Here is a 72,089-nt window from a genome sequence, read left to right as displayed (position 1 = left end):
GCGGCTTACCAGGGGCTATATCTAATAGGAGCAAGCCCTTCATAGTGTATTAGTGCACAAATTCAGTGGCTTTAGGCAAAGGAAGTATGAACACTCCACTTATCAGTGGAAGGAAAAAAATCCTGTAAATGGCAGCACATGATCCCATATATAGGCTCTGTGCCAACCTGTAATTCATATGTTTGGATGAATATATTTGATCCCTGTCATCTGATGTGGATATTAACTGGGAGCATTACTGCACATAAAGACCATATATGGCTCAGTGGCAGTATATAAAGTCGCTCTCATCCCTGTGGGAGTACGAGGGGTCAATGAGGTTTCCAGCCCGGTGTAATATTCCTGTCACCGAGCCTCATTCTGAAAACACCTGTAGATGCATCCGGCGTCATCCCTTTCACTAAGTGTAATTCGCATTAGCATATGGCCCACAATATCCAGCCTGGCGAGGCAGTCAGGAAGACAGCCTGGTGAGAGCGAAGGTAGCAGGGTTAGCTCTCTTGTCAAAACCAATATCCACCTCTTGAAGACTAGACTGGGGAGAGGCAGCCAAAATCATCTGCATAAAGGAGAGGCACTACAATCACCTCTCATAAAATACGACAGGGGAGCCAGCTCACACTGGTTAAAGCATGATGAAAGGAATGGAATCCAGCACAGCTCCCTGTCTGTGGATAATCAAACAACCCTGGCGCTAAAAGCATGGCATTCAAATTCAATTGTGAAAGCTGCTGCTGTCTGAGAAAAGAAAAAGACGTGAGAGAAAAATACATTCCTGTTGTTTTGAACTCTGTGGGAGCTTAAAAGATGTGTTTTATAATGCCTCCTATTAGAGGTAAACACACAAACCCTAAAACCAGACAAACAGTTATAACAGTACACTTGGTGTACACCGAAATAAGAAAAATAAAAAAAAGCAACAGTAATTGCGTCAAATGATGATTGATTGGTAATACAATGAAACAATACAGATTCATTAAAGTGCAGGCAGCAGCGTGATCTCATGATATCTGCAAGCTGGGACATGACAGCCACATCTAATCCCCAAGGAAACAGCAGTACATATTAACCGGCAGATGACAATATATCACATGGATTATCACAACATGTCAATGCACATGATGTCCTTGTTGCTACAAGCCGATCACCTTGTACAGCTGGAGCGTCAGAGGAGAGACAAAGAACTGAAAGATAAACAAAATGAAATACACTTAAATAGAATCCTTCAAATGCAGCTGGTTAATATATATATATATATATATATATATCTATATATATATATATATATAGATATATACACATATATAAATATACAGTATATCTACAGGCTAACATAACATCAGTGCACATCAAAGAGCTGCACACGTTCACTGACACAACAGCAGGCTTTTACACTTGGACTGCAATGTAGTGGTGCAGCAAAACAGCCGAGGCAACAGAGAGAGAGTATGAATGCCTTATTACAGTGTGTAAAGTGGAGCTGGGAGCAGGGAGGGAGAAGGGAATGTCTCAGTGACAGAGGCAGAGGCTGATGAAAGCCCTGCACAGAGCAGTCGAAAGCGCCGACACATGACACAGCTCATAACTGCTCACCATCCAGAACAGGATCGCATTCATGTAGCCCTCTCCTTCATGTATATTTAAACACTCGCAACTCCAGTTCAATTTCAGCTGAAAACGTTTGCTTTCTCAACACATGCGCACATATAAATATATATGAAAAATCAGGGCGAGCCTCACATAGCAGTGAGCGGAAAAAAGACGATTCCGCAGATGACCCCAAAAATGGAAAGATTTTTCTTTACGTCATTGTTTCATTTTAATTAACAGAAAAATCGAGCAGGCTGTAGTGGCTCTGACACATTAAGGCTGTGTGATCTTCACACATGGGTGTATCTTCAAGGCCCTTGGTGTGTTTGTGTATGGGTGTCAATGTGAGAAAACGTGTGGGTGTATTTGCTTGACTATATCTTTGTGTAAGAGAAAAAGGGAATGACGCGATGATGAGGGCGACTGAGCGAGAAGGAGAGAAAGAATGTGGACATGAGGGCTAGGAGCGAATGAGAGGCAGAGAGAACATGGTGGTGATGACAGAGAGAAAGAGAGAGATAGAAGATGTGTGTGTCTGTGTGTGTCTGTGTGTGTGTGTGTGTGTGGGGGGGGGGTTCCTCCGTGAGCCCAGGGGGTAGGTAAGATTACAGATGTACACACAATGTTCAGGAGCACAGGCCAAGGGCTGAATAGCAGTGTTGCTGTTTCTCCAGAGCTGCTTGCTTGCTGCAGCTCACTCTGTGCCTTGTTTTGCTCAGCACCCAGGGCAGCCATTCAGAGACGCTCCCCCAGCAGCAGCAGCACAGATACACTCATATCCCAAATAACAGAGATCCTGCAACATAACAGCACTGTTGCTGATGAGCCCTTAAAAAACACACCCAGGGTTAAGAAATTCAGGACTTGCATTTTTCCTCACTGCAACGTTATTTGTCATTAGCAGCAGGCCCTTCTGAGAGCTTTTCTGTGGTTACATATTTTTGCTATTATTTCTAATGTTAAAATCTGGGGCAGTAGGTAATTGCTCCTCCTTAGCCTCCTTGCATTATCATTATAACAAAATCAAGGCGATAGTACAATTACCTCAACTGTCATGTAGACTTCCAGGCTCATGTTAGTCAAATTACAGTAGGAATAACCCGATTAACCTGGATTACTTGCCAATCTTGTAAATTACTATCGCATGTATAGAGCTTAGTCTCACCTCTGTTCATCTTGTGATTCTGAACATGATTTTTAAAAAATGACTTTCTATACATGAACAGTGGCACAGGTATTGGCAGTAGGAATAGCAGATTTTTTTCTCTCTCTTTTTTTTTTTTGAGAGACAAAAATATCATCTGGGCAAATAAACAACAGCAATGACCTTCCTTCTTCCGTCTCATAATCACTAACCCCTTCCTTCACCACACCTGCAAATCACAAATAAAAATCTCGGGTAAACTCACGTTACTGGGCAACGTTTCGATTAGTCGTGTGAAAGCTTTAATTGAACAATTATCTTGGTTATAATGTGCATGTAAATACAGATTGTCATACTGTTATTTGCATTTTGAAAAAATTCAGGAAATAGTGTCGGCGGTACAGTGTCAGAAACGTACAACCAGGTTGGTGACAGTCTGACAGTAATGTACTGTGTGGTGACAAAAACATACAATTCTGTGCACTGTTTTCTCAGGTTGATAGCAGAAGTAGTGATATAAAAATGTCTTATCCATGTTGCACTTGTAGAAACACTGCTGAAATATGTCAAGCTGTTAGGCTTTGTTAATTTTCTTCTTTTTAAACCTTTCATTCTTTCTCCAATCTCCATTTTGTTTACAATTTATCTGCCAAAAAACAGGAAAATGCTCACCTACTCTGGCAGAGTGCTGGCTCCCTGACAGACATCAAAAAAAAAAAAAAAATAGAAGGAGAATGGAAAAGTTGTAAACTCATTACCCCGATGCAGTTATTTACTTGAATTATATCATTACTATTGAGATGGACTCGTCCACAATCACCTGACTAGCATCTTTACTAACTAGGACAGATGATTCAAATCAGGGAGATCAACTTCAGAGATCAATTCAAGGCCTGAGATAGCAAGCACAAAGTTGAAAACTACAGCATAAAAGTCAAACTACAAAACATCTTACATTCAAATTAGGGAAGGAATCCATACAATTCATTGTATTTGTGGATTTATTTCACCTTAAAAATTCAATTGAAGCTTTACATGTCCGGAAGCCTTCCTATTTTGAGTTATATCCTGTATTTCTTTTTCTAGTTTGTGCTTGTTGGTTTCCTAATATGTAAACATATTTTTTTTGTTTTGGCCCTTTGCATTGTTTTGAAACACCTGTCCTATTTTTTGTCCTATATAAGGTAGTTTACTAAAGAATCTATCTTTATACATTGAAATAAATAACCTGCATCAGAGTTATGAGCATGTGGCTTTATAATGTTATCCAAGACATCTTCATTCTGCCACATGTGGTTACAGTCAAAAATGGCATGACGGATAAAGTTGTGTCTGGGAGGGGGCGTGTCATAGCCACAGAAAATATGACACAAAACGTGGCGCGCCAAATACAAACACGATCATTATAAAGAAGCATTTCAACGGCCAGCTGTTCCAGTCAGCCTCACTACTTAGACTGATGACATCACAGGTCAATGCCAACCAGAAAACAACAAGTCAGAGCTCTGAACAGTTAGCCTTAGCTCTAATGCCTTTTAAGAGAATATATTACACAGCAGAGTGACACATCTACAGTTGTACAATATTTGTCACTATTCTGGCACCAAACTGCTCCTGTGTTTCTGCCTGCTCTATTATTTTACTGCTGTTAAGACAGAGAAATGAGAAAAGACAGAGGCTGAGAAATTTGGCATTAGTCAGTAGAGGTGCACATGAAAACCCATCCAAATCACATTAACTATTCTTAGTATATGTTAAGTCTTCACAGTAAATCTTTAATTTAGTACACACTATTGTGGCAGCAAAGTCTGCTGAGGTCAGGTGTATGAGGAGCTTTTCTTTTACTGGATCACTGAAATCGTTTGGCAGCAGGTGTGGCTGGTGTGTGCGTTATATTGTCTCTAATTTGAGGATGGGATGCTGTTGGATGCAGGTTTTCAAAGCATTGTGGGTTATCCAGGCCTCATCCTCTAACATGCTCCAAAAAAGGCACTGGGCTCTGAGAAAATACACAAACCAATGCACTTTTCTACACAGCAGACTGACAAACTATTCCATTCAAGTTCATACTGTGCACATTACTAACAGTATTAAAGGCGTCCCAGGGTTCACAAAAGAGATTCAAAACGTATTTTTTATGGACGACAAAAATGATAATAATAATATAGAAATAGAAATGAAAATAGGATTGTAGCGCAGCAGAGATGCAACAGTGAGCAGGTAACTGCTTTCACACAGGATAAGGGTGTTGTGAGAGTCGGTGAGTGTCGTATTGCAAATGTCATTATGTAATTGTGCGTAAGTGCTGTTCATTTGTATTATCACTATCTATATCGTATATGGATCTGAGGAGGAGTAACAACTGTGATCCAGCAGCTAATGTGGAAGTAGACATACAAACAGAATATTATGATAGTAGTGACATGAATGTAGACCTTATTAATCATTTTAGACATCAAAAGCTACAGACAGACACTGTGTGAGCATCCCTCACTTTTAAAACACCTCACTGTACATCATTACATGTGGAAAGAAACATCATCTCTCCTTGAAAGTATATTTGGGTTGCTGTATATTCCTCATAGGAGAAGCCAACCTGTGCTGTCCTCAGGGCTCATCTGTAAATTATCATCTGCTTTTGAACCGGATAAGAGGAGCTGATTTGATTGGCCTTTACTGAAGCTGCCTTGCTGATAATTTATTCCTAACTAACAGTGTATTCATCCTGTCGCAGCCCCTCTTCCCAGACTCTGCGGCACTGACCTCTGTTCGCAAATACTGGTAATATATTTGGGCCACACCCATGGATACCTGGAGTTTGAATATTTGTATTTACCTCTCCATCCTTTTTATCTTTTAAAACTGAATTTCTGTACTCACAGTAAAATCTCTTTGTATTGTAGAGCTGTATGACTGTATGTCACAGTCCTTTGGCATTTTCCATCTGCTTCATGAATTTTCTTTCTAAGCGATCTGACAGAAGAACCTCATAGCCCACACTGACCTGTAGGCCTGCCTCCTGATCATTAATATTTATGAGAAAACGAAGAGAGAAAAGACATCCATAATAATATCACACAGAGCGACAGTGACTCTCAGTTTAGTGTTGCAAAGTCAGAAACCTTGACCCTAATCATCGTGGGTCAAAACATTAATTTTAATGTCAGCATGTCAATTTAAATTCACCTTTAGCCTAAAAAACATGAGTGTAATAAAACAGAAATGACTTATTACAATATTTCATATAGTTGTTCGTTTAGCATGTGGTCATCATAGGAAAATCAACTTTGCATATGTGCACAACATTCACACATTCACACTTTCAGCGGGTCTATAACCACAGCTTTATACTGCTGCAGCAGTGCAACACCTCTGTATACATTGACTTGATGTCAGTCTGAACAGTCCCAAACTGGGTTTAACACTGCTTAGGATGAACAACTATTTCAAGCACATAGGCTAATAATAATAATACAGGATTATTATATGATCACTACAGAATTAATATTGGATTTGTGGTGACCTTTGAACACCTCAACCACAAATTCCACTCTTCTGAATCTATATCAATACGATTTTAGATTGTTGCATATTTAGTTTGTTAATTAACTTTTCATAAGACAACCAATAAAGAATCTCTATAGTTATTTCAAAGTCATGTTGAATTTGTACTGTCAACTTTACAGAGACAATTACTAATAAAAGTTGAAAATTCTTTAGAGGGTGGTATAATCATATGGTTAAAGTGTGGTATTTGCACTACAGTTGGAGACCCGTGAATACTAGTAACCAGTCATGATACCAGCAGGCTGAAGAGGTCAAATGCAGGTGGAGCACGTGTTCAAAATCTTCTACACCAAGCAAGGAGAGGAAAACATTCACAATCCCCGACCATATTTTTTTTACTAATAACACTAAATTTACGCTTTTGGATGAATAACACCTCCTTCCTCTTTTAATGGATAATGGTTAATGGATGAGGGATTGTATCACTGAAAATCCACTGTAAAATATAGTCTGATGTAGTTTGCTCTTCAATAAAAGCTGTTTGTGACCAGTCAAACATAATGATTTGGACAGTTCTGAGGTAGTCACTCGACATGTGACTCTATTAGCTCCTCTCTGACCTCCAGTGACCTGCAGATGAGTGCGAAGCACATAAGAAAACAACAGAGCTGCAGTCTATAAATAAATCCTATGTATGACTTTGTAGCTATAAACTGGAAACAACCAACCTGTCTTTGTCCTGAGAACAGAAAGTACACCTAACAATTATTTCCATTATTGATAATTCAGACTATTATTTTCTTGATTAACTGATAAATGAGGTGCTTTATAAATTGTCAGAAAATAATGAAAAATTTCAATTATATTTTCCTCAAGCTGTAGTGTGTATTATCCAACCAACCGTCCAAACCAAAACAGAATTCAGTTCAGTATCACAGAAATGATGGAAGGGGTTAAAGCGCATGAACCATGAACCACCACATCTCCAGTTTCCTTCACTTCCTGTCAACATCTTATATAATTATAAACAAAAGAAAACTACAAAAAACAGTTGGCAGTTTTACTTAAAACATGACTTTAAGAAAAAACTGATTATTAAAATTGTTGCAGATTAATTACCTGTATTAATAATATTAATTCATTCATTCATTCAATATAATCGGTTAAATGAAAGTTGTGTCATCAGGTGACCAAAATTCAATGTCAGGACGTCTGATGCCATTGGTAATCTGGCACAGAATACCAACTACAGCTGATGTTGATATTTTGTTGGTTTTAAGACATGTCGTTAAGAAACCAAAATCCAACATCTTCTCAACATCTCACACCAACATCATAATCATGTAGAAAACCGAAATTCCAGTCATGAGTTATAGCAAGCATAACCCAAAGTCTGCTAAATGTCACAATGTTGACTAGCCAACATTGGGTTTTGGCGTCAAGCTCAAATTTAACATCTGTCTGACATTGAGTCCACACATATCAACCTACTGATGTGATGGATGTGAGATTATTGTCAGCATTTTCTTTGAAAGTGCTTTTGTCGGTCCAAATCAAGCCTACGGTATGGTTTTTGCCATTGGAGCAGTGCATCAACTTCATCACATTTCCTCTCTGACCTTGTTAGATGCCATTTTTTCCCTGACAATTACAGTCCAGTATTAGGCTTTTGTCCTGTGCCATGCCGTGGTGGCCTTGCTGCCTGTATCCAGCTCCTCCTGTGTGAATGACAGCTGATAAAAGCCCTGGGCTTTTGCTGGCATCAGCGCCACTATGTAATTCCACTGCAGGGGAGTGTGCTTTTAGCTATGAAGCCCACTGCCACAAGAGCACTAAAGACACAGGCACAAACCCTCGCCAAATTGCCCTTAAGCTCCAGAGACATTTCATCTGACATTTTATTGACAGAGACAATTGTCACTACTCTAACCATGTGTTATTGCATCAGTAGCCCTGCATATACCACCACCAACACTGAAGCACAACAGAGATAAGGCTGGTAGCTGCATCAAATACAGTCACCCTAATTATGAGGGTTCGCATTAAAATTTCATAACAAAAAAACAAGATGACAATAAAGCCTCTCAAGTCAATAATGCACCAAGGCGGCACAATACACAATTATTTTCACCAACCTAGAAACCTCAAGTAAAACACTGAACCCAGCTTATTTATGCTTGCAAAAGTGTGTGTGTGAGAGCATGTGTGTGTGTGTGTGTGTGTGTGTGTGTGTGTGTGTGTGTGTGTGTGTGTGTGTACGAGAGAGACAGAGACAGAGAGAGAGAGAGAGAGAGAGACCTTGAGTGCAATGGGAGGAGTAGATACTGCAGCATTCAGGGAGGGAAAGCAAAGCTAACTGTGAGTCAGACTCTCTTTCTCTCTCTTCGGCCCTTACCTCGCTCCTTCCACTTCCACTCTCCCCTTCTCCTCCCTCTCTCAGCACTTAAGCAGCTGCCTCCACTTATGCAGGGCACATTTCAGATGACAGGGGGAGGGAGAAAAAGGGGAGGAAGGGAATGATGGAAGGTGGGAGGAGGTGGGGGGCGTTAGCAGGAGGAGCATTAGGGGAGGGAAACAAAAGGTTGCACGATGATTGCACAACGATTCAAAAGCTGCTGAAGGGGACATTCCAGTCTAGGTGAGGATGCTTCCCCCCATCCTCTCCCTCCTTCTCCCCCCCCCCCCCCTCCCACTCTAAAAACCCACGCGGCTATACATCAAAGAGGGGAAGGTTAACCGCTAGACACAGTAACCTCTGTAATAGAACTGTTTTCTAATGACCATCAAAGAGTGTTTACTACCTCTGGGCTTATGATTAATGGCTGTATGCATGGGCAACATCCTATTTCACACCCTCTCTCCTCGTGCTCAGAGATGGTGAAAGAGATGTGGAGAAAATGACAGCTGGGATGGAAGATCGTCCAGGACCTTTCAGGACATGAACAGCTTAATCTCCTGACCACTTTTTAAGATTTATTCCCATTATGTTTGTTGGTTACCTCAAGCTGTTCCAGTAGGTTTAATTGCAAGTTCTGACATAAACTATAAAACACAGCTGTCCTATGAAGGCCATCCATCTCTATTTCAACTTTTCATGAGTTCATGGAAAAAAAAAAAGGGCAGATGAATGTACATGAATTTTCAGGATAGTCTATTTAAGACTGATGACCCCATAGGTCATCTGTACAAGTAGGTCATTACAGCCTATAGTTATATTTTATTGTTAAGTGGCCTTTAGCGGCAGTAGTAAGTGTAACAGGGGAAATGGAAGAAGTCAGGTGATGCAGTATAACAAGTTGGAGGTTGTGGTGGATAGATGGGCCCACAAAACACTGCACTTTCACACAGGAGACTGCTGTTCATTTCCTCTGTGAACCCAAGGATCAACATTGTTTTTCGTATCCATGACTTTAACCTTACTGCATGTTTATCATTGTAACCATGACAACCTTAAGTGATTTACCTACAATCTCTTCCTAAACCTAACCAAGTTATTTTTGCACCTAATCCTAACAAAAACATGACAAGTGTACAAGTTTACACAAGTTTATTACTGTAAGCACGATGATGCAACGTTCAGTGCCCCTGCCACTGGTACGCGCATAGTTAATGTGAAAAATTTAAAATTACCAAATTTCTTTTTCACAGCACAGCGACAAAAAGCTTTTTAAAATATTCTCACCCTTCCAAAAGTCCATTGTTCCTCGTCACAAAAAGTGTTCCCATCAAATAAAACTGCCTTCCAACATTATATTTGACAAAAAATACATCAAGTTAAGGAAGCGAAATGCTCTCAAAATGCTGCATCTTTGTGACATGATTATTTCAAGTCGAGTCCTCCAATATAAAATGACAAAATGCAGTTTGTCCATGCCCTCTAGAATGACACGTAGGAGCATTTTCTTATATCATATTGCTACTGTTAAGGTTTAGTTGGGGTTAGGCACAAAATTGGGTTCTTTAAGTTTAGGAAAAGATTATGTTTTGGCTCAAAATAAGTATTTGGTAAAGGTTATGAAACATTCGTGGTCACACTTAAATAAATGAAAATGTAGACTGGCTTTGAAATATTGGAAACAAACAGCGGTATCCTGTGTTAAAGTCTGATGTTTTGTTGACCCATCCATCTGTAACAATATCACCCTTCTTCATCCTTTGCTTCTGTCATTAATAATACAGCCACTATGCTTTGTCACTTTGCTTTGTCAATTCATTAAAGGTTCTGCTTTGCCAAGAAGAATCTAACACCAGACAAGAAGTGATGTGTTTTACATAGAGATCTGTGTGAAAAAAAAAAAAGCATGCTCGTAGGAAAAATAAGCAGCTGAAATCTACACTGAATTTCTTGTCTACAGCAATGTGGTCATCATTGATTGCATTAAAATCCAGAAAAATATTCACATTTTTTCATTTTAAAACATGAGTGTAAACATGCATTGCAGCTGTCTCGCTAATTGATTATAATATCTTGTGTTAATTGTAATGAAGATTTTTTGTAGGCTTAATGTAATTGTGTAAGCTACTTAAATAATGACTGGCAGTATCTCAGTGTTAAATACAATAATTATGTGCATGTATTTTAAAGAAGGAAACTTTTGTTTAGCTGCTGGTGATCAAAGCACAGTAAAGGTGTTTCACTGTGAGGTCTTCTTCCCCTGTCGACTGTTTTAATGGATAAATATCGTAGATGACTAACACTGTGGCTGTAGCAGCTTGCAGAAAGGACCACCGCCCCTTTCAACTTAGTGAAAGCCAGAGTGGAGGGGGAAGGAGGCTGCAGGAGCGATGCAGGACAGGCTGCTGCTGCTGCACTGATTACAGAGTTACTGTAGCTACGTCCAAGTTTGTCTGATAGGCATTCACTTTAGAGGCGTTTCATAACATTAAGTTACTCAAAATGACACAGTTTATCTGTGGAGGCCTTATTTGTTTGGTTAATACTATCAGTCTCAATCAAAAATATTTTTAATATAAATAACAATATTTAATTTTTTTAAACAAAAAATGTTCTACTATTCAAAATGGAAAGTTCGTGTTAAGAGCAAGTGATATTTTTCCTAAGTAAAAAGCCAATGGCACAGATACATTATTATTATTATTATTATTTAGGTTTTTGCAGCTTTTAGTAAAACTTTAACTTTAAGTAAACTGTGCAGCTAGAAAACATTTCAGTTTCTGTACAATTGTCTTCGAAAAAGTATTTTTATTTATTATAGTTATAGTAGTTATTATAGTTATAGTATAGTATTGTTTCTGACACATCAAAATCTATGTATGGAATTAAAACATGGTTTAAAAAATAGTTTTAAATCTGAGAGTTTGATGAAAAGACTGACACCACTTTTCACATCTGTGTGTTAAGTACAGATCCTTGAGGCAATTGGCTCAGCTTAGCTTAGCATTATGACTGGAAGCAGCACTACTGACCTTTATAGGCTCAGTTAATACTTTTATGTTCATTGTTCTGGTTTTACTACCTGCACAACTACTTTATGGTTTAGCCTGAGTCACTCTCATTAACCCTGGTGAGTAGATTTTTTTTAAGTCTAAAAGGCTGTGATACTCACAACCTCCTAGAACCAAACAACAGCAATAGTTAGCAACTAGCAGGTATTTTTCTCAGGAGTTGGTGGAGACCAAACCAGAGGTAAAAAGACAGTGAATATTCAACGTACAGGTTGGCTGGAAAAAAGCTGCTATTGGCCAAAATTCAATTAACTTGACACAACTTACAGTAAGATCACAGCCATTTGTTGCAACAGCCATTTGTTGCAACAGTCCAGCCCAAATTAACTATGAATACTACACCACTGCACAGGTAGCATGAGATATTTACAAAATACGCCAACATTACAGTCACAACATCTATAATGTCTGAAAATCATTCCATCCATCTGTCCCTGTCCTGAACAAGGTTGTGAGGCAAAGAAAAGACTGGTTAAATGTGTAGTCTGTCACCCGTCACTCATCAGTCAGTGTGTCCACCTGTTCCCTAAGTGTCAGGAAACACTACTTTTCTATCTTTTCAATGAAAAGCAACTTGGCCGTTACCAATAGATTTAAAGAGCCAACCTGCGATAAACTGAAAGGGGTCATTAAATTCTAAAACACTACTTGTGCACACGTCTTCATTTTCTTTGGAAATTATAGCAAATCTTATTTTTGCAGTAATTTTGATGATTTAATAACGCAATTTCAGGTTACTGTGGGAACACAGAGGACTCACTAACTGATGTATTCATCAGAGCACTGGAGGTACGTTTTAAAAGCTGAAAAAATTCTGTTGAGAAATTTCTTTCTTTTCATTAAGAGTTTGGTATCATGAGTGGTGCAAAAAAAGACAACAGCACATTGGCTTTAAGAAGCTCTACGATAGGCTCCATCACATTGGTCAAAAAATAAAATAACTTTGTGAGATAAGGGGCTACAAGAAATCTGCAGTCTGACACATCAAGGAATAGAAAATATCAGTTGAGGAGACGAAAAAGTAAGCGTTCAGCGGACAGATCCACTGCATCTTTGGCTCCACAATTCCTTCTTTTCTAGCACAATAAATGTCCTGCTAATACGTCCCCAGTCTCTTGAGCCAAGACAAAAGCAGCTCATTGATAACAGCTCAATAAGTGAGCATGGAGGTCTGTCGAGGGCTTTGAGGAATTTTCAGTCAATATGCGACCATAATGGATTGCACATGCCGCTTTTAAAAACCTGTATTTTAGTCCCAAAATTGCAGTGGCTGCAATTTGGAAGCAAACTTCCCCATCAAAACACAATAACAATGATGAAGACTAAATAAAGTTTGAAATAATAAGCAGCTGATAAACAGTTAACACAAGCTAGTGATTCTCTTTTAGTTATTTCTATAATATCTAATAATGGTCCTGAAAAGGATATATTTTATCCTACAGATACTGCACCTTATTATTGTTCTCTTTAAATCACAATCTTTTTTTTTATCAGTATTTAGTTTTTCAAAATGAGACTCTAAAACAAAGACATGTTTTTCACCCACATCACAAAATCCATTCCATTACTCTCACAGTAAAGATTTCCCTTTGTTCTCGGAGCCACAAATTATTTCCCCGTTGCTTCAGAAGGCTACTCCTTTACTTGGCTTCAAAACCAAAGGACAGGGGCAGGCGGGGTGGAAGGAGGGGGGTAGCAGAGGACAGAAGGAGAAGAAAGGAGATACACAGAGAAAGAAAGAGAGAGAGAGAGAGAGAGAGAGAGAGAGAGAGAGAGAGAGAGAGAGAAGGATGGGATGGGATGGGATGGGAAAGGGAGGGCAGAGGGAAACAATCCAGAGAGACAAGACAGAAAAATGCAGAGAAGGGTGTCAGTCAGAGTAAGAGTATGAGTACTACTGTTTGTATATTAAAGAGGTAATAATGATGAGGGCATGGGACGGAACAACAGCCTTATTCTGCCCTTCAGACCGTCTACAAACTCAAATCTCAATATTCACCCACCATCTCCGCTCGCTAATACGCCGCCTTCCTTTGATATTTGTTTTCTCTTTTAAAGTCATTGATGTTATTAGTTTTTGAAACCCGGCTTAGCGGCTTATTGATAGGCTCTGCAGATGGAAATATAAATGGCCTCAGAATCTCTGATGAGAGAGAGAACAATAATTCTTGTCTATTGCTCGTGAGCTGCGGCACATCTACGACACACAAACCACACCAGGAGGGAGTTTCTGTGTTTTCCAGCATCCAGACTCTCCGGTATGTTGCAGCTTTGGCCTCTGTGCTACCGGTGGCCTTCTCCAATAATAAATGAAAACCCAGCTTTCCTGTGAAACACTTAATCAGGCAGTATGGAATCAGTGAGAGCAGTGAAAGGAGCACACTGTCACGGCTTTAATGTGGGTCTCTCTGTGTTCAGGAAAATGGGGGTTAGCCTCTCTGATGTGCCACAGCTGAAATTGGCAGGCTATCAGTCACAACCCTGTAACACAATGTACAGCATTTCTAAACAGTATAAAGAGATATGACAGCCAAGCAGGCAGAGAGACAGATTGAGGGAGGGAGAGAGAGAAGAGATAGAGACAGAGACAGAGTGCGAAACAGAGAGCGAGAGTGAGAGAAATGCCATTTTTAGAAGCCTGATGTGTAAGTCTAAATGTTTTCTTTACAACTGGGTCAGAACAGCACAATTATTCTAGACTCACAGAACAAGCATTTAGTCTTTTGATAGCGGCACATCCGAGTCGAGGCGCAGCAGGTCAAATTTTCACAGTCACAGTCGTTAAATGTTACCATATTGCATCTAAACGAAGGGAGAAGTTGGCGAGACGTTGCAGGAAGGGGTGCAAGCTTTTCCGTGGACAAATGAGAACAAAGCCCAGTCTGCCTCCCTGTAGGTAATCAGGCCTATTGATTAGTGGCCGTGTGGGTCTGTGAGGGGCTGCAGAAGCCTGGGAGCCAGTGGCTGTGTGCATATGCACAGGGGTATTAGCAGCGCATATTCTCCGGGCCTGTGGGACAATGCAGCCTCTGAGCGAGGTGATTAAAAGGCCCGAGCTATTGAGCTCCTCCAATCAATGCCCTCCGGTGCTTCTGTACAGAGCCAGAGGCCACTTCCTAAACAACAGACCCACACACATGCTAACATACTATCACAACCCTCCATTTCTCCTCTCCCTCCCCCCCAAAATCTTAACCCAGCTTCGTTAAGTGTCGGGGCCAAAGGGGGGCAAATCCCAATTGCCCTGCTGTATGGCTTGCCTTGACCACACCACATTGCGAGGGGGCTTCCTATTTTCATCATGTTCAATGGCCAATTAAACAAATCTAATACTGAAGAGAAGAAGGGGGTGTGGGATAAAAGTAGAAGCTTTTCATTTAAATGGATAAGGTTAATGAGTTATTTGTATGGTTGACGTATTCCAATGGTTTAAAAGGTTAGGCGCATCTGCGCAGCTGCCCTTTGGAGTGATCTCCTCCGTTTCACGCTCCCTCAAGCAGTGGTAATGAGAGGTCACTGTGCACCATGAGGGCCCTGAGAGCCAGCAGCCCTAGCCAGACAACCACACATCCACCATCATATTACTATTTCCTCCAAAATAAACAGGTCTTGAAGAGAGGAACAGGTCATTTCAGACCTTTCTCTTAACCTGCCTCTCTCTTTCTCTCTCTCTCTCTCTCTCTCTCTCTTTCAATATCCTGACGAGTGGTCTGCTCTCAGCTTGCCGTGACCAGAGAACACTCCTCCCTCTTGTTTTTGGAACATCCACTTTCATATTTTCAATAACTGCAGAGTCCTATTTTTGCTTCCTAATGGAACCTCTCTCTCGTTTTCTTGTCTCTAAATTCCATTTCAGAGAACTGGCCTGTTTTCTTTACATCCGCCGCCATAATCAGACCTGCTATTTTTTGTCTCCGCGTGTCTCATCAACACCTCAGTTAATCCAGTCTAAAATATCGCATTTTGCTGACATATAATCGGTCATGGAAAATATAACTCAATCACAGCCTGATTATGGAATGACATACAGGTGAGCAAATATATATCATGCCAGTTTCTATACTGGCCCCGTTCTAGACATGAACTTGGACTCTGGTGTTGGTGAGAATCATGAGAAAAAGGCCTTGCTGCACTTAATTCAGAGCTATTGATTTGGTAATTATTTCATAAGCCGGTATGTCCAAATACTCACAGGCACAGAAAAGCCCATATCACAGGCGACCAGGCAGCCTGGGGTGTGTTGCTGTCAGGTTTGCCAGTGTGAGCGGACAGAGGCGGTGGGCTCTGCTTAAGACAGAGTATTGGACAAACACAAACAAACGAGGCAGCGGCCACTGTGACTCAGTGCTCTAATGAACCAGCGTATTGACTTGCTGGCTTTCTCTCTTTCTCCCTGCCTCCATGTCTCTCGCTCGCTCGCTCTCTCTCTCTCTCTCTCTCTCTCTCACACACACACTCTGCCTCGCTCACTCTCTCCCTCTGTCTGCTGTGTTTGTATGGATCCCAGCTGCCACTCGGAATACCAATTACTGAAGGCCCAGGAGTGGGGGAAGGAGAGGGAGAGAGATAGAGGGAAAAGGGAGACTGAGCGAGAAAAAGGGAGAGAGAAAGAGGGATGGTGGGGAAGGAATGAGGAGGGAGAGAGGGAAAGAAAGAGGGGAAGCCATGTGGAGGAGGGAGGGAAATGGTTGGGTCGCTGGCAGGCGATCTAGGGGGCTTGTCCTCGCTTGGTGGCCGGCTCAAAGTCGTGGGTGATGGCGAGGAAGAAGAGGAAGGGGGGCGGGGGTGGGGTGAGGGTGTGGGGGAGTGGAGGTGGGGGGGTGTCTTCATCCCTGATGCTGTGGCACCTTGCAAGGAGGGAAAATCAAAAAGTGTCTCCATGTGAGACACTTACATCCCTGATGCTGTGACACTCTTGCAGCTGATGCACAAGGAGGGAAAATCAAAGGGGACCTTTTTGTGGTCTGCCACAAATAGGTGCACCCCCCTCCCTTAGCACCCCCCTTCATAGGGAGGAAGAGGAGGGGCGTCGAGTGTTTCACAAGCAAAAGCAGCATTTTCCTGTGAATTCCTGGGACGAAGCAGGGTGCCACATCTCCCATTACAAGATATTTGTATTTGATAAAGGGATCTGGACCGTGGAGAGCTTTTGGTTCCAATGACACTCCTTCTCTCCCTCTCCCTTTCTCTTCTCTTCTCCAACCACCGCAACAATTCTCATGACAACCATAATGAGCATGCTCACATTCTGCACGATACCACTAATTTGAGAAATTTCCAGCACAAAGACATAATTAGACAAACTAATTAGACGAAGACTTCGCTGCACAGAGATCCTCCGCAGTTCAACTCATCCGCCTACCTGCCGATGACTAAAATAGGAAGCAGCCGTCAAACCCATCCATGCTTATTCCCCTCAGTTAGTGCGGTGAGATGTTTGTGAGATGGTGCACGAGGGAGAATAACTTGATCTCTCTCAAGGGCTGCAGTCGCTCCCCAGCAGCAGTACAGCGGGGTCTTTGTTGTGGCTTTGGTGTCACATAGGACTAACAGGTCTTACCCAGCCACAGATTGTCTTCCTATTTATATTTGAGGCAGCGACATTGTCTAGATCCTGTGTAAAAATGCTGGCGGAGAACAATATGCGAAAGGCCTACAGCTGTACGCCACTGCGTAAGACATAATAAATCAGAGAGAGGCACTCAAATGTGCCACGATCACTTAAAAATACACAGAGTTCCGGTTGAGGTGTTCATAGTGAGCTATAGGTGAAGTGGTGGGTTTTCTAATGAAGAATATGAGGAGAGTACTTAGAGAGAGTTGGAGAGGCGAGGGAGGTAGAAAGGTAATTGATTTTAAAAGTGATGGGAAAACCCACAGGTCTCAGGAGGGAGCAGCAAACCGTCTCGACGGATACAGAAGCCCCAGCTGCCTCCTAGAATAATGGAATTAATTCTTAGTCTGACTTAAATACATTTTATAATGGGAACTAAATTAACATTTCCTAAAGCCCCCAGAGAGGGAGTCAAAGTGTAAATTGTTACAAAATTTTTTACTTCTCTCTCGACAATAGTGCCTTTGTCCTCTGAATATGTGTTCCTTGTAGGCACTTGCTGTTATCCAAATAACAGTGTTCGCTCTTTATCATTTCTGTACAGTGTAAGATGAGAAAAATAATATTATTATAGCCATTACTATTATTATATAAACGTGGACTGACTCGTGTGTACACAAAAACAAACTTCCATGCCCACATAGAAGCTCAGGGGGCCAAATAAGCATGTGCACATGCGTACATACACATTCATATTTCCAAGCGCTTGGCAGACTGTCACTGCATTCACTGTGGAGTCTCGATAGTTGTGGGCAGATTTGTAAGAGTATAAGAGAGAGAGACAGACGGGTGTTTGTTATTGCTAATTTTCTGTCAGGTCACTAAGTCCAGGTAGACCCGGTGTGCCTTGGGATTAACAGTCAGCACAGAGGGCTTGTCTATGCACTGGCTGCCCCTACAACAGATAATTCATATATATGCACGCACACACACACACACACACACACACACACACACACACAAACACATCCACCATGCACAAAGATACCTTACCCCACCTCTCCAGAGGCCTCATCACTGTAGCAAAAACACTGCAGCAGCATACATCTTTGATAGTGAGTTTTAAACCTATTAGATCATATGGCTACAAAGTATGCATGCACACTGTACACCAGCTCTCCCCTCTCAATGGAATTAGCTGCATAAATAAACCATAAGCAAATCCCAAATAGTGCACACAAAAGGCAGAAAGGCCCGCTCATACACGAGCATATATATACACACATACCTCAGAGACAGATCTCAGAGGAGCAGGTTATACACAACGTCATTTGAATATAAAAGGAAAATACCTGGTGTTGCGATGCTCCCAAAGTATTTAGCCCACAATGACAGAAACATCGCTGTGTGATCACACAAGCGGCAAAAGAAACACTCACACTGGAAGTAAGATTACTGGACACTATAGATGAGGAGTAAGCAGTAGCTCCTGCTGCACATACAGAGGTATCACAGTGCAGGGAAATCTTACTCTCAATGCTAAATAGCTACTTTGCATGATTACTTGCCCTAAATAGCAGTGTGTTACTTAACCAAGTTACTCTTTCGAAAGTCAGTCACCAGCGGCAGTGAGTGAGCAATTTCTCAAAAAATGTTATACCCTTACAGCAGGTGTACCACTAAATATTACAGATAAGACAGCATGTCCATAGCGCTCCTTCATAGCATTCGTTAGGGTTGGCTGTAGCTTGAAGATTTTCAACCTGAGTTTTGGGACCGATTCCAAAGTTTTATTTTGATTTAACTAGGGTGCAACTAAGGCCTATTTTCATTGTCAATTAATCTGTTAATTATTTTCTCGACTGATAAGTTAGCTGTGGTTTATAAAATGTCAAGGTGACAGCTTCTTTTAGGTTTTAACAGTCAAAAACTGTCAAAATATTCAGTTTAGTACCAAATGAGAAAAACAGCGCATCCGAACAATGTGGGCGCTGGAATATGGAGGCAATTTATTGCAACAATTATATTCAAAAAATATTTATTGTCAATCAACTAAATGATTAAAGAATGATTTTAATCAGGAAATACATGATGAAAAAAAAGCAATCTGACCAAGCACCCGGTGCCAGCCTTCAATACTTCATAGTTTTTTATACTTGTGTGCGAGACACAGTTTAAAAAAAAAAAGGTAAAGCGTTTCAATACCCAGCCCTAATCACAGTAGTTGGAATACCTATAGCACCTATAGTTACATAGTTACAGGACTGTGGAACAAACCTTCCTTCGTCTTTCTTTTTGGCAGGGCATCGATACTACAAACATAAACTGAAAAATAAATGTGGCATCCCATTCAAAAACAAAAAATACTCTTACTGACCAACTCTGGCATTACCCAGAAGGCTAAGAAAATATTCAGCGAATCCGGATCGCCTGGATTCCAGTACACAAAATATTACAAGGAATCTCCGAGGCTTTGTGTGACTAAATGATAAATTAGCTCTTTTATCAGCGGCGGCTACGCTGAGGTGCATATTTGACTCCTTCTGGAGAGCATTTTACTGGCTCAACTGTGATATATGTGGGCCGTATTCTGACAGTGTCGCTGAAAGATGACTTGGGGAAATGGGTTAGAAGAGCACTGAAAGATAGGGAGTTGAAAAATGTCTATTTGTGCATGACAGAGCTTCAGTACGTCACTGAGTGTTGCTGTCAGGGGTGAGCCCAGAATAAAAGCCGGAGCCGGCATCCTGGCCCTTCATGTCTCTTTATGCTACAATTAGCTACTCGTTTATGACAGCAGAGACTGGGTCACTGTCATGATGTTAAAATACATGCATGTGTGTGTGTTTGTCTGTGTGGGAATGTGAGTGTTTATGTGAGACATAACAGGAGTGACAAAGCTGAAGAAAACCCAGAGCCAGCAGAAATTCTCACTGTGTCACACTGGAGCTATAGCACACACAGGGAAACAAGCAAGTATACACACAGCTGTACATCCTAGAAGTCAAAGAGCTACAGAACAGACTTGATACACTCTTCTGCGATGCATCTGAAATGAGAAGTCCTAATTATTATTTCCATTGTGCTCCACTCCTGTGACAAGGACCACTAGCTGTGAATGATTATAATTATTACCCGTAGTAGAATAGCAGTCATGCTGTTGTATCATCAGCAACATCATCCAACAGATCAGGGTCAAATCCAACTTGAAATTCATGTATGCAATTCAATTCACATTCTCTGTGTTAAGATATTCAAAAACATTTCTCATTTGACTTCTGCTTAGATGTGTCACGCATGGATTATGTTTTGCCTCTGGCGTGCTATGGTAAATGGAAAGTAAAGCGCGAGTCGTCAGCTGACTGCATCTGACAGGAAGACTATTGCATCTGCTCAACAGGCTTTTGTCATTCTGCTCTCTACACCAACTGCGACGTATGATAAAATAGTTATTCGATTCAATTATCACTGATGTTTGATTAGGGCACAAATGGCACAGTCTCCACAAACAGCAGCACAATTAAAGTGAAATGAATTACAACAAATCTTAGACCAAACGCTGGCAGTGAATTGTAAACGTTCAACTTGTACGCCGTGAAAAGATTTACGGCAAAATATAGCCTGTCTCTTATTTGTACATAAATTCACAACATCGTTTAGAGTAGCAAACAAGCCTGTCTTGAATGGCTGGTAATTATGTACAGCAGCAAATAAAGCATGGTTCCTTTCTGAGGCACTGGTGGCTTGTTAAGTGGTGCACAGACAAAACAGCATTTAGAAAATGAAAGGTGCAGGGAAACATCCAGGGCACAGCGAGCTTCTCTCCTATTAGAAACAACACTGTCTGTCTCATGGCCGTGTGTTTGTTCCAACTGGCTGTGCTGGGAGGACGCACCCTGAACCCCCACCACCAATAGTAACTATTATGTCTCTTCCTTTTTTTTTTTTCATTCCCCTCTCTCTTTCTCTCTGTCCGTCCAACCCTTCCTCTAATCTTCCCACCATGTCCACCCCTCCTCTCCTCTGCAGCTCCTGTGTTTTTTCCTTTCTCACACTACAACCTACCCGATGTTTTTGCTCCCTTTCTCATCATCAACCCCTTTTTTCACCCCCCCCCCCACTCCCCTTTTCATCCACCAAATCAAAGATAAGGCTAATGAAGGTGGCTTATTACTGCAGTATTCGGAACCCTGACAGTATACACGTCCAGTGCAACATGTATATGCGACTCCTCCGGCTCCGACATAAAGATTAAAAAAAAAGAAAACATGTTCAAATTAGACAAGGGGCGATGAATCTATTAAGTGTTATTATATAACAAAAACCAGAGCTGTTATTGCCACTATGTGTGCCATTACAAAAGGAACAATACATGGGAGCACACTGTGTGAAACCAATTAAAATCCAGCCCCGTCATATAGCTTCCTCCCTCCCGAGTCATGTTGTGAATATGCCGCTTTCACACCATTCATGTCAGTGCACCTGTGTCCGCTGCTTTAAATCCCCACCTCTTTCCAGCACATCTTTCTCAAATTTCCCAGCATCACATCTCACTATCTGTTTCAAGAGTCCCACGAGTTGAAAGACAAGGGGGCCCAGGAGAGTGTGAGTTGATCAGGGGAAATTTCACATTATCTATCCATCTGTAATATAAGGGTCTGATGTGGAAGCAGGAAATGAGCTATGAACGTCAAGCCCGCGTGCTCTTGGTCCCAGTGGCCACCAGCCTACACATTGAGATCAAGTAGGCAACGTGGAAAGTGGTTTAATAGACCCTAGTTTAATTGGACTTTTATTTGTTAATGGCAGAAATCCTGATGCATTACTTTAATCATCCTGGCAGAACTAATTCATGAACACGCAGCAAAAACGTGGCTGGACTTGGCATTCAAATAGCATCCAACTGCTTTTCTCTCTCTCCCTCGCTTTATTTATTTTTTTTTTTAAACCTCCTATCCTCAGAGTACCCTTGCCTCTGCCTTCCACAGGATTCTCTCTGATAGGACTTGTAAGGCATGTGACGCTTTAAACCCTCAGTGTAGCTTTAACCAGTCAGTTGTCATGAATGAATCCACAGAATGAAGAGCACTGAGGCCATTTTTCCTCTAAAAACGCTGGGGCCCACCCAGATCCTATATGTGAGCATGTCCATGTTTGCCTAGGCCCTCAGTGTGCAGAGCAGCCCTCATCGCTTTGGCTGCTGCTGGGGGAGGGAGGGAGAGAGAGAGAGAGAGGGGAGGGGGTGGGGGTGGGGGGGTCACAGCTCCTCCTGCAGAGCGCTGGTCCAAGACAACCACAGGCAGCCTCTGCTCACATCTATACTCAGTCCAATCACACATCAAATGCTCTGTCAATGCTGACCAGCAGCCAATCGAGGGACAGATCCTTAATGTCTTTCTGATTGCGCTGTTTTTAATTCATTACATGACTGCGCTGTAACAGTTTTGCTTCATACTGACACATATTTTCTGAAACAGGGCATTCTTTAAAGTAGATTAGCACAGTTTGCCTGTCAGCTACAGATGTAATTTTTGCCTCTCTCAGCCAGTGTGTATGTATGTGTGTCCTTGTGTGTGTGTGTGTGTGTGTGTGTGTGTGCGTGTGTGTGTGCAGCACGATGTGCTTGAGTATGTTTACGTGTGTGTGCGCATGAGTATGCCAGTAGCGTATAACTACAAATGTGTGTGTGTCTTCCTGGAACAGCTCGCGTCTGGGGGGCAGAGCAGACAGCAAAGAGCTCAGCAGCGCCTCAGTCCCTCAGGACACGCTGCAGCTCTCTCCTCGCGGCCATGAAAAGCAATCAGAGCCCAGCCTTCTCCCCTGGACTTACCTCTGCCTTTAATTACAGACCTCAGCAGCGGCTGCAGCACAGAACAAAAAAAGACAGCCTGCGCTGGGCCACAGCCAGCATGTCACAGCCCAAACGCAGGGCTGGGGTCGACGCAGCAGGCCTCTGCATACAGTGGTCGGTCATAGATACAGTGTGCTTAAACATATAGTCGGTCCTGATGGGCTCAGCATGTTTCTACATAAACTGGGACAGAGCCAAGATGCTCCCGTACTGTAGCAATACAATGTGCAGAGAAAACTGCAGACATAAAACACAGTGGGGCTCCATATAGGCAGGAAAAGCCCTTTCTGTGCGCTTAACAAGATGGTCTCACCACTATTCTGCCATGCACGAACCAAATTACAAAAAAAAAAATCAATCGTACCAAATAATTGTTGGCAGTATAGCAGTATTGTATCCTGGTAGTTGCTTCTCATCTTTATTCTGCTCTACAATAATCAGAACATACAAGGTGTAAAATATGAATCAGGAGCATGATCCTCACATATGAATAATGTGTCCACTGGTACGAAAAAGGATGATTGATGAGGATCGGTTCATTCTGTATAATTGAGACTCTCTCCCATTCGACAGACGTGGTAGTAGAGGCCCAACACGTGCCTAAGGCTGAAGCAGAGGAGAAGCCACAGTGCACACATGGGCAGGGGAAGATAAGAGACTATGTACACAAGCTGCTGGTTTTATTGCTGCAACATAACGCTGGGATAGCATTTTAAACACATTTTCAGAAAACCTGCCAGCGCTGTCCTCGCTACTGTGGAACAGGGCCATGGTGCTGAAATGTGTCAGTGGGCTCAATTTCTCACCTAATTTAAAGTGAACGGAGAATGACACTTCAGTGAAAGCAATGAGACTGATCAGGAAGGTGATGTGAATGGCAAATGCTTTCAAGACAGTCCTCCATGGCCGGCTTGGTGGCACATCACCGAATGGAGACACAGTTTGATATGAAGGCTCCTGTTAGTTTCCGCATATGTGATCTTCAAACAAGGCCGGGGCGACCAGTGCAAGGAGGCCCTCACCCCCCTCCACACGTCATGTAGCCTCGGGCCCAATGGCACACTGTGCCGTCACACATGATAATGACACCCACATCAACGTGTCAACTCAATTTGGCCCTCTTATAGGCTCTTTTTGACTCAATCAATGCATGGCCTTCCATCTGGTTTACACTGCTGTCTTCGCATTAGACAGGGATAGGGCAGCGACAAGCATTGTAACAGCTCACTATAACTGCCCCCTGGACCTGTCAGTTTAACATTACATTTTATCTTGAAAGCAAATCTTCCAACAAGTAGCCAGGGCATGCTGGAAAGTTAAAAAAAAAAAAACACACCCTGTCAAATAGGCTACAAATGCTTCAAAACATAAATCAAACCAAGTCATGCCGGGTCAATAACTATGTGCTGTGCAGATCATTAATTGTGGCAATAAATTCACCAAGTTCTTATTTGAAAATCCCATCTTGAGAGGCTTTCCAATAAACATCAGCCAGGCAAATTTCTAGCTCGTTAAAATTTAAGCCAATTAAAATCCTATTTAAAACAAAGTTAACAACTAATTCTAACACCTCCACAAAACCACAGCACTGAAGCTGTTATTATGGGCTGCAGCTCATTATTTTCTACATGGCTTGTCTGGCTCGCAGTGTGGCTGACTGGGACATCCAGTAAACATCTGTCATGAGGCTTCCTTAAGGGGAGCACAGACACAGTAAGCTACTGATCTAGTGACCCCACAGTGCAGGCATTCACACACGCCTTGGTGCACCTGTGCGTGCCCCTGCTATGGTGATGTTTAGGCCAATTTTAAGAATTTGTGCCTATAACCCGTTTATGAATCATTTATTCGCCATATCACAGTGGAGGGGCCTAGCTGTAAGATGATGTGTTATCCCATTGGGTTTCAATAGCCCATTCATGAATCATTCATTAGTTTGGACTATAGATTATTCCCCTTTATTCATTTCTTATTCATTTCGGGGCAGCACTGCTCGGGATGCATAGCGTTGATTCAAAATGACGTCCACAGGCCACTGTTTGTCTTCAAAACATACAAACAGTGCAAGGTAACTGGCTTCGATATGAACAACCACACGTGGCATCTGTATTTATGTTGCATTTCGGAGCCTAAAGCGAATAGTCAGAGCCAGTGCTTTAAAGAAGTGGGGGTATTTTTCGCAGGGAAAAGGTAATCGATGGAGCAGAGACGAATGAATGTAGGCTTCGACAGCTGTCCCAAGGAGGCAGGGCTGCTACTACACCGCATGCTTGGTGTGTTCTCCCTTTGAATAAAATGTCCGATCAGATCAAATCAGGGAAAGCAAGGGAAATAAATCAGTGTATGTATAAATCAAGCTGTCATGTGCATACCTAATAGAGCTCGCTACCTATTCAAATACAGACGGCACGCTGAATAGCAGCATAATAACGTTTCCACTGCCTACCTCCAGAGCGTATGCGCCCAAACTGCGTTTTTTCCCCCGTCGCAATGGGATCCGTCTCCGCTGCTTTGGACAGTATCAGAGATGCGTCTTTCCCCCGAAATGCAAGCACTTCCCCTGCATGTTCCCCCCACCCACCCTCCCCGCCACTACCAGCACCAGCAGCAGCAGCAGCGGCGGCAGCAGCAGCAGCCTGGGCCTCCAGTAATAGCAGGTGGACGCGCCTCTCAATGATGGAGACAGCGCGACTCTCCTCTCCCCCGCCGCTCCATTTTCAATTACGGAAGAATTCGTATTCCAGGAAACGCGCTACAGGGCAGCCAGCATGTCCTAATATCGCCGCTTTTCTCGGGACAAACAGGGGCCGTCGCCTCTCAAACTCCCGTTCCGCGGCGCCCCCTCGCCTGTTATGTAGCTTTTACGAGATGCTTGATGTTGCCATTGTCACGGCGTATTTTTTCTTCCTTTCTTTTTTTTCTTTCTTTTTTTTTTTTTTTTTGCAGCTGGACCTCTCCCCCTCCTTGCGGCGCGCAGTCTCGTAGGCGCGTACTTCGCCTGCTCCCCCTCCGATTCTTCTAGGTCCGACCTATGAGCGCGCACAGCCAGCCGACGCAGGGCCACGCACTGCTTTGACGGACGCGCTGAGCAAATCAGGTAGCCCTCTCCAAATAGGACTGTATCATAACAGGGCAACTGCAATGACATGAATAATGAATAGGCTACTCGTGTATGCCTATGCTGGATGATAGGCCCACTCATAACACTTACCGGACTGGAAGCAATATTTGGATAGACTTGAGGGTCTCTCTCTCCCTCTCTCTCAGTCTCTCTCTATCTCGCTCTCTCTCTCAGTCTCTCTCCCTCTCTCTCAGTCTCTCTCTCTCTCAACATGAATTGGATCTGCAAACTGTAAAAAGAGAGAAGTCAATGACAAATCACTGAATAACCTATTGAATGAAATAGCCAAATTTGTATCATAAAGGGATATTTATAGAATTCCAGAGTGACTTAGCCGGTTGATCTGGTCACATTTATGAAGTTGCAATGCAGCAACCCTGTCACATGAAACCTCAGTGTTTTAGCTCAGACTGAATGGATGTAAATATTATCGTCAGTGGAGGGCAGGGCTGTACACACAAGCAAAAAAAATAAATAAAAAAAACAGCAAGTGCCTCCACTTCATAGATGTACAGTGTAGGGTATATTTCATTATTGATTGGATTTCTGGTTATTCTCTCAATTAATCATATAGGTCTAGTCTAACTGTGACAAAATAGTCACAAAAGCCCAATATAATTTCCCAGATCCACAATTTCTGCTTTGATCTGACCAACAGTTCAAAAACATATATACTTTACCATAATTTATGACAAACAACAGCATCAAGTTGCCACACTCAAGAAACTGGAACCAGATAGTGTTTGTCATTTTTCCTTAAAAAGTGACTGAAATGATTAAATGGTTGCCAGAATAGTTGCAGATTAATTGTCTGTGATTTGTCTCATTGTTCCAGCTCTAGAAATTGAATATAGGGTCTAAAACAATTGGTTAACTGATTAGTTGACAGAAAGTTGATAATAAGAAATTTAGATTAATGGCTTATCACTAAAATGCTGTATATTTGCTGGTTTCAGCTCTTAAATTGTGATGTTTTTCTCTTCATTATGCCATTGTACACTGAATATTTGGGCGTTTAGGATTGTTGGTCTTTGAAGACGTCACCTTGGACTCTGAGAAATTATGGCTGCAAATTTTTATTTATTTTTTGATAGAAAAAATAGACCAATTAAATGTTATTTTCATTATTGATTAATCTCACTATAGTTTTAGGATGAATTATTTAATTGTCTAAAAATGTCAGAGAGTAGAAAGCTCCAGTCAACATATATTCAAACAGCTTATTCGTGACCAAAAATCTATAACCTAAAGAAAATCACTATACAATATATAATAATAGAAGCCAAAGACTGAAAATCTTCGTATTTGAGAGACTGAAACCAACCGTTTCTTCTTTTTGTTTTATTGTTTGTTTGTTTTTTCCATTTTATCTTAAAAAATGACTGGAATGATTGATAAGTCAAATTGCAGCAGGTAACAAATCGATTAATCAACTTGTTCTTTCTTATTGTTATTTATTACTCTCTTTTTTTGCAGTCACCATGACAGATGTTTTTAAGGGAAAAATGAATTGTCTTACAGCTTCTCTGAAGCAACTGCAAGATGATAATAAAACTAAAAGCTGACGAGAGCCGAACATTTTCATGCTGCTATAATTACTGAGTTTCTTCATGTCTTTCCTGTAAACAGAGATAATCACTACTGCTGCATGAACGTAATGTGAAATAATAAGCTTAAACATAATAAGTAGTACTGAAGCTTAAATGTTGCACACACTTATAATGAATATGTGTGTGAAAAAGTTTGAATTAAGAGTTTTAACAGTTTGGTTATCTATGAAGATGGCAGCAATCCATGATTTATACAATGTAAAGCATTGATCTCAAACTATAATGCTGTTATCATGAAGAGAGTCATAATAGTTATTGTAGGAAATATACAATATAGCAAATTTCATATCCATCTAACTTAATATATCAACAAGAAACCTGGGGAAATAGCATTCCTGTGTTTCATGTCTTCCAAAGTCGTGAATGAGACTTTTTTAAATTAAAGATATTTGTATGTAAGAAACACAGTACAAAAGAATGGCTTAACTATGTTGCTGTAAAAATCAATATAACTTTTAATACGATTCTAGTATTTTTCATTTACAGCATTAACTTTTTCAACCAGTTAATGCAAAATAATTCTAAAGCCTTTTGCACAGAAAAAGCATTACAGGAGAACAGTTTATTAAAATGACATAAAACTGTCTATGCAGAATCAACAACCTGTGATTTCTCCTCAAGCCCAGTCTACATTCTCTTCACAAAGTTTCAAACCCATAACATACAAACTCATAGTTAAAAGGACTTTATAGTATATTCATAGAATATTTGAAAAAAAAAGCATATTATAATGTAAATTAGAAAAAAAGGGGCAGGTTTGCAATTCTGTATTTGAGAGAAACAGCTTCTCTGAATGCAATGCCCAAACAGCGGTCCATCAACGCTGGAGGTTTTACAGTTCCAAATTCTTTGTGAATGAGTGAATTCATCTCACTGTCTGCGCGTTTCTGGGTTTTAATACTGAGAATTTCGGAGTGGTTTTCTACAGGATTATGTTGTGTATGAGTTAGAAATCACATATGTTCTTCTGTTATTATTGCAGTGTAAAACGAGAACTTGTGTCCTATTGGTGACAAAGTAAATAATATATTGCATAAAAAGATAAATATATTGCATTTACTTGTTTTACAATATAGAGAATATATGTATTTATTTTTGTTTAAATGTTTCATGATTTTAAGTCCTGTCTCAGTATCCAAAATTCAAAACAAGGGCTAACTGCAGAGGAAATAATGTATACTTCTTGACCAAATACTCTACTCCACATTTATAATTTGGTTAATTAGGTTGATTTATACGGTCTTTAGTCAAATTTTCAGTCGGATGTTTTACATACAATAAGACCTCTGAAAAATACTCTGTCCTAAAAATGTTTGTGACCAGTTGAGACAAAAGTAATTGGGAAAAGAGCTGATGTCGAGGTGAAGATGTGTAAAGTATTACAAGCCAGTACAGAATTACAGGAGCATATACTGACAGATTTGGCATGATGCTTTTCATTATAATGAGATGAGGGTTTTCCAGGCCAAGCAGCTGAAAAGTTACTTGAGTAAAACGTGGAAAAAATTCGACATATTTTCCGTACCACAGCTTAAAGTTTAAATAAATCTACAGGAGGTGACTCTGGCATTCAAACCCATGTAAAATTAAAGGCGATGAGGGCTGAGAGAAGAATGTAAATGCTGAAATTTCAGGCTTTGACGCTCACCAGGTCTGACAGTCGGTGTGAAATCTCCAATAAGATTATGACAGTTGTAACCTGCATGCATCCGTCTTTGTATTAGCATCACTGTGCCTGACCAAACAGTCTGAGAAAGGGCCATTTGGTCTAATTTATCAGCTCTGTATGAGATGTGGTGAGCTTGATTTAAAAACCAGCCTTATACATACAGGTTCATACTGATTCATGTGAGCCCATCCAAAAGTCTTAAAGATGCCACTGAATGACAGGGCGAGACCAGAACAAGCATGTGTATCCTCCTCAGCACTGCCTCGCCCCCAGGTATCTGATCCACTTTCAAAGCTTCATGATCACCAAATTCAGAGCTAGAGTTCTGGGATATTTGCGGCGCCCTACACACCTGGGACACCTCGCTTTTATTTATGATAAGCCATCTTAATGGGAATTAAATAGTGGGGGTGGGGTGTTAAAGGTTCTGTAGACGGCCGTTACTGCCACTAGATATCGCAGTAGACCACCAGCATCTCAAACCAAAACAAATGCTTCGTCGGCCGCCACCCCTCCACTCCTCAACTCCCTCTTCCCGTTCTCGGTCAGCAAGGTGTTGGGAGGAAGACCAGTGAAAGCACAACTGAATGACTTTACCCTGTGTACACGAGAGCCAAAAAAAAAAACAATCTAACCACAACCATTAGTCCATGCTAGCCCTTCCGTGATACGCTCCACAACAATGCTGACAGTTAGCCAGCTAGCCATAGCAACGTTTGCCAAACAAACACATTATTTGGGTAAGAGCAAGTTAGCTAACGTTAGCATGCCTACTGTAGCCGGTCACTGATGAAAATAGTTAATGTAGCCATCACGTTACTTACACAACCAGGAGAAGAAAAGCCAGTACCGAGTCAAACTGGAGCTGTTTATTAGGTTGTAGGGCTTTATATCTCGGTAAAGCCGGACCAGTTTTGATTCCACCGCAGGCCTGAGAAAGAAGTTCAGCCCTGGCTGGGACCAGACTAACGAATGACCGAAGGAGCCGGTAAAAAATTTAAAAACAAAAATTTATATGGATTGGGATTTGAGTCAACCAGTCTGCCTGTAATCTGGTTTTAACTTTGGGAGGACTTTTTAGCCGAAAGGCTTGGTTTCTTTAGTGGAGGAAACTCTGGAAGATGCTTTCACCTGTATTCTGCATCCTGTCTCTGACTGGGCGGGGTCTGTGTGTTTATACACGTGGGGAGGACCAACAGTTTATGCACATGCACTAACATGCACGCGCACTAAAAAACAGGCATGTGCTGCATGGCCTGACACCAAAACAAAGAACAGAGACACTAAGATTACAACACATACAGGGGGGTGTGGCTTGCTCTCTGGTCAGGACGCCATTACTCTACTATATTGAAAATAGTCTTTTACTGCTATATCATTGATTCTGGTATCATCTTATTTACAGAACATTGAAATAAATAGAAAATATAGATATAGATATAAAATAGATAGAGAATCTCCCCTAAAAATTATTTCTGTAATACTTAGTATACAGTAAATTTATGAAGCTGTAAAACAGAGAGACAGACCTGATGAAGTCATCTAAGCACAAACCCTGGAGCTGCTCTGTAGACAGTGAATAATGGAACAACTCCTGTGGGACTCTTTGATTGCAGCCATAGTGATTTCATTGGGACATTTGCTGATTTACAGCTGGCAGACTGACATTTAAAAATGTCCACAGATTCAGCCTCTAATTCACTGACAGTCGACCTGTGACACCCAATGACATCGTCAGTTCAAGGCTTGATGCTCTGATTTGGAGATTTGATGAGAAAATTGTAGCTTTGCTGTCCAAAATCAGCAGAAGAACACAACTTGAACTCTGTAGAGTTTCTGTTCCTGATGACACCCACGAACTCAAACAGATTTGTGGAAAACTTGAGCACAGATGGCATATGACAAATCAAGAGATTTGCCTGTGTCGAGAGTTTTGATAAGTATAACCATGCACTCTCAGCTGCTAGGACAGCATATTTTTCTCATTTGATTAGCATTGATAAAAATAATCCACAGTTTCTGTTTGATACACTTGCTAAACTCAGACAGAATGCACCTGCCACCAGCTCTTCATTCAATGCTGATAATTTTCTGTATTTCCCCACAAATAAGACTGACTCAGTTAGAGATAAAATCACTGGTCCACACTCCTTTCAGAATGATGGCTATGAACTCTGCAGTTCTTTGATGGATGCAGGCGCTGTGACTCGGACCAACAGTACTCTCACAGTAAGAAGTAATTTCCCCTGAGGCATTTACCAGCCTGGTAACTGCTTCCAAACCTACAACCTGCATATTACACCCTACACTGTATAATCTTTTTAAAGAAAAGTTTATCTTTATTAAAAGAGTACTATTCTTGATGTCATCAGTAAGTTACTTTCTATGCCCTCAGCTTTTGAAACTGCCATTATTAAACCGCTGCCTAAATAACCTAAAAATGAATTCTGAACAACTGATGTCCAATCTTCCTTTTAGTTAAAATTACTTGAAAGTGCTGTCGCTGATCAATTTATTGCCTACCTATCAAACAACAATCTTTTTAATAAATTTTGATCCGGCTTTCTGCCCCATCATTCTACTGAAACTGACCTGAGCAGAATTATCCATTTTTAACAATTACTGTTGATTCTGACAGAACATCATTGTTGCTGAGTCTTGACTTGAGTGCAGCTCTTGACAACACAGGCTTTGACCTGCCTGGAGAAACACATTGGTATCCAGGGGATGGTGCTTTCATGGTTTCATTCATATTCATCTATCTCTGAATTTTCTGAAGTAAAGTTTGGTGTGCCCCACAAATCAGTCCAAGGCCCTTTGCTTTTTTCTATCTATATACTTCACCCTGGTGACATCATTTTCAAATATGGTGTTTATTTCCATTGCTATGTTGATGATACACAATTATGTGTTCCTGTAAAGCCAATAATGACCTTTCCCAACCCCTAAATTTAGAGGCATATCTATCAGAAAAATGGATGAGTTTGAACTTTCTGCTGTTAAAGTCTAAAACAGCTACAAATATAAACATTTATTTTTGTTATTTCTAAAAGCTCGTCATTTTTGACTTGTCTGACATTCCAGTCTTATATCACATCTTTTATAAAGGCAGCATTTTTCATCTTAGTAATACTGCCAAAATTTAACCTATTTCATCATTAAATGATGCTGAAACTGTAATCCATATATTTGCATCTTCCAGGAATATTGTAATGCCCTTTTCTCTGGTCTTCCTAGTTTTGCTACTTAAAGTCTAAAGCTTGTTCAGTAAGCTGCAGCTAGAATTGACAAAAACTAAAACATTTGGTCACATAACAACCATTCTGGCTTCTCTTCACTGGTTACCTGTATAAGCCAGACCTGATTTTAAGGTTCTTCTTTTAACTGATAAGGCCTATGTGTTTGCCTACTGTGCCCCTTATCTCTAAACTTCCATTACATGTCACAGATGCACATTCAGATAAAGTCTAAATGAAGGCTGAAAACTTCACTTCACTTCATTACTGCTTATCCTACAACTTAGCATAGTCAAACACCACTGTAATATTGTAGTTTTAATGTGATTGTTTTATTTTCAAATTGTTTTATTTTATTTGTTGCTACCTGTTTTGTCCCATTTAGTTTGTACGTATTCCCTTTTGTTGAATGTGGATTTTCCCTTTTAGGAGCCTGTACTACAGTCCTACAGGTTCCTCTCTGCTTGCCTGTGACATCTCAATCAAAATACCAAAAGTTTTGTAGAAAATGGAATAAATGTGCTGAGAAACAGAGCTCACAGCTTTTGCAAACACATGGAGTCTTTATGTTTTTTAAATGATTGTATAGCTACCTTCAAAAATAGAAACGATTTAACTTTGAATGATCAGATGTAGAAACGACTTTTATTGCTCTTAAAAGGAAGAAGGTCCTTTTGCTTATGAGTATAAGATAAATTCATAGGACATTCATAAGTTTAGTATCTGCAGCAAGCATACATATTACACACGAATAGCCTGGATGATCCAGGCTCTGCTCAGAGGTGGCATCATCTGCAGTGTACTGTATATGTGCAGAGAGTAATACCAACTATATCTGTGTTTATTGACTTTAAAAGGATCAGCTGTGTGTGTGTAAGTGCATGCATATTTGAATATTCATTCTCATTTTGACCAGGAGCATTGATATAGTACACAGGGATTACGCACATAAATTTACACTCCCACACAAAACGGTGGAAATAACTACATCTTCTCTGAGGCATCGATGCATATTCATCATGGCGTAGACGCCCTTGGCCACATACTAGTTTCATTGTAGTGGGATGGGAGAGAGCTGATTGTCTGGTGCAGAGGGATCGCCCTGAGTCTCAGCCTACTCTGCATGTTATCTTGATGAAAATGAGTGTGGCGGACTTCAGCAACAGGCCATGGAAGGGTCAGTGGGGATTTGACGTGTGTGGCTGAACCCCCTCTTATCACCTGTGCACCCTGAGTTTTCATGGGACTAGAGAAGCTGCTCTTATTTAGAGATACTACATATCAAAACCTTGTCTGAATCGGCATGCAGGATAATAAGATATAGCCACGTACAGATAGAAAGAGTGGGTGCAGCAAGAAGACATCGTCCTATCTGCACATCAGCAGGATGTTCTTTGAAAATCTCTCCTTCAGTAGAAGGTCGTGGTTTTGCATTAGGGGCTGACTTTCCTGCTGCGGTCCATATTAAGGATGTTATTAGAGGCCTTTGTGTGCCTGTCTTCCTTTGCGTCTGCAGAATGCTGCATTGTAAACAGGGAGATGGCTTCCTCATTACCTCCTGAAGACATGCAGACAAACAGCTCACAACAGCGCTAATCACATGCACGCCACACAGAACAATTAAGGGTCATTGAACGACAGATTCTGTGATACAGTTTTTTCAAACAAAAATAGCCACAAAGCAAACACCCCCTGTGTAGGTCCATCTCAGATTGCTCAGTAACTTCAATACTTGAGAGTGTTATGTCCTTGACCATTTCAAACACACACAAAGCTTTGCCTCAGCAGAGAAAAGCGAGAAATTCTGCGCTGTGTTGTATCTAAGGCTCTCTCAGAGAACCCAAGCAGATCATAGTGAATTATGTTCACTGAATAATTAGCGAATAACCTGTTAGGGGCAGTAGCTGAACATTGTTGGGAGTCACTAATAAATAGTCTCATAATCTCTTCCTAGGTTAGATTAGAAGGACGCCATTAACATCAACTCATCTGCCTGGACATCAGACGCATGAAAGGAGACCCATCCAACCAGTAATCATCCAGTTGGTTTCCTTTTAAGCAGGGCCCTATCAAAGTCTACTTTCATCTATAATGTGTGACTTCCTCAGGAGGTGGTGGAGGCTTCACTATGCAGCGCAGCAGGACTTGGTCTGTCACGTTATGTGAATGTTTTTGTTATTGTCTGTTTCAATTATAATCCTGCCGAAAGGCCTCGCTGTGAGTGTCGTCTAATGTATCTGGTCCCAGAGGAGGATCCAGAGAGCTGCAGGGATTCTTGAGGCAGATCCTCTGTCATTCTGTCCACCAGACAATGAACACAATGAGAAAATGTGAGGATCACTATTGTGTTCATGGATTTAACACTTCAGCTTCTGTTACCATTGAAAAGAGCCAGGCTAGCTGCTTCCCTGTTTCCTGTCTTTATGCTAAACAAAGCTAAACAGCTACTGGCTGCAGCTTTATATTTAACATACAGACATGACAGTGATTTCCCAAAATGTGTTGAACTATTCCTTTACAAGGTAATTTTTTTTCTCTGCACACTTGACACACTACTGAAATTTAACAGGAAGTAAAAGTTAACCAACAGCTGGCTGTATATCCTATAGCCTTATATCGAACATACAGAGAAGAGACTGGTATCAATCTTCTCATCTAACTCTCAGGAAGAAAGCATATAAGCATAAAATGTAAGTATTTCACAAAATGTCAAACCATTCCTTTAATAAATAAAAAGCAAAGATAAATGTCACACCATTTAACAGCAGAAATGTTTGGTTTTTTTTTATTTAGCTTGTTAATCATCTTATGACCCCTGGCACTCAGGACCCATCTAATGTGTTCATTAAACTGGTGAACCACCAGTCAAATACAACCATAGATATTTAAGTTATAGCTACTTTATGGTGCAACAAATTTTTTATTGATCTTGTCATATCACACCCAACCCTGACCATAACAACAGCATCTGGAAACCTTGTTAATTAGACAATAACATTTATTTGTCTGTCTGCAGTGTACTTACACAGTCAACATAACACTATGATACAGGATTTACACTGTGTATAGTACAAGACACCTGACTAATAAATTTCCATTAATAGATACAATACTATAGCAAGGTTCCTAACAAAATGTGCATATCACAGCCAAAAACGCCCTCAGAAAAAGAGGACACACATGTACTGTCTGTTTTCAAATATTAACACTTAAAGTTGTATTCTGATCATACAAACCAAAAAGTTGTCTTCTCACCGTTAAAATCTCAAACATGACTTTTCATTGGAACAGACCCGTCATCCAAGGCTAAATGATATGACTGTGAAATTTTCCCAGAGGAGGCTTTCAAGTTGTTGCCTCTTAATGTGGCTCCAGTGTGGTGAAACCCATTCATGATTTATTAGAGTTAACTCTTGTCATTCTGAGTTTTATATTTACATGAATGTGACTGTGCCATACTGCTAAGTCACTGGGGTGCTATTCACGAGCCCAAACATCCATAATATGTTGTTATTTGTCTAGAATACTTGATTATCTGCCAAATGTGATATTTTTAGAACAGTGTAATGGGCAATGCGCATTAGGGCTGAATCCCACTGAAGTATCAGCTTTATGAAATAGTGTTATTCAAACGAACACATACTGCAACACAATGTTTGTGTTCTGTATTCTAACTGTGATCACCTAACTGCAGAATAAATTGTAATATGTACACATCTTTAATATAAAAAAGCAAACTATAGGTTCAATTTATTTGGAAAATAATTTAAAAATGTAATCAATACAAATTTTGTGTCAACATCAAGTCAAGGCATATGTAAGTCGTTACGTGTACTTTCATCTGTTTCCAGTGCAATGGAAGATGTCAATAAACCTGATGTCAAAAATGGAGGAGGGGGGGGGGGGAAGGGGGCAACCATGTTGACTAACAGATGTCTTACACACACGTATGTGATATACAAGGTCTCTTATGCTTGGCTTCAGCTGAGGCAACTGGCATGGAAGCTCTATCTCTGGACACCAGCCAGTGCTAAACACACTTGCTCCCTGTTCTGCTCCTCCTCCTTCACTTTGGCGAGCAGTGGCCTTTATTCACATGAGGAGGAGGAGGAGGAGGGACAGTCACATGGGTGGAGGCTTGGCTGGAGTGGGTAGTGGGGACATACCCCCCCCCACCATTACCACACAGACTAGGGATTCCAGCGTAGGCCATCTGTGAGGGATGAAGAGACATGGAGGTGGCAGCTTCTCTCAACAGGAGCAGTTCCCACAGCCCTTCACACTGTTGAGGATCTCCTCCTGCAATTTTTTCCTCTCCTCCTCCTTCTGAGAGAGGCGCTCAGCCGGCGGCTCGGGCGAGCTCTTGCTGTTGTTCAGGATTTTGCTGTTCTGGGTGTTCCACAGGTCTGCGTACAAGCTGCCCGGGATGCCGAGGAGGGTGTGGTGGTTGCCACGCTCTGCCACTTTACCCTGGCAGAGAAAAGGAGGAGAATCAAGGACAAAAAGAAACATAAATTAGCACATAAATGTCTAAACATATCAAGTTAAAATGAAGGGGGCATGCACACAGAGTCCTATAGTTATCATCTCTCCGTGACCACACAAATCTGACCATACTCTGCGGAGAGTCAGACCCCCCCCCCCGCTTTGAATCCCTGCCGCCTCCCCAACAACTGTTGCATTCCTCTTGCAAAAACATGGCCTCATAGACACACACACGCATCCACACGCAACAAACACACATCCCTCCCACACAGTCGAACACAAATGTAGGCACCCCCTTCCCCCACCTCCCATGAGCATGCAGAGGTGTTGGCATCATCTTTAGTGCACCCAAGACGGGCACGTGACTGCTTCCGCTCGTTATTTTAATGAGCACCCCAGGCAGTCCTCTGCTGGTGACACCACCAAACGCCGTGGCGACATCACACGCAAACATGCCTCCTCACCACGACCCTCTGATCCCTGCCATCTGACTCTGGAAACATGGAACAACACATGCTCACTCGCCGCAGTTCAAAGAAACCTCCTCTCATTTTATCCTATCTGACTCGAACACTGGTGGAAAATGTCACTTCACCTGTGTTACATTTCTTAAACTCTTAATTTCCAGACGATAACTGACTTCACTCTGTCTCTTTTTGTGCTTTACAGTTTCTCCAAGCCCGACCCTTAACATGCTGCAGCATTTTTGTCTTGGAGATTTTTTTGATGCACAATACAGTGACAATGCACCAAAAAGATCAATTGTTTCCACATAAAAAAAAAAAAATCCTGCCTTTGTCTCCATGGCACCTCCAGCCTTACTTAAACACATCTGTCCAAAAATTGAATAGATGAACCATTTGAATGGCAATCTCCATTGAAAGACATGTTTAGTCCTGGATGAGGCCTCATCAGTGTCTGGGAAGCTGGCCCATACATTATTAGTCACCGAGACAAACAAGACACGCCATCTGACCAAAACAGCCAGTCGAGTCTGACTGCTTTAATGAGCCCTTATGGAGAAAATAATACATTCACTTCTACTAACAGTGTCCTGTTGTTGTTGAAGTTAATGAGAAAAGCTAAACAAAGCATGTCTTCATCACGTACGTTGAAGAAAGGTAACTGAAAATAAATGAGAAGCAAAAACAGGCCACTTGCTAAATTCTTGTTGCTGGCAGTTACAGTGTGCTGAAGGTCACACAGAGTGCAGGTCAGCATCTTTTCCTTCAATGCAAAATCGTCTAATTGGACTGGCAATTAACACACCGCATGTTTATACTTGGAAACTCTGAACGGTCATATAATTTGCTTTTATGGAACTGACATTACGACTAGAAATGTTAATCAGGGAAGGTACAAGATCAAGTAAAAAATAAGTGGATGAGTTCTTACCTCACTGAGCACTATAATCTCGTCTGCGTCTACAATTGTGGAAAGCCTGTGGGCGATGAACATTGATGTCCTGTCCTTCACCATCTCCTTCATTGAACTCAGGATGTTCTGGAAGCACACAGAGATAAATAAAATTATCACTCTGTTAACAAGAGTATCCCCTAATCCAAAGGAAAATAGTTCCCCAGGTTTGCAATAATGCTGGTCTACAAAAATAATAATAAAAAAAGTCCATGAATGACAGGATATATATGAAATGTAGTTCCAAACTTTGATATGAAGAAGCGGCTAAGTCAACACAATGTTGCTCAGCAACATCCACCTTCATATGTTTTTACAGTTTACATATGATGATTTAAAAACACAATCGTGATGAAAAGCAACAGAAAATCACAATTAACAACCAAATCGACTGCCCCACTCTCTTTCTTCAAGTTCAGAGAGGACATGCTGAACTTTCTCATTAACGGTAACATTTACAAAGACTGTGGAGTTTAAGCTGAGCTGGAGATTAAGTAGGTGAAAAGAGTGGCAGGTGGCAAAGGAGAACGTGTGTGTGTGTGTGTGTGTGTGTGTGTGTGTGTGTGTGTGTGTGTGTGTGTGTGTGTGTGTGTGTGTGTGTGTGTATAGAGGGGGGGTCACAGGAGGTATGTGACGCAGGAGTGAGCTGAATTATCATGTACCTACACCAGGTGACTGAGTGGGTGTTTGTTCTGCTAAATGTGTATGCAGACAGAGTGAGGTGCCAATCTGTACGTGCAGCACAGAATGGACATTTGTGGATATATTATGTATGCATGCCTGTGTTTTTCAGTGTGTTATGTTGCACTGTCCGGCCCACCTCTTCTGTTATAGAGTCGAGGGAGGATGTTGCTTCGTCATACAGGAGGATGGGTGGATTTTTCAGTATTGCGCGAGCGATGGCGACACGTTGCTTCTCCCCTCCTGAAACAACACAACAGACATCGTCAATAAAAGCAAACCAGGCGAAAGACAATAGGTTTGAAATATGTGAAGATACAGTGTGCCTCTGTGTGGCCCTTCTCATCAGATAATTACCTCAAACGGAGGACCAACACTCCAACAATACCAATGCTACAGGCTAGAACACACTTTAATTTAACTGTGAGGAAAAACCAGCAGGATGCAAAGATTTCTCCCACTGTGTCTGACACGGCCTTTATTACATATGAGCTGTGTGTGGCCTCTTGAAAGCAAGCTGCGTTCAGCAGATATAAATATTGCTGGCAGTGGAGAACAGCAATGAAGGAAGTTAGGAGCCTAACAGCCCAGACTGCCCCCTCCCTCCCTCGTCTCACAAACTCACTGGCAGCTGTCACGTAGAGCAGCAGTGAAATTAATGAGAAGTTAGTCATGTCTTTATTTTGTCCGTTCACTTACTCACTCAGTCAACTCCACATAAAGAAATCTGTGCTGCCAGTAATTGCATCTTGAGTGTTGAGTGAAAGTGCTCACACACTGTGTGTTTACGTGGGATAAATGAGTTGCAGTGATGCTAGAAGCCAAATACTACAGTCTTGTGATATCGCTGCAGATCAAATGCAGATAACTGTAACTGTAAGGCAACATGCCAAGTGCATACATTACACAGAAGAAAATGGTAAAATTATGAAGGCACTGCTAAAGATTAGCCCCAAGTCTCATGACTTAATGTCATAATAAAATAATGTCAGATTTAATTATTAAATTAATTTTAATTATTACCTACGATCAGAAAACAACAGCTCATAATCACACACTTAAAAACTATTTCATTTGCCATATTTATCCAGAAATTATAATTATATCATTTAGAGCTGTGCAAACCTAAATCTTGCAAGGCTGCATCTTGCAGTCTCTCAGTTTATTTTGCTGATGTTTCAGACAGTCATTTCTCACAGCATCTACCGTTCGACAATATACAGTGTATCCTGGGCAGCAGACGGAGGACGGTGTGTGAAAGATTTATGGTACTGTACATTGTTTGATATCTCCGAGCACCTGTGTAGAAGAAGTATGTGAAGTCTGCCTTGAGTTGTTTAGCTATGCAAAACTGACATAATCAAATATCAAAGCATTTATACTCAAAACTTCATGATCAATAATAATGTGAGGATATTCTGGGTTGGACTATTTCTGCTTTCGTAAGATAATGAGTAAGTCACAGAAAAGGTCATTAATGTAATGAAGATGAACAGCTAAAACAGTCTGTTAAACTCATAAAGTTTTTATCATTTTGCCATAAAGCAACCTCTGATAGCAGAAAAACAAATTAATCAGCAACTACTGTGATAAAAGGATTTAATCATTTATCAAAAACTCACTGGTGGTGGCTTTTAAAAATGTTAAAATGAGCTGTTTTTGTATTTCTTTCATGATAGCGAATAGTTTGACTTAGGACGGTTGGTTGGACAAAACACGCAATTTGAATATGTCAAGTTCGGCTTTGGGAAATTTCTGACACTGTATACAACCAACTGTTAATTAATCGACTGAGAAAATAATCAACAGATTAATCTCTAATGAAATAATAACCACTAAATCAAAATTCCAGACAATATAATATCACAATATATCATATATTATTACTCTATGAATATATTTCCTGGCTCTTCCTAAATGTCTATGTTGGAATTAAACTATTACCAGCCAGGGTTTTTCTTTTTTCTCAGTTTAGTATACCATCCAGGGAAATACACAAAACACACAGCTTTTTCACTTGCTTGTGCAGAGAGACCATATTTAAACAGTAGTCATAATGGTGTAGCAAACCTGACAGCTTGAGGCCCCGCTCCCCAACCTGGGTGTCATAGCCATGGGGCATCCTGAGGATAGCATCATGGATGCCTGCTAGACGTGCCACTTGGTACACCTCCTCTGGTGTAGCGTTGATGTTCCCGTACTGCAGGTTGTAGAAGATGGTGTTGTGGAACAGAACGGCATCCTGACAACAACACAGTTAGATGAAAAAAAAAAGAGGCTTCAGAGAATGTTTTTATTGCAGCAGAGACAGAAACAGAGGACTGCAGATACGAAGACAAGGGTAGGAGGGAGAAAGAGAAAGAACACAAATGACAAAAATACTGTTCATGTACCATCTGTTCAGATCAGCCTCTGAGCTCACTGCAGTGAAAACCTATCTGAATTCAGCTTATTTCTAACGCTGTTAACTATTAATTTTACATTGTTCTTTGCTGCCCCCTTGTTGTATATAATCATCAATAATAATTCCCAAATATATTACATTTGCTATTGACACATGTACAGTTAATTTAAAGGCAAAGAAGCTCTAAATACAAAAAAACAATCAATCTATGTGTTGTTATTAAAATGACTTTTTCATTGTTTATTGTATTTTATTTTATGATTTTATTGTGTTTGTGTGTCTCAGACCTGAGGTACGACACCCAAAGCCTTCCTCAGGCTGTCAAGGCTGACGTCTCGGATATTCTGCCCCGCTATGTAGATGTTCCCCCGCTGGGGCTCATAGAAGCGGAACAACAGCCGCACAATGGTGCTCTTCCTGCAACCAGACGTGAAATCAGTCATCAGCATCATTGTGTCTGTGAGCTGTACCCCAGTAGTCTATTGATGATAAGACTGACTACACATCCAAATGAGATGACACATTCCTGGCTAAACATTTGACAGTGTATTTCTATGAGAGTTGACCTACCCTGACCCGCTGCCACCGACTATGGCCACCTTCTTCCCAGCGGGCACTTCGAAGGACACTCCATTTAAGACTTTCTGGCCCTCCAAGTATTCAAAATACACGTCCTCGAAGCGGATGGTGGCCTCCTGTGGTGTGACGGCTAATGGTGGGGCGAGATCCTTTTCCTAGAGCAAACCATCAGAGGGTTGAGACAGACGAAACGGAAACAGAGGAGATGGATACAGAACAGCCACTGGCAGAGAAGGCCGCCCAGCATGATGCAACGTTACTCCAACACCTTGTAAAGAGGGATAATGCTGGAGTACAGAACCTACACAGACTGCATAAAGCAGAGACATTCACACCAAATGCAAGAGGTCGTTTCAAAAGACTGTCTGAACCTTCACACGCTGCCCTTCACGGTGACTGAAGGATCAATAGGCGTGAAAACTTTCAGTACATACTGAGCTGAGCCATAGTGCTGAGATGCAGCCAAGGTCAGCAGTGAATAAAGCGCGTCCTTACCCTGAGAGTAAAAGCCTGTTCTGCTCCGTTTCTATGCTACCTAATAGCAACATAATCACCCACAATCCACCTCAGCCAATTAATACAAATAACTCACAGTCCATTAGTATAAACAGATGATAATTTTCACCCAACCCCCCTCCACATGGAAAAAAGCCAAAATAATATTTTTTTATTTTGTGAAGCAGTTTCAAGTGAGGGGGAGTTTTAAATTATTTTACATCTACATAATAGGCCAATGTGTTCTACAAAAAAGAAAAAAGGGAAAAAAAAAAAAAAAAGAATTGCATTCAGACAGTAATGGCCTGCTGGGCAGTGCTATTCCACAGGGAATCACAATGGAGAGGAGTATTACTGATGAGTGAAAAATAACTGGACAGATTCATTTCTCCTACTGTAATTACAGGCTGGAGATGGGAAGGGCATTCATATTGTTAGGCAGCAGACACACATTTGCACTTAAGTGTGCTCTTCTGACGCAAGATGGGCTGTCGCGTAAAAAAAAAACCAAAAAAACCAAAAAATAACTGCAATGAAATGTCTCACAAAAACAACTGATTGCTATTATACTGAAGAAATACCAGGCTTACGTGTTTGAAATGTGAAGTGTTTTGGCAATTTCTAATGGTTCAGTTAAACAAGAGGAGCTAGTTTTAATATATCTGAATATGACTTAGAACTTCAATGTGTATTTATAGATAGACTGATTAACACCATGTAGCACCATAGCCATATAAAGTGCAGTAGATGTTAAAAGAGCAAATGATTAAGACAAAAAAAAAAAATGTTACACAATACAAAATCAGTAAAAATGAAGAGTGCACCAATAAAAATGGCTGCTGATCAAATGCTCTGAATAAATCACAAAGAAATCTGCTCTAATGTGTCCTGGTACAGATCACACTAGTGTCATGCACTACAGGCAGCAATAGATGAGGAAGCACCTGAGTCACATCAAGCACGTAATTATATGGTTTGACTACAACCTATCATTTTTTACAGTACATGTGGATAGGTTAGTCATGTCATGCAGCCAGAAGAATAACTCAGTCCTGCATTAAAATCTTTTACCACTCATGCAATTAAACACTATGTACTGTTGTTAGATAGTCTGAATAAAAGGCTTTATCGAGTTCTGGAGTTTACCTTTGCTTTCAATTTTCTATACTGAACTCTATATTCATGGTCTAATGTGTACAAGTTCATCTCTGTTGTTCTCTTTTGTTAGAGGAAAAAAAGAAAAGAAAACACAAAGCATTTTGTGATTCACTGTAACAGTGTGGCAAAGTCCATGTCAGGCCAATAAGTTACCTTGATCCTGGTGTCGACACTGAGCAGCGTGAAAAGTGTGTTCATGTCTATTAGGGCCTGTCTGGTCTCTCTGTACACTGTGCCCAGGAAGTTGAGAGGGAGGGAGAGCTGGAAGAGCAGGCCATTCACCATCACCAGGTCTCCCACAGTCATTGTACCTACACGACAGCAACAGAACGACTTTAAGAGATGCACATAATCTGAACCTATGGTATCATGTATGCATCTAAAAAAATAACTCCAAAATGATTTCTTCTTCCAAGTTGTGAAAGCAGACAAAGCCTGTTACAGTCTGAATCTATCTCCACCCCATGTGATTTCATTTTCTGCATCAGGGCTATTTTATTTCCTATTTGTGCCACTTTTTCATGCTTGCTGTGTTTTCATCTCATTTCTTTCTGTTTTGAGGGTTGTTTTTTTTAGCTTTCCTTTTTCCAAATACACAATTCTTCCCCATTGTGCTGTAGACACAGATCATGGGCATGAAGAGGTAAATTCTGGTTAGGTGATGTGTTTTTTCATGGTTTACAGATCTTGATAGAATGTTTTCCAAAAATCTGGGAAATCCCCCTAAACCTTACTCCAAAGTCACCCACCTGCTGAAATGCCCTTGCTGGCCAGCAACATGATGGCTGTGAGCCCGACACTGAAGATGGCACTCTGGCCAAAGTTGAGCATGGCAAGTGTGGATGTGGTTTTTAAAGAGGATGACTCATAAGTCTTCAGGAATCCATCATACCTTTCAGCTTCATACTTCTCATTGTTGAAGTACTGCAGCAGAGATGAGGAACATGAAGGGACAGAGGAGAGAAGGGGGCACAGGGCATGGAGACAGACAAGGATTTACAGAAGGAAAGAAAGTGTAAGTTGAGATAGAAAGATAGAGAGATACAAAATATGGTTAAGGTTAAAGGTTAAGGAAGCATGGAGAGCAGTGTCAGGCAGATGGACACTTTAGCACAGCCTGCCTCAAGGCAGCATTTGCTCTCAGTGACCACTCTGGCTGTAATCTAGGTCTCAGTTTGCCTCTAAAGCACTTTTTCATGTCTCTGTATCTTCATCTCCTCCCCACTGATCTTAAAGAGCATGGAGGGCAAGAGAACAAAATCCAGAGCCTGCTTTGCTGAGCAGGCTGAAGATCTGAAGCCTCGGCAGAGGATAGTGCTCATGGCAAAAGTTTAGAAAATATTAGGCAGTTACAGCTGTAAGAACAGCCTAAACAACACTTGAAAGTTGAACAAGAATTATTGCATCTGTAGCAGCTTACCAACAGAGCACAGATATTAAGTGTAAGCCACACAAGAAGCAGTATTTTTGATTAAGACATACAGCTATCATTTAGAGAAAAAAAGCCTCATGAATCAGCCACAAGCACATCTCTTAAATTCGGCACATAAAACCACAGCATAATCATAACAACGACCCTCCTCCACTCTGCTGCCAATTACCTAATATTGCTGTTTGTTTAGCTTGCACTATTGTTTCCCTGCTCTGGTTAAGTGGGCGATTTGCTTCTCTAGCTAACGGCAGTGGTGCTGTGCTGCTACTGCCTTGCCAGTGATTTGCATATAGGGAAATGCAGGGAAGAAAGTAGCACATGGAGGACAAGCTGAAGCAGTGCAAGGCACCGTGTTCAGGTTCTCATCCAGCCCTTTGTGAAAGTGGAACGGATTTCTGAGTGGGCGGAGATCTAATTACATATGCACACTCACAGCTCAGAGTGATGCTAAATCCGGCCGCATTGACACAGATGACACAAAATAACACAGAACAAAACGTTAAGAAAAACAGGACGCAAAATAATACAGCAAAGAAAATAACACGGGTACCAAAATATATCTGGAACAGACAACAAAGCATCCAAAACTGGATGCTGATTATGCTTGTATGTGTACTGTGTACAATGAGGTTACCTAGAAAGAGACTTGAAACAGCAAAAGATAGAGATTTAGGATAACCATGCCACTGAAAAAAGTGTACAGCAATATTTACACTCACACCGCATCACATCGGTCAAGTGTCTGCGAGAGAAACCACCCTGGCACTCAGCAGACATTTCTATTCAAAATAAAGCCTCCAGTGGCAGACACTCTCAGTCCAAAACTATAATTGAGGCACAATTTGGGTCATTGACTAAACCAGAAAAATAGTCCCGAGTTGTCCGGTGATAAATGTCTCATTGTTCTTAGCGACTGGCATGACATTTACAAAAAAGAGTAGACGATTTCACACTGAGAGAGAAGAAGAGTAGAAGAATAGGACAGAGAGAGAATGAGAAAACGAGAGAGAGAGAGTGATAGAGATAGATAGATAGATAGATAGATAGATAGATAGATAGATAGATAGATAGATAGATAGATAGATAGATAGATAGATAGATAGATAGATCAGGAAATAAATCAGCAACTGTTTTGATAATCTTCATTTTTCAAGCATAAATTCCAAATAATACCTATTTCTGTTTTCTCAATTGTGATTATTAGCTGCTTTTCTTTGTCTTTGTGTTAGTCATCTGAATAGGTTTAGGTTTTGGAGTGTTAGTTGACAAAATAAGACACTTGATGACATCACTCTGGCCTTATTAAAAGGCTCCTGTCCATCACTTTGAGTCAAATCAGTTTTTAGGATTTAACTACAACATATTTTTCCTTGGATGTTTAAGATCTTACCACATAAAGTTGGTGTCTTCTCTTTAAGCATAAGAACTGTGAATCACAATATCTCACTATAAGAATTTTATCACTCAATTATACAGAAAGATTATACTGATAATGTTTAATTGTTCGACTGCCTCAATTGATTCTGATCGATTTGAAAATTCTAAAGGCAACAATGTCACTGAATTAATCCAGTATAAACATGCTCTGCTCCGCTCTGCGTGTGCAGCAGCAACATTTGCAAACATGTTACTGGTTCCACGACCATACTACCAACCTTACATCGGGCTTACATTGGTTTGACACTGCTCTATAATAACTAGGGGGAATACAGTAACCTTAAAGTAAACCAATAGCAGTAAATAAATCAATAGCCGAGTTTGGCTGTGACTCTCTGCCCTTTCAGCCATAAATGTCACTCCTCCCACTCCGAGAGATATATAAATTTTAACTTTAAAGTTTAACTTGTCCTTGCTTTGACACAGTTTGTGTGTGAAAGAGTTGGGAGTCAGAGAAAGAGACAGTGAGAGATTAAAAGGCAAATTCTGACAGTGGCAATCATGCCAGGGAAATACTGTTATCACAGACGAGTAAATATTTGTTCATGTCAATGTGCCTGGCTTAAGTGAATAGAAGAAAAAGACTAGACGAGGAGAAAAAGAAACCAAAAGATTGATGAAGGGAGGAGGAATGGAGATGAGCAGGAGCTGAAAAAAAAAGGGTGTTTGGTAGGGGTGTGTGCGTGTGCGTGTCTGTGTGTGTGTATGTTTGGGGGTGGGATCTCACCTTAACAGTCTCATAGTTAAGAAGGGAGTCAATAGCCGCATTGCCCGCTTCATTGTCTGCTTTGTTCATTTCTATCCGGAAACGAGTCCTGCATGCAGAGACACATGCACAATGACATCAGCACTTTCTTAAGTACATATTTCAGCTTGTGTGTGAACTTTGTTATTGTCAGTAGAGTCAGTCCAAAAATACTCACTGAATCTTTATCAAGTGTTAGCAAACATAAGCAATAAAAAACTAACAATTGAATCACAGACAGACACAGAAAAAGTACAAACGTCCTTGTTGTTACCTCCATTGTGTGATGAGAATGGTGAAAAGGGTGTATGCTGACAAGGTACCCAAGGCCACTGCTGCAAACTGTCCACCACACTTGTAATACTGCAGAAGAGAAAAGCACAGTTAAGACAAAGCATCTTTCACAAGCTGTGACTTGACGGCTTTGTGACAAAAAAGAAGAAAAAAAAAGAGCAACCGCATCAGACCATCGGGCTCCAACACCGGCGTCACAAGGTATTTTGAGATCGTACTGTTTTTGACCATTCCACTATGAAATTGAGTGTTACAAATGGAGGGGAAACTACAAGAAGTAATCGTGCTAATGCTTTAGCTATTTGGGCAATGGAGTCTGCCCTCATTACAGGCAAGCTGACATTATGGTCCAGAGTGGAATAATGGCAGGAAGCTATAGACGAGCCATTCTTTCAGTGCTGGCCAAGGAGGGGGGCATCTGTTCAGGGCATACTCCGCAGGAGGACATTAAGCTCCAACAAAGCTTTGGGATTCATCATTGACACTAATGGGCTCTGTGTTGCCACCAAAAGTTCATGGGGATTCATATTCCATTTAGAATGTAAATGAGACAATATCCCCGAAATTAATTTCCGTACAATCTGCTCTGAAGAGTGTCAAGGTGATGGAAGGGTCCGGAGCTAACATTAAGGACCGAAACAGTAACAGCAACAAGAAATAAGAGCCAGAAAATTGTAAGCAGTGTTTCTGGTAGTATCCTACAATAAGTTAATGACCAGAGCTAATGACTACCATCGTGTGTGTGTCGATTTCACACTACAACTCACCAAAATGGCACTGACGAGGCCCATCTCAAAGACTGTGGGTCCTAGATTGAAGACGATCGCACTGAGGACGAAGGAGATGCCCCGGGTGCCGCGGTCGATGGCCTTAGACAGCGCTCCTGTCTGGCGGCTGAGATGAAAACCCAGATCCAGATTGTGCAAGTGGAGGAAGACATTCTTGGCAATGCGTCGGATGGAGCTCTGGGCCACCTTGCCGAACACAGTGTTCCTCAGCTCGTTGAAGAAGGCCGCACAAGCCCGTGATGCGCCATCTGGGATAGAGGAGGAGACGGAGAGTTTAGCACACCTACTGTGAAAAGCAGGGAGGTTCAAACAGCAGGGCTGGATGCTATCTAGTGAGAATATATCCCCATCCTAAACCATCAGGACTGTTATGAAGTGGCAAAACAAGAATCTGACCCATACCTTTCCTGTCCTGTAAGAAGCAACACAGTATATCGAGACTACTGACTCTAGACAAGGTTGATGTTTGGCACCTGCTCTAAAGTAAAGGTTTGTATGAGGTGGCGGGACCAGTTTTTCACATCATCTCTGAACTGCAAACCCTGCAGTGCTACAGCAGCAGCCTCACCAAGCCTCTGTAATTACAGAGCAGGATGCTGTCTGAAGCCTCACTACTATGGCAGGCCAGCACATTGCAGACTGAGGGAAGGGAGGGGATCTGAGTGTACACAAGTGTTTTCAATATGTGTGTGTGTGTGTGTGTGTGTGTGTGTGTGTGTGTGTGTGTGTGGCAGAGAACAGGCTATTCAGGAGAATACTAGAAGAGGGGGAGGAGGTTTTAATAAGAGTGCCATGAAAAGATGTGACTATGAGTTGTCAATGAATGGACTTAATTTCACCACTGTCGTAGTCTAGACTTTCTCTGGTGGATCTGGGATGATGAGGGTGGGTGCAACCAACATAGCCTTTTTCATATTGCATAATTTGAGTTTTTAAAACGGAGTCTACACAAGAGTTCAGTTTAATAAAATCACAAATCTAATCTAATCCAAGAAACATCTGTTATTTGGTTCCTTACATTTCTCATAAACTGTTATTCAAGCAGATGGCTAGCATGACTGTCACAAATTAATATTAGTCTGTGTTTGAATGACACATGGCCTTCCTGTGGTGATTTCACCGAGCTGTGTGAATACATGACTTGTCTGCTGAGACCAAAGTCAGGGTAATAATCGCTCTGTCTGCCGGTCTTCACAGGGCTATAATGTGGCGTTAAATAGGAATGCTCTTCTAATGAACAATGTGTCCACATCTGACAAGGTAGGATGAGCACTGTGCAACCTTTTCTGCCAAATTACACCCATCACCACAGGCTCAAAGTACCAGGCCCCAAGTGTCGCAAAGAAGGAACAAAAAATATATAATTCCTTTCTTTAAGAGCATACCCTTCATTCTTCCTTGTCATCCTAATTCATCCTGTCTGGAGTCTTGTTCATGTGCCCTGGTTATTCAAGAGGCAGCATTAGTGTGCAAGACCTAAGTGGGCTCATTAATATAAGTGGCTACAGGGCTAAGTGTACGTTGCATCCAAGCTGATCTCGCTCAAGGCCAAAGTGACTTGCAGTGGGTGTCACGTTTACAATATTTATTTATTTATTTATTTTTGCTTTTCACCGGCAGTTCTGAGAAAAAATCCTCTAATCAGGAGGAAACTTCACACTCCCGCTATATCTCAGCCCTGACCCCTCTTGTATTCTGGGCCCATTTGGACAGAGAAGAGAAAAAAAGGAGTTGCTCTCAAGGGATGAAGTGAAAGAAACATCCCAGGCCTCTGTGTAACTCTAAAAAAATATCCAGCCACTTTCAAAGGACAAGGCAATTTCTTCCCCACTGCTTTGGAAATGTATCCAGCTCTGTTTGCTTTGGGAGCACACAGGTATCATACTGAAAAGTCCTCAGCACTCACGAGAGGGCCATGTGGATTAATAGAAGTGAACTCAGACGCAGAGCACATAATGTAAATAATGTGAGGGGGAGGCGGAGGTTGCGGAGCGGCATTGATATGAATGTGTTGGGAAAGGTCATCCTGTAGATAACAGGCAGTCCCACAGTCCCCTCTGATGAGCGCGGCACCTGCCAGTGCAATACAAGTCTGGGACTCACAGCCAATGAGCACGGCCGTTGCCATGGTAGCCACAGTGCTTGGCGCGTCATTCAGGTTCAGCATGTGTCCTGACATCTGGTTAAGCTCGTCCACTGCATACTTAAACATGAAGGGCACCGTCACATTGGTGATCTGGGAAGGCAGAGAGGGAGGGTGGAAACATTCAGAGAGGAGGAGAAAAAAAAGAGAGGGGAAATAGTTTCAAATAGCCTATTAGACAGACATATGCTCAATATAGTCCAGTGCCATTTTTCTAGTCCTCTGTAGTGCCTCACTACAGTATCTATGTATGTGCACCCCACATGCTGTGAAAGATGGATTTCCACTGTTGTTAGGCAGTAAATCCAACATAACCTATTCAGGTGCATTGAAGGATATGTATACATGTATGTACGGTATGCTGTGTGAGTGTGTATTCTTCTTGACTGGCTGTGCTGGTGCTTCCTGCTAATGGAATTGAAATGGTTATTAGGGCTAATTAAAAGCACGGGGACAGCTGTGTGACTCAGGCTAGGCGGTCCACAGCGCATTAGGACAGCCAGAGATCACAGCAGCACACAGCAAAGCATTTTCATTTGAAACCCATTTCATTTGAACCTCTAACACAGGGGAGAGCTTTTTTTTTTTTTTAACTTTTCTTTTTGTTCCATTACCCTTGTCAAATTCTGCATGATATAATTCTGACAAAATAATGGTAACAAAAATAATATAAAAACAGAGTAAAAAAAGAAAATGTCAACCCTACTAATATAAAAGGACACCTAAAAATGCACCACTTTACCGCAAAAGCAACATCTCCAGGGATCTTGCTTTATACACATGGGTATTATACTCAGACAATAGAAGTTCTCAGAGTCCCTCAAGGAAAAACAATATCTGCTACTTTGCTACCAAGACAACAGAACAAGAAAAAAAAGGCTCAGGCTATTATTACAGGGCCAAAACATGTCCCCAATTTACCACTAGTACATGATAAGGTTGGGTGTGCTCTTTTAATCCATTAACAGCCAACACTGGAGATTAAATCGACACCATGTCAATCTGTACCTAGTGATATGTCATCTCATAATAGATATACTGTGTCAAGTTGTGGAGAAGACCCTTCAGGCTATCAAGAATTCAAGTCTATAGCATGAGACACCGACCGGCAAACAGACAGAGGGGGCTTCATTTGAGGCCAACAAGAACATCAGCTTCTAATAATCAGTTTTTTTAAATAAAAATGTCACTGATAATGTGGAGTGGGGAGGGGTGATGCAGTGTAACCACATAATTATGCAGCTGATTTAAAAATTGCCTCCACACTGCTGGTGGTTTCAGTTCAAACAGACAAACTGGAGGAATCGAGGCTTACCTCAGACAAGCAGGAAAATAGTAGAAGATTGGATTGCATGTGTGTGTTCTCTTCTCCTTAGCATACACTAGAGGGAGCCATGCTGAGCAGCAGCAGGACAAGCTTATTTAGGAACTGAGAATTTGTGATTGTTTTCTAGGGTGCAAATTAGAGACCATCAACAAAGGAAGAGGAAATACATCATGCACTGATTGTTGCTTGTAGTTAATTATTTTTTAAGGCTATCTTTTTTAAATGCACATCGTTTCTGACACCAGTTATTTACACAGTGTATTCATGGTGAACACTCATGTTGCTTAAGTAAAGGCAGTCAGAGCTGAGAATTTTTTGTTTGTTTGTTCATTGTTTTAGCAAAGATTTATGTTAGATTTCAAATATTTCATCTAAAAGCACCAAAACTTAGTTGTGTTTTAGAAATTGGCCTTTACTAAGATTTTACTCACTGTACTGAGTCTGAGTCGAACACTTAAACAACACTATTATTATAGATAATTTTCAAAATCATCAACCTTCTCAACAAGCTCATATAAGCATTGTGTTAGAGCAAGCCATCCACACGCAAGTGATTCAAAGAGATGGCATCAATAATGGCATTAGAAAAAATTACTTACATACTGCCAAACCCCATTAGTACAGGGAATATATAGGAGTTACACTGACAGAGATAGATAATTATGATTTCTATCTGTATCTATTTTTTGTTTGTTTAGTTTAGTGTGTTTCTGTGTTAGTTGATCCTGTGCCAGTATGAACTCTGATGTTTTAGTACTTGTTATTAATACTTTGTTTTCTTTGTGCTCAGAGGAGCTGGAGGGTAGGGCTTGTCTGGTGTGTGTGTGTGTGTGTGTGTGTGTGTGTGTGTGTGTGTGTGTGTGTGTGTGTGTGTCATCATGGTAAAATGTGGTCCTGGAGACATCTACTGTAGCGGGAACCACCACAGAGGCTGTGGACAGATTTAGTCATGGCAACAGTGTCACACCCGTGCAAGATACTGTCACAAAAAGCTACTGGCCCCCACACTTTATAACCCTGGCCTACATTCATTTTGAGTCACAGATAACTGTATCCTAGTGTCAATCATTCCTCTCCAATCTAAGACATTGGGTAAAACTATAGACCATCTTGCAACAGGACCATGTAGTAATGACTACAGAGTAGTCATGGGTCAGAGCGTCACGAAGTCAGGTGTGACGATTGGTATGACCCATCTCAAGACGGTCTCTAGTTTCTTTTTACAAATGTCACTGTTTGCTCTTTGTCCTCTGGGGGTTCATTTTCCAGCAACATATGAAAGCAATGCTGTGTGAGCAGCCAACTCTCAGCTGTTGGACTTCAGAGAATCTTACCACAGTGCAAACGCACCACTTGACCAGGCTTTTCATATTAACCCTGTCCTCCAACATGCCACTCACTGATAATAAAACCAGACCTGGTGTTTGCTAGCAGTGCATTATTTTGCTGTGAAACAGGTTTTAATGAAACCAGAGTGATGCTGCTGCCTTCTCTTAAAACACAAGCTAGTGTTTAGGACACTCATTATACCTCAAACTTCTTGGTTGAATGCATTCCTTCTTGACAGTATGAACTTAAAAGATTTACCTCTTCAAAAAGGTGTGGCTTTAATTGACATTATCTCAGCAGCCACTTAGATCACTTATTATTCTTATTAGGATTTTGGGTATTGTTTATTTACCATCCTGATGATGTCTGATTGTAAAACATCTCAATAGCTGTTTTACCAGAGGAAAAATTAATGATCGCTATTTCCAGTTGCCAGTTCTATATGATGTATCACCTTTTGTAAACAAGCACAAATTAAAATGAACAGCAACATGCACAAACGACTGGATGATGAGTGGAGACTGCAGAGGATGTTATTCGAGTTATCACAAAGCTAGAAATAATAGCAGCACTGTCTATAATCATTTGGCACATATGGATGACTACAGTTTTTTTTTTAACCTATAACACTGTCAAAATTAACAAGAGCATCATCAGTGGCATAAACACAGATGTGAGAAATATTGGTGTCTTAAAGGACAATACCAGCATTACGGATGATGGGTTGTGATTTTCTTCTGCTTTTCTTAATTGTTTTTAACCACTTTAACTCAGTGCTCTGATGTTGTGAGATACAGTATTTGCTGTATTTCTCTTGTATTAGCTGTTTTACTGTATAAATATTCTCAATTAAACTTTATCTAAATTATGATGTATGTTTAATAAAGAAGACAGAAGAGAATTTAAGCATAAACAAGTTTTCAAATGAGTATATCTAGTAAAAGCGTCTTGCTCCAGTCTTTCAGCTTGACCAAGTTGTATCTGAGAAAATGGGCCCTAATATAATCAGGGAAAGCATTAGCTATAGTTAGAAAGTTTAATTTGAGGGTGGAAGAAACCAACAGAGCAGAAAGCAGAAGTAAGACTCAGTGTTACCAAGGACAAATATGAAACAGGGACTGGAGCTTCAAAGTAAAGTGGCTGGACTTCAAATAAAAATATATTCAGTTGTGGTATATGCATCAATAAGACTGCTGCGTGCTGATCAAACAGATTAAATTAGCTTTATACGACAAAAAACAACAAGTCATTAAAACTGTTAAGAACCCCTCTTTAATACCAACAACACTGTCTATAAATTTACCTTGGCTCCAGCGAGCAGGCCCAGAGAAATGGCAACACGGGCTCGCAGGTCTGGTCTGTCCTTCGGCCACACGTAAGACAGCATTGCAGACAGGATCTTGGCTGAATTCACCTCATTCAGCTGTGGAGAAGAAAACAAAAGAAAGGCCTGTATCTTAGATCATAGTACCCCTAGTTTGATACATTAGTCTGTCCTGTAAAGTACAGGATGGGGGGGTGGGTGTTAGTATTTAGAGTAATGTTTACTTTCTAACCTATACTATGTTTGCCAATTTTAGCAACAAACTATTTTGCATTCAGCAATGACCTAAAGATGGCTCTCTGGGCAGACATATGGAACATCAAATGTCAGTAGGACTCCTTTGGGAGATTTGGGAGAAGCTACGACAGCAGAGACTCCAGGTGGACCTGGGGATCCAGCCTGACACTACAAGTCCTAGGAGACACCTGGGCTGTCATCCCAGCTGAGGGTGAGAGCCCACTGGTGCCAACATGGCTGTTTACCCACACTCCACCACACACCTGCCACAGGGACTCTCTGCAGGCCAAAGAATATGCAGTAATTCCTCTAATCCACTCAATATGGTGGCACCATGTTACAGTGCTGCTGTATGGCAGCGCCTCCAAGCAAATTACACTGAAACTGTGCCCAACACCTGCCTTTAATCAAACACAATCAAGCTATACGTGCTACTGCAAAGAGAGGATTAACATTAACAGTTGCATGGAAGGTTTCTGTCCCATATGTGGAGGAGACCAATTAATGTATAATAAAAGTCTGTTACTCTAACTTCATGATGTTTTTTTGTTTAATGTATAAATAGTTAATGCAGCTTTAAGAGTTAAACCCTTTCATACTGTAAAAACAGCAAAGGGTCAGAATACTTTCATAAATATGAGATTTTATTTTAAATTTTTACTTTGACGTTATGGGTTATTGAGTGTAGACTGATGGGCAAACATAGAAAATTTAGCTTGAATCTTAAAATTACATCTACAACACAATAAAGTGTGCAAAACTTGAAGTGATCTGAATACTTCCCAAAGCCACTGTATACACTAGATATGTATGCTACAGAAATTTTCATATTGTTAACAGATAGTTTTGATACTACCGTACTACTTTGATGATACTACTGATGTACAAAAAAAAAAAAAAAAAAAAGATTAAAAAATACAAAACAAAAAAATTCCCAGAATTGGGCAATTCAGTGACTGGTCAAGGGTTTCTCAAACTTGTCATCAGACAGTCATGTGAGTTCGAGTAAGGATTAGTTTAGTATAGAATGTGAAGAGTATGAATGGAAAATTATAATGCATTACAAACCTATGTAATTCTTTCATGAAAATACATCAAACAATAAATCAATATATCAGCCTTAGAAATCTTATATGAGTCCATCAGCACAAAAAAGCAACCCCATATAGCATCCCAAAATGGTCCGTCGAAATAGAAGAACACAAATTTTCAGTAACCAAAGAATAAAAGAAAGGTATTGTACTCACCACATTTTTGGGATTTGCGCTTAGCCCTCCTCCCGCATGTCCATGCCAACATGTTCGTTTGTCTGTCACCTGCAAATGCTGTGGAAACAACGTATGTTTTTTATTCTGAGTTGCATTTTGATAACAGATGCTGATTATTTCTGACAAATACTTACCTTTGTTGCCTCCAAAATCCGACGACAGTTGTCGCTCTTGTTTGTGCCCCATGTAGCTGTTCGTAAGTGTGGAGGGGTACTCAACTGAAACACATCAGATGGCTCATTTAACTGGTGTTTCTAATTTCTGTTGATTGATTGTTATGAATGTTTAAAGATTCACAAACACTGAAACTTAATTATAAAGGTCAGAACTAAAAGATAATCCACAAAAAAAGGTAAAATACAATTACTCTGATGCAAACAAACTAAACATTTTCCTCGTTGTGTTTTCAACTAAATCTTTTTCACTATAACAGACATTTTATTTAACAATCATGAAATCAATGGAGGCAATACGAGGTCACAACATTTCACAGCTTGTGGCTTGATGTTCAGAAAAAAAATTCAAAGCATGCGGTTGTATATCATGTCTGTGATCCTGTGAAAAAAAACTCAATTTAAGCAGTCACTGTTTAAGAAGAATGTAAACAACAAAGACATCTACAGGTGCTGAGTGCTTGATAATACAAGATATATTGCGGGTGGTTATAGATAAGCATAGTGAACTTAAACTTAACCTGTGTTTTTATTGGTGATATGGATAGCCAATGTTGAGTACTTTTATCTCCTTGGAGACACAATATTAGTGCAACCCTCTTATCTATGACTACCTTGCACATTATGTAGACACTTTATACACAATAAATTTGTGAAGAGCGTTATCTTACAAATTTACTTACTTAAACCAGTGTCATAAAAATGAATTCATAAATGAATTCTAAATGTGTGATTGGTTTGTAAACTGAGCTTCACAAAAATTCAAACTGAACTTAAAATTTAGGGCTGCAACTTCCTATTATTAATAATACTATTATTTTTATCATAGCTTTATCATTTAGTCCAGTGGTTCTCAAAGCCAAAGCGAAAACAACTAACTTAACTTACTCACCAGATAAAATACACTCAGTTCACAGTTTACCAGGTACACCTAGCTAAAACTGATGCAATGAACAAAACACCAGAAACACCAAATGGTACCGCAAAATAATTCCATGATGAATCAAAACTAGTTTTCAAAGTGACCACAGGTAAATGAACATGTTACTCTTCATGGAGTCAGACTTTGTGGCAGGCTTTTGACTTCGTCAGTTTTAGTAAGTATGTACCACATAAATTGGAAACTGAGTGTTTGTTGAAAGGTGCTATATGTCAAATAATCAATAACAGACTGTGAACACGTGATGACAGTTACATCAGCAGTAACGTTAGGTCCCCAACCTTATCTAACATTTACTGAGTCCAGTCAGTCGGCACGTGACTGAGACCACTGACCGGCTACAGCATTAACACGGTAAAAAGTGACTTCTGCTCAAATGTTCGGGAAAAAAAAGCAGACCCTGTTACAACCGTCCACCGTGGTGTTAAAAAACACAACGGTGCTCCACAGATAATGTAACTGGTTGATATCCAGTCAAGCCAGTTAGCCGGCTGTCGTTCAACGCAGCATTAACTTGACGGACATTATTATTATTTACATGACATCGAACACTCTTGCTAACAAACGAGAATCGATGACCAAATAATCATATCTAACTTCGCTGAAAGTTAGTTTGAGACACTTTCCACCTCTGTCCTTGCGTGGTGAGTGTCGCACCAAAACACTGTGTCCTCTCCAACCTCCCCACAGTCCTTACTCACCAGATATGTGCTTTGGCGTGTTTGGTCTCTCCCGTTTCCACTGTGGCTTTTATTCCAAATATGATATGAGCTCGTTTGCCGAAGGAGAAGCGCCAATTTTCGTCTTTGAAAGTGAAAGCCACATTTCAGCGGTGCCAACATCGGCGCCATGTTGACGAAGGAGGAAGGCGGTCAGGCAACACGCCGGCTACGTCATATCCGGCCTTCGCCAACGCTGTCAGTGTCAAAGCTAGCAGGCGAGCACGGGGCAGCAGCTTTGCGTAACACCAGAGGAAATAGCAGCCGTTAGTTTGATTTTAACACGACGTGGTTGAGTATCTAAAGGTTTGTGAATGTGGTCCTAATGGGCGGTCCCCATCCTGTAGCTGCTTGAGCCGGATAATCTCATTTCAAAACAAGGGTCGAAGCTAAAGAAACACGTTGTCAGGCTGCTCGTCTTTGTCAGGCAGCGGTGGAATCACTAGTAAGTGGGTCGATCGGTCAAGAAACGGTGTCTGGCCTTAGCACAGTTTTAAGAGAAACCCCGTTGATCTCGTAGTCAGGATGCTGTGCCATGATCAGCATGTGAACGGTGTCAGTGGACAGGAGCACCCGATGAAGCAAGTACGGTTTGCAAACAACAATAACAACAGCAACAGCAACAGCAGCAGTGTCCCTGTAGTGCTGACCAGCCCTGAACCAAGTGATCCAACCGCGCAGCCAGTCAGCCAGGATAACCTGGGCCCTCAGCTCAAACTGCTTCCTCTGAACGACCAGATCCGTGAATTACAGACTATAATCAGAGACAAGTGAGTCCCCACTCTTCCACCTTGACATACGGACCACAATGATACGCAGGAGCAAATCTGGTGGTCGTGTTGCAAACTTGTATTATTACAGTATTCAAAACTCATTTCCTCCAGTTCAATTTCAAGACAAAACGTTATGTGCTCACTAGGGCTGAACAATTAATCGAAATATTATCGAAATCACTTTATGGCCGAGTGCATTATCCAAAGCGCAGGAGCTGCAGTGGTTTTCATGAAGGTAAAATGTGTCACAACATATAATCAATGAAGCATTGTGGTGCTACAGCGGTGCCAACCGTAAGGGAACATGCTAGTTTGTACAAGACCCATCAAAAATCATATCATCGTCATTTTTATATTGTCGTGACTCATCACAATCGCAATGTCTGCCAAAATAATTGCAATGTGATTTTTTTTTTTTTTTGCATATTGTTCAGCTCTAGTACTCACATGAAATAGTAAATGTAATCTGTGAATGTATGGTCAATACAAAAAACAAATATCCTCAGTGATATTAATATGATGGCCAAGCAGAAGTTCAATAACTCTTTATTTCACTCGATTAGAACAGTCTAAGAAGCCAAAGAAATCATATCACTTGATTTTTAGGCAGCATTTAACTCTATGAAAAGGCAACATTAAAGACATATCCTGACTAAAATATTATTAATTCTAATCTCATATAACTATCAAAAATACTGTGTAGTAGGTAATAGTAGGCTCTAATTTTGATTGGTGTGTGAAGTAGTGATGCACCAGTCTGATATCTGATCTGTATCAATGCCAATGCTCACCTTATTAGTCATTACTACTCATGCTATGCAGCCAAACATTTTTCGAACCTACAGACCTTAATTTCAATTTCCAGCAGACGTTGCAAAGTTTACAGCAACTCAAATATGTCATGGTGAATTTCAGGGAATTTTGAGCAAGACATGTAAAATATCTCCATGTTAAACAATAATGCATTCATTAAAAAAAACATAGAGTCTTTGGTTTTAATATTTCACTCTGTGTGGGCTTTATATAGGTTCAATGAAGACATGGAACAAGCTGATAAGAGATGAACAGTATATTTGATACAGTCAAGACTGTGCAATAAAATGAGACTTAAAGGGACAATTAAAGGAAACAGCATCTTAAGGGGTTAAAGTCTTTTTCTTAGTCCCCGTCATAATCAATAATAATTTCAACTACACAATTTTATGAACGCTCTACAGCACTAAAATAAAAAAATAAAAAACCTTGCACAAACATCAAAAGAAGGTTAGTGTTTTTTATTCTTAAAAAGTTCTGTGTCCTTACTACTTCATGTTACCTTACCCATACACAGAGAAGGATGACCCCATTCAGTTCCACACAGTGCGGTAAAGATTTAAAACTGAAAGAGATCACTGTTATTGGAGCAGTGCTAAGTATTGTCCAAAACCCTCAACTGATCTAATCAAGCTAATATTTATCTTTTCAGGACAACCAGCAGGGGAGATTTTGTGTTTTGTGCTGACAGACTGGTAAGATCACGACTTCATTACTATGTAATGTAAGTGTGTTGTGTAAGTTTTATAAAATGTATATCACTTTTTTGTCCAACAATAGATCAGGCTTGTAGTTGAAGAGGGCTTGAATCAGCTCCCCTACTCAGAATGCACTGTGACCACACCAACAGGTGAGGACGCCTCTCTCTAACAACAAAGGTCAAGTTTAAAGGTTGGACATTGAATCTGAGCTCTAATGTGTGCAATCCTCCTGGACCGACCAGGACAGGGTCGACCAATTACAATAACATAAATGCATAAATAAATGCAGGGCTACCATCCTTTAGTGTTTTACCTGCATCATAGTATATAACTGAGTGGGCGTGTTCAGAACAGCTTCATTTGTTAAATGTTCCTTCTTAATTTTTTTCCCCCTCAGGGTACAAGTATGAAGGTGTCAAGTTTGAAAGAGGCAACTGTGGAGTTAGCATTATGAGAAGTGGTAAGTTAAACCACCTACCAAAATAGGGTCTTTTCTTCTATAATGGCACAAAGATTGTGCCATTATATTTCTGCCAACTGTGCACTGATGCTGTACATTCTGTTCTGTACTTATTCATCTGGACAGGCTATTGTGTACGCTTGATTACTCTTTTTATCAGCAGTTCTTTTCCCTCAGTGAAATTGATTGATCATATGAGTACTAAATAATATATCAGAAAAATGTTACATGAGTTATGAGACAGATACAGTTCTGTACTTTGCAGAGCATGTTCTGTGGAGACACTGCAGTCAGTGGAACTGACTCGCTCTCGTTCTTTCTCCTTCAAATTTAATTAGACTGTTATCACAGTCATATGCAAAAGTGTAACGTCCTTTTATGACAGTAATGTTAGGTCTTGAAATATAAAATGTAGGCCTGTTCGACACAGTGCAGCTTAAATACTACATCTGAAGGCAACACATCGGCAATTTATAATGCAAGTTGAAACATCTGCACCTATTGTTTTTAATGTAAGTCCAGGTAACGGTGACATTTCAACACGTGTGGAGTTTGTGTTCAGAGGCATACGAAATTTAATTTACTTAAGTGACTTTTATAAGTGTTATTCATCATCTCTGCCAAGGAGGTTATGTTTTCACCTGTGCCTGTGTGTTTGCTTGTTTATTTGTCAGTAGGATTACACAAATACTTGGTGGAACCCATTGAATTTGGTCGAGATCATAAACTATGAATTTGAATTTTTTTCTTTCAAGTATATTTTTTATCACAACAATCAGTACACCACGAACCATTAGAGGACTGCAACAGAACTGGTGAAAAAGAATCCCTTCAAGTTTTTGTTTGGACATGACCTTCTGTGTGCCTCACTGCAAAGGGCATAGTCATACACACATCACATGTAGGTGCAAGGTTATTGGAAATCAGTGTTGATGAAAAAAGTAACGCTGGAACAGTGGCTCCAAACACCACATTTATTTAAATGGACAAAATCTTGATCCCAGTTGTGTTCTGTATGTTTCCCCCCAGGTGAGGCCATGGAGCAGGGTCTCCGCGACTGCTGCCGCTCCATCCGGATTGGCAAGATCCTCATCCAGAGCGACGAAGAGACACAGAAGGCGAAGGTCTACTACGCCAAGTTCCCCCCAGACGTGTATAGAAGAAAAGTGCTGCTCATGTACCCCATCCTTAGTAAGTAACAGAGGGCTAATCAGAGTTTATTATGCTGCTGATGACTCCAGTTTACCATCTTCAGAAGCTCTTAAATGTCGAGATGTCCCATGTTTGTGCAAATGCAAAAACAGTTCCATGTATTTATTTGTTCTGAGAAATCTCCCTTGCGTTGACCTTCACACCAAGCCTGCATTTCCACATCATACAGGCCCATTCACACTGTTCTGATAATTATAGCTCTCATGGTGGAAATTATACACTGCCTGGGAGATAGCCACCAAGCTGCTGAATAGCATAATGAGGGCCAACAAAAATAGTATCTTAATAGCTCTGGTTTCCCAATGCCAAAAAGCTGTATTTTTCTGCTCTGTTTTTGAAAAAAAAGTATGATGTCAACCAAGCCAGGTTGAAAGTATGTTTTATTATGTCAGAATGATGGACCATAGGGTTACATTGATGCATGCCAACAGGGTCAGAAATTAAAGCCTGCCAAGTTCCCAGACTCATGGGCAGATCAATCAGCACAAAGATCACTACCTTTTTCTGATGCTAACATAATGCATCAGCTATAAGCAAATAGTCACATTGTAATGCCATTAATTTGAAATGTTTTGCATTTTATCATATTTAATTAACTGGATTTATTGTAAAGGGGGGAGTGAGAAAGTTTTGCTTCAGCACAGTTTTTATTTGTGCAAATGTAGTGACATTGTAAAAGGTGGAATGTGAATCAAATGTTGAACCTTGAATTTCCTGTGTCTGCAGGTACAGGGAACACAGTGATTGAAGCGGTGAGGGTGCTGATAGAGCACGGAGTGCAGCCCAAACATATTATCCTCCTCAGCCTCTTCTCCACGCCTCACGGTATACCACTGCAGCCAGCTCACTGCAAGTGCAGCTCATTGCCAATTTACTTTCATTTACCCACCAGACCACGCTCTTAGTCCCCAGTCTCCTCTCCACTTCTGTCCCTGATGTATCATTGTCTTTATACAATATGCTGCTTGTAACCACAATGCTGTTGAGCGGCGCTGCGAATCATCAGTTTTGCCAAGCAGTTCAAACAGCAATGGTTAAATTAATGAACTAAGAAATTTCATTATTTAAATTTTTTTTTTTAAAAATATAAATAGTTATGGAAAAAAAAAAACATTTTTTAAGGATTTAAATATAATATTGGAAATTATGGGGTAATTTGTGGACGTTGGGAGTTGTCTCTCCATCAATTACAGGCCAGATTTCCTTGACATTTAATGTGGATATTCATGGTGTCCCAGAGAAGGATTTCAAATGTTATTTTTTTAAGCCCTTGACCTTTCTTTAACTGCCATCATTGAGCCAAAATTTCCACTTTAACATGATATTGAAATCTGAAGGGCATGTTACCATAACATTTTCTAAGCCCTTTAATTCTCCTAAGAGGATGAAGTCTGTTGATTTTAATAACCCCATAGACTTTCTTCAAGGCAAACAAAAAAAAGCGTTTTAATACTTCCATTTATCTAAAGCCTCCTAGTGGCTACTGCAGTGTAAGCATACTGAGAGGATAATGTTATGTAATGCTGAAGGAATTAGCACACCATCCATTATGAGTATTTACTCTAACACTTAAGTAAATATGAAGTTTGAACTTGTTTTTGCAGTGTTTTGTCAACCTCAAGTAGTGTAAGTAGCAAGGCTCATTTAATACAGTGCAGCTAAGGCTGACAGGAATGTGGTCACAAGTTTTTGAAGTAGCCTGTCAAGAGCTTCAATGTGGGGCAAGTTGAAAATGTTTGGCTATGCAGTGCAGCATTCAGCAAAAAGTTGAGGGATCACTAAAGTAAACGGGATCCTCTGGGGACAAGTTCATTTCTGTACCACATTTCATGACAACCTAACCATAGAAAGTTTAATTCTGGCTGCTAGTTTCTTAAATCACAAATGCATCAATTTCAACTACCACTTTCACCAACTCCTAACAGTAGTAATGCATTAGAATACCTGTAAAACTCCATCCCATAAGTAACACCTTTTACTTTTCTTCTAGGAGCCAAATCTATAATCCAGGAGTTCCCAGATATCACCATCTTGACCACAGAGGTTCACCCAGTGGCTCCGACACATTTTGGACAGAGGTACTTTGGTACTGACTAAACAGAGGACAACGTGAGGAACATGATGGGGCAATCTGTTTTGAGTATATTTTGTTGTTTATTTAAATGTATCTCATGTTCTCCTTGTTGTGCCAAAATAAATACTGCAATATTATCTCCATAGTTCCTAGAATGATACAAAATGAATAATTTTAATTGTAGTAATGCTTTTTTTTCTGCGAATACTCATGCTATGGAAAGAAAACAACACTGAACCATATAAAGAGTTCAACATGGAGCATTTTATTTTGCATGTTACAACAACTGATGAATCAATAAAGAATTTATATTTGTTAACAGACAGAACAGCAAATGAAACAGTGTCAGTTTTTTTGGTGGTTCAGAGGCGTTTGAAAAAGGGAAGCGCCACAATCACATACTTCAAAGACAGTTCAAAAGGGACCATATATGCTCTAGCAATGCTGAACTCCTGTTTCCTGTTTGCAAAATGGGTATAATTTGTCATCTTCTCATTTTATAAATATCCTACTATTTGATAAAAGCACATTGCTTCAATAGTTTAAGTGTCACTTGATGGAGCAAAATAAACAGACACCGCCTGCAGCAGTTATGAATCAGTAAACTCAATACACAGGAAAAAAGCTGAACATTATAACAATAAATAGACACAAGACGACATGAAACACTCAACATCCACATCTTTCCTAATGTTTTATACATGCTTTCAAACACCGAATCATACCTAAGATAAAAACAACACAGCTTCAATCAATAAATGACTCGATGTAGTTCTCAGATATGAGCAGCATTTGATTTGGCTTACCCAACTCATTAGAAAAACAGATCTGATGAAGCAAGTTAAAGTGTCAAGATCATACAGCATAGAAGTTTGATAAAGGCCTAACATTTTACAAATTATGGATAAATGGATAAACTCAATGACGGAAATGGTTTTCAATCAAGTACACTGGCTAAATACACAAGTCCATAAACCAAACACCCTTGATAAGGAGAATCTGTTTCAATGGTATTCACAATTTCAAAATACATAAACACAGGTAGTAAAAAATCTGAATATCATATTGCAGAAGACCACTGAACTCTACCAACCAGTGGATGAGGATCAGTCATTATTCGTATACATATACTGTATATACGTGTATAGTATGTACAGTATATATATTCATGTATATAGTTATCTGCATGAGTAAAAAGATCGAAAATGAAAAAAAAAAAAACAGACATAGAAAAATCTATGTCCTCTCCTATACATGATTTTGTGCCTATGATGAAAGCTATTTTCACTTTCTTATCACTTTGCATCCACACAGCAGTGTTATCTTAATAGGGATGGATGATATGGTAGAAAACAAGATTGTGATAATTAATTTAAAAAATGTTTATCACAGTATGTTTTGTATGCTCATCCCAGACTTAAAAGTCAAAACTGAGCAGTGCATTTTTATTTTAATCAGCACTGTAGCCACCAGCATTTAAGTCATGATATAGAGTATATTCAGGTTAGGATTCCACTGAAAAATGATCAACATTATATTAAGTTTGCCATAATACTCTGAGATACTCTCCTCTTTAATTATCAAACGTAACGTGAACCAAAGCTACAAATGTATGCTAGTTTTGATTGCTGTCACTAGTCTGATCAGACATCGGTAATGGCATTCTAACTCAAAAGTTAATGATAAAATACTCTGTTCAAACATATGATAGGTTCTTTCGTAAATAGGTGCCTAAAACATTGGCACAATCTCCTCACAAGCAGGATGCTGGATACATTCTTAGGAGAAGTGGACTCCCAAAACACAGGTATAAATATATTAATAAGGCGCAGGTTAAGTCAGGTATTCTAATATGCTTAGGTTCATTGAAAAAAATAAAATAAAATATTATGTAAATATGCTGCAAGACCTAAACCAGTAGAGGCCAGACAACTGAATCACTACAAGAGACCTCTGGGGGATTATGGGTACGAGGTCACATTAGATACCACCCTGCACAGACCAAGCTCAAAGGTGCAACACTGTAAACTCAACCCAACACTGAAAGAGAGGCATATAAAAAAAAAAGCACAGTGCCAGACAGAAGCTTCCCAATTAACAGTAATTCATAATCCCACAGAGGCCTGTGCCTTGAGATGAACAACAAGAAGCAAATATAGGAGCTGTGGTAAATAACAGTTGCCTTTTTGTATGTGAGGTAATATTTGACAATTTTTTTTCCGAATCAAACTGATACTGTTGTTTGTCCATCCATGAGAGAAGAGGCGATGCTGTCGCTGGTCATCCAGTGAGTTCCTCTATTTTTCACGATGTAAAATGCCAGGGTAAAAGTGGCAATGACAATCCAAATGCCGGCTTTAATCCACTCGTTTGGCCCCCCTTCAGATTTTTTTTTGTCTGAGCATCCATATGATTTGGAATGCATTTGCCTCGTGGTACACAGTGTGTGCAATATAAATCTACATCCTCTGTACCTGTGTAAATTGTCCTTACGTTAAATTACTATTCCTCCATCTCTATTGTAACAGACGGATCTTGGTCCTCAACTGGAATGAAAAAAAAGAAAAGAAATTTCAACATCTAAATGAATGTTTTGTTTTTTTTTCCCAGAGTTTTTGTTTTAACTGATTCAGCTCATAAAGTAGTTAGCATTGTGTTGCACAAGACCACCAGGTGGTAGCAGAATATTATGGTTAGAATCCAAACACAGCAAACCATTATACAGAGTAATGCCTCCTGATCACTGGAATTGAACAAATACTGTACAAATCAGTTTGGTGCGATTACTTTAGCACAAAACGTTCACAATCACACCCCTCAGTTGTTTTTTAAAGTGTGTCGTCCTGCCAACCGCTTAAGGTGCTAGAAAGTGTACGAAGGTGACTTTCTACACAAAACACTGGTTTGTTTTGTCATTTTTAAATGAATTCTTTAAGAATGGAACATCGAGAGAGTTATGAAAAATTTGGGGTTGTAGGATGGATCTATATCAGTTGCATGTATTGATGTATTTCTAGGTTCAGGTAGCAATTTCTTGTGTCGTTAAAACTGGTGAAAACAAACTAGTGGAAATGAAATAAGGTAAAGTCTTTACATTTTAATATACTACTGAAGCTGAGAAATAATTTTGCTAACAACTAAGGCAATTTTTAGATGTAGGCCTTCATTTGACACTATCTGCATTCATTTTTATGTTAGACGTGAAGGGAGTGGAATCTATAAACCTTTGTTTGGGCAAAACTGTTGTGTCAGGCTTGAGAGAACAGTTTTAGTGAAGCAGGGATTGCATTTGTCTCTTTCTATCTCTGGTTTTGTTTTGACTTCACAGCCTCACCACAAGTAAAGTGCAAAGTCATTTGAGAGGTGAAAATGACCAAATAAAAACAATGATTAACCACATAATGAGCTTTGGGAAGACAGCTATGCAGGTCTTGTCTCTCAAGAAGTTTTTAATGGATTGAAAAAAAACTGAAAGCTCACAGCTTCTGAAGCAAAAGGTAAGGGCAAAAGCAGTAGGCTGGTTGATTGTTTCTAAATATGGCACATACAGTACATCAGGGGATTACAACAAAACAAAAATTACAGTTATTAATTAGAGCAAGATTAGCAGTGATAATAATAACAATGTCATCCATGTTTTATTAAGTGAAGATACTATCCAGTTGGGTAATATATCATTTAACATAATAACCTCATTAACAGGACTTTTTATACTTTTAAGATTATAGAGGTCATAGTAGGACATATAGCAGCACAAAAGAACCATTAAGAGTTGCACCTTTTTAGTATGCAACTGTTTGAAACTCACTTTATTAAATATCATGTTATGGTTTAATTGTGAGCACTCTCCTGTGACACAGTTAAAGTGAACTACTTTCTTTCAAAGACAATTTCACTTTCAACTAACGTAGCAGGTAATGATTTTATCAATTATCAACTAATAAACTTTATTTCAGTTAATTGATTATTTATTATTTTGCATTTTTTGTTTGATTAATGCCTTAAACAATTGACAATTTATCTAAATAGATGCTGACTAATTTTGTAATGATTGAGAAATAAGTTAATTGTGTAATTGTTTCAGCTCTGGATTCAACACTTTAAAAAATTCCTGGCAAAACTTGCTTACTCAAGAAAGGCATTGGCTTGCATCTTATCTATGGAAAGCTTAGAGGCAAGACAAACAGCTCACATTCAAAATTTTTCTTTCTGCTGCCACTAATTTCCCATATTGTTATGGATTGAATATATATTATGGTGAAACACTAAAACTGCTACATTTACTGAGGTTAAAAACTCAACTCTTAAACATTCAGACTCTGAGAGATGTGATCCAGTTTATCAGGTGACACCTGTCCTGGTTGAAATTGCAAATACTGTCTAATTTTTAACTTGAATAAAAAAGATTATTTACAATGCAGAAAATTACTGATTTACTGAAGCTTTAAAGATACTGAAACGCATTTGTATTCTAGGAACTACAGCAAGTGTGTAGAAATATAAATATGACAGAATTAAAGTGACTCACCTAAGCTTCCTTCCTCAGAGCCATCATCTGACTCCTCCCACATGTCCTCATTAGCTAATAAGGGGTTCTGGGACTCAGAACTCCGATTCTTCAAGGGGAAGTAGTGGCCGTTCCCTTGGCTGATAGGCACATTGTACAAAAGAAGACGGAAGCTAGTTAAGGAACCATAACCATTACCTAATCCCATCCACTGATCCAATCCCTCATTCTACAGTTTCTTCATTAGCTGTGATTATTTTAATTACTATGCTCATCTTTCTTGTACGGTATTGATGTCCTCTGGTGGTTCAGTATTTTAATTCTGTTTTTCCTTTATAGAGCTAAGTCTAAAATTCAAGAGTGCATAACAAATGCAAAATGAGCAGCAGGAGGAGAATCAGTTAATTATGCATCTTGGGATCGCTGTTTCTTGACAGCAAACTCACCTTGTGAAGACAGGGATGAACCAAAGTCTTCGATCTTCTCCAAATACCTGCTGCAGGTTTTTGCGTATGCCAACATTAAAGCCATTTCTGTCTGGTCCATTGACAAAAACTGGAGCTGAAAAGGCCTCTAGAAAAGGAAAAACACATGTGGGTCAGAATATGTTTTCATGCTTCAACTCTCCTCATCTACTTTTACAAAGGACTTACATTCATAACAAAAAAAGAGCTCCAGCAAATGATTCACCTGTCATTTAGGCAATGAGAAAGCAGTTTAATGAGCAGAATCTGAGGAGTTTTCCAATAAATATGTAAACCCTCACCTAAAGTGGATCTGTTCTTGGCCACCAACCAACAGTGATAGCCAAAGAGGAACATGAGACTGACAAAGAACATGAGCGCCACAAACATAAGGAAGAGGACATGGAACTTTGCGGGCCTATTTGGCAAGTCCCCCTGGGAGAGAGAAACAGGAGAACAAGAAACTTGAGAAAAATGATGGGCTTTAAAAAGGCATAATTTATGACAAAGGATTTAGTTCTCTGTTCTTGTGCAAGTGCCTTTGTGCTGAATATCTACAACTCAAACTTGTCATATGACTGCATTATCTCACGTAAGCATGAGTAATAATTTAGACAAATGACACTCACCACCCAGAATTTGAGGAAATACTGAAAGACTGTTGCCGCAATAAATACACAGTACAGCATGGAGTAGGAGAGGAAAAGCAGAAAAAACTTGTAGTTGGAAAAGCCCACACAGTTGTTCACCCTTAAAGAAAAAGAAGTTCTGGTGTCAGAACAAATTTAATTAATGAAATTATTCTCACAAGGAAATACAGGCAAGTCAACTTACCAGGGACAGTGATGGTCCATCTTCAACACACATCTTTAAAATAAAAACATAAAAAGGCAATTTTTTTCTACATATCATTTTGACAACACAGCAAATATCGAAGCAGTAAATACTTTAATACCATTTTGCACACGATAAAACTCTTGACTTCCTGTTTTTAATACATCCATCCTTACCTGTATTCTTACAGGGGTCTGCTGATTCCTTTTGATAAACTGTTGTTCTGATTGATCATTAGGATATTAAGAGACAGTGTGCCAACAAAGCAACACCTTCTAATTATCACAACAGCCCCTGGCCAACAAATATCTCCTTGCCTAGGGCAATCTCTCTAGATGAATGGACTGGGGAGGAAAGGGTGACTTACGTTTCACAAACTGAGCAGTGGTGACAGCGGTCAGGCTTCAGTACCTGGCAGCGGTCACAGAACCTGATAGCTGGAGACAAGAGGATGGCCAGTTGAATGAACGACATTTGAGCTGAGCTTACCCTTCACTTACTTCCTGCAGCCTTGAACTTAGTCCTAGCAATCAGCACTAATGAAAGAGATACATTGGCTGATTACTGTGGGCGGGGATGCTCATGAGCACACACAAAGCTAATTGCCCTTTCCTACTTGCTTTCAACGCACAGATTATGTGCGAAATGACGGACTGTGGCTAATGTACCTGCCTTGTTACCCCAGTGGTTTGGAGATATGGCAAGTAAGTGAATAACAGCTACCATATGTAGGAAAATATAAATGACTTCACAGCAGTCTACCTCCAGATTGAGCTCGAGTGAAGATGGGCAGTTTCTTTGCAATCTCAACCAGGATTTGTTTCTGGGCATCTGGCCTCTCCTCCATCTCGTATCTTTGCTTGTCTGAGTATGACAGCTGAAACTAGAGCAATAAACACGCAGCATGATCGGCAACACACTTATATTAAAAACTTTACTCATAATACAACAAGTGAATAAATTTACGTTCAAGCTTTGGGTTCAAGATACCTTTTTGCATGGTGATGCAGCAGGGGTAAAGATGGACTTCCAGTAGGTCCAGGAGAACATCACAAAGCAAACATGAAATACTAGTAGATAGACCACTGAAAGCACAAAACACCAGTCAAAATAATACACACGAAAAGAACCATGGCATAAAAGTTAATTTAATGTTAAGCGGGGCACCGTGCTTGTAGCACAAACATGAGTGGATAACTCACCTTTTTCCAATGTGTTGGTGAGTGTAACTGTAAAAAACACATGAGAATAGCATAAAAACACAAGCCGGATGCTAAAGACCAATAAACAGTGTAGCTATCTGTTTGTACTAACAAGAGTTTGATTATTCAAAAGAGGAACAGCATTTACTGGCTAACACGACTAGCCAGGTTGACAGGTTGTACCTCAGAGGCATAACAACAGTCAGTATTTCTATGACTAAACAGATAGTACTGACCTCTTACCGTCAATGAGAAATGAAATTACGAGTCACTTTTTAAAAGCTACCTTTTTCGTTAATTAAATAAAAACACACACCCTATACCACTTCCGCCTGCTTTGCTAGCTCCTGCTCTGTCTATATCGTTATTTTTGTCAACACTGCTGTGCGGCAATCTGCGATGTCTACACTTTAAACGGTCAAAATCACAACAAAGGACCACAGTTTGTCGTACTTACAAAGACATAGCTCAAAGACGTAGGCGTAGTATGACCACAACACCACGGAGGTTATAATAAGCACAGGTATCCAGGAGAAAACCCTTTGACAGCACCTCAAACCTCTGGAGAGAGCCATGTTCCATCTAACCGCTGCCCGTGTCTGCGATCGACTACCATTCCTGGGATTTATCCATCAGTGGCATCGGGGAGCGATTCACCGCACTACAGCAACCAGAGCACCGTCGTTATGGTTCGCTATCTGAGATAATAATTTGTTTTATCACAGTATAAAAATAATAGAACTTTTAATGTAGTCGGTTCATTTAGGCCTGGGTTTAAGGGAAGCAGCAGCTGCTGTGTCATAACCAAAGCAAAGCATGAACTCCCATTAACCCCCCAAATCCAGTTTGGTTTACTGACAACAGTATAATACATTTAGCAACAACTAAGTCCTGGACCTTCCATTATTGATCCTGTTACTTCCCCTC

At 40.3% G+C, this 72,089-nt stretch overlaps 4 protein-coding genes across 5 annotated transcripts in view; 1 reads left to right on the top strand and 3 right to left on the bottom strand.

The window, feature by feature from the left end:
• The window catches only part of nexmifb (neurite extension and migration factor b), a 50,752-nt gene extending 24,323 nt beyond the window's left edge, over nt 1–26,429 (bottom strand). For both annotated transcript variants that reach the window (XR_008828386.1, XM_056382243.1), the window contains exon 1: nt 25,559–26,429. The gene's annotated coding sequence lies outside the window, so the exon portion shown is untranslated. The remainder of the gene's footprint in view (nt 1–25,558) is intronic.
• A 9,092-nt stretch (nt 26,430–35,521) lies between these two features.
• On the bottom strand, nt 35,522–58,285 carry abcb7 (ATP-binding cassette, sub-family B (MDR/TAP), member 7). The gene is made up of 16 exons (XM_056382289.1): nt 58,105–58,285; nt 56,425–56,508; nt 56,270–56,347; nt 54,765–54,884; nt 50,766–50,898; nt 48,642–48,910; nt 47,855–47,943; nt 47,563–47,650; nt 44,716–44,890; nt 44,120–44,277; nt 42,305–42,468; nt 42,022–42,151; nt 41,401–41,572; nt 39,470–39,573; nt 38,629–38,736; nt 35,522–37,218 (listed from the first exon to the last, which is right to left on the bottom strand). The coding sequence occupies exons 1-16, from the start codon at nt 58,252–58,254 to the stop codon at nt 37,000–37,002; spliced, it is 2,241 nt and encodes a 746-aa protein (XP_056238264.1). The 5' UTR covers nt 58,255–58,285; the 3' UTR covers nt 35,522–36,999.
• A 55-nt stretch (nt 58,286–58,340) lies between these two features.
• uprt (uracil phosphoribosyltransferase (FUR1) homolog (S. cerevisiae)) lies at nt 58,341–64,292 on the top strand. Its single transcript, XM_056382291.1, has 7 exons — nt 58,341–58,892; nt 60,361–60,403; nt 60,489–60,558; nt 60,807–60,869; nt 61,899–62,060; nt 62,808–62,906; nt 64,072–64,292. Exons 1-7 carry the CDS (start codon nt 58,648–58,650, stop codon nt 64,176–64,178), a joined length of 789 nt encoding a protein of 262 aa, XP_056238266.1. The 5' UTR covers nt 58,341–58,647; the 3' UTR covers nt 64,179–64,292.
• A 107-nt stretch (nt 64,293–64,399) lies between these two features.
• zdhhc15b (zinc finger DHHC-type palmitoyltransferase 15b) lies at nt 64,400–71,823 on the bottom strand. The gene is made up of 11 exons (XM_056382290.1): nt 71,620–71,823; nt 71,163–71,189; nt 70,951–71,045; nt 70,723–70,843; nt 70,328–70,397; nt 69,961–69,993; nt 69,756–69,876; nt 69,429–69,561; nt 69,109–69,235; nt 68,684–68,802; nt 64,400–66,701 (listed from the first exon to the last, which is right to left on the bottom strand). The coding sequence occupies exons 1-11, from the start codon at nt 71,735–71,737 to the stop codon at nt 66,658–66,660; spliced, it is 1,008 nt and encodes a 335-aa protein (XP_056238265.1). The 5' UTR covers nt 71,738–71,823; the 3' UTR covers nt 64,400–66,657.
• Nucleotides 71,824–72,089: the final 266 nt, after the last annotated feature.

Source organism: Seriola aureovittata, chromosome 8 (genome assembly GCF_021018895.1).
Source record: "Seriola aureovittata isolate HTS-2021-v1 ecotype China chromosome 8, ASM2101889v1, whole genome shotgun sequence".
NCBI classification, from domain to species: domain Eukaryota; kingdom Metazoa; phylum Chordata; class Actinopteri; order Carangiformes; family Carangidae; genus Seriola; species Seriola aureovittata.
Note: the sequence above shows the minus strand (reverse complement) of the source record. Positions and strands in the feature narration are given on the sequence as shown.

Coding starts and splice junctions, on each gene's coding strand:
- abcb7 (XM_056382289.1), bottom strand. CDS start 58,254: ATGGCGCCGATGTTGGCACCGCTGAAATGTGGCTTTCACTTTCAAAGA. Junction 56,509..58,104: donor CACGCCAAAGCACATATCTG/GTGAGTAAGGAC, acceptor GATGTGTTTCAG/TTGAGTACCCCTCCACACTT. Junction 50,899..54,764: donor GCCTGCTCGCTGGAGCCAAG/GTAAATTTATAG, acceptor CTGCCTTCCCAG/ATCACCAATGTGACGGTGCC.
- uprt (XM_056382291.1), top strand. CDS start 58,648: ATGCTGTGCCATGATCAGCATGTGAACGGTGTCAGTGGACAGGAGCAC. Junction 60,559..60,806: donor CACTGTGACCACACCAACAG/GTGAGGACGCCT, acceptor TTTCCCCCTCAG/GGTACAAGTATGAAGGTGTC. Junction 62,061..62,807: donor GCTCATGTACCCCATCCTTA/GTAAGTAACAGA, acceptor CTGTGTCTGCAG/GTACAGGGAACACAGTGATT.
- zdhhc15b (XM_056382290.1), bottom strand. CDS start 71,737: ATGGCTCTCTCCAGAGGTTTGAGGTGCTGTCAAAGGGTTTTCTCCTGG. Junction 71,046..71,162: donor CACCAACACATTGGAAAAAG/GTGAGTTATCCA, acceptor TTGTGCTTTCAG/TGGTCTATCTACTAGTATTT. Junction 69,994..70,327: donor CACTGCTCAGTTTGTGAAAC/GTAAGTCACCCT, acceptor TTTATTTTAAAG/ATGTGTGTTGAAGATGGACC.